This window comes from Perognathus longimembris, chromosome 10 (assembly GCF_023159225.1).
Source record: "Perognathus longimembris pacificus isolate PPM17 chromosome 10, ASM2315922v1, whole genome shotgun sequence".
NCBI lineage: Eukaryota > Metazoa > Chordata > Mammalia > Rodentia > Heteromyidae > Perognathus > Perognathus longimembris.
The window spans coordinates 47,182,319-47,254,407 of record NC_063170.1 but is presented as its reverse complement, the minus strand read 5'-3'; positions in this window follow the sequence as shown (position 1 = coordinate 47,254,407).

Genomic DNA, 72,089 nt, shown 5'->3' with positions numbered 1-72,089 from the left:
TTGTAGAAATTTAAGATTTAATGAATGTGTTTTCCACTAGTGGTATCTCTGTCTGGCTGCACTTTTCCTGGCATCTTCACCTAACTGATTCTTTCCTTAAACCCATGTACCTGTTACAGGGGGTGGGGGAAGGATGGCCATAAACATTTGATCTTGGCTCTTATCATGCTATTTTAAGTAAGCCATATTGAAGCAAAAAGAACTGTGAAACCTTATTACTAAGCAATAAACTACTTCTTTCACCAGGCGTTTACTAAGTTCTCCTAAAATGGTCTGAAGAAACCCAAGGATACATTTTATTTTATTTAAAAAATAAAAGGAGCATGAATTGTTTTCCATAAATCATGTAATCGGCATGATCATTTCCAAGGACTGAGACATTCAAGAATGGGTTCAGGAAGACCCAATCTAATTGGGACCAGTCTGACAAAAAAGAGAAGAAAAATCACTTGAATATATAAGGGTGAAAATGAGAGTATTATGACAAATACAAGTAAAATACAGAAGATCATGAGGAAATACTTTGCATGTCTTTACACAAAGAAACTAGAGAATCCAGTTTAATTTTGCTTTTAAGACAGGGTTACCCTTAGAGACTCCATGTTTGCTTCACCTCCTGATCTTCCTGCTTCTGCTAGAACTACAATGATGCCTCGGCATGCTATGTATAACTTGGAATTATTAAAGAGCTATCTCAAAGAGCAAGGGAAAACGTGAGCCTTTTTGATGACCAGGTCATCTTCTAAGAGGAATGAAGACAGAGTAAATATGAACATGTGAACATGCATGGCCATACTTTTTACATTTCTGTCAGCTAAATTACTCAATAATCTCCAGGGCAGCATGTGACAATGAAGATACAGGCTGAATAAAAAGCTATACTAATTGGTTTCCTTCAAACTGGAAGAAAATATGGAAGAAACATTCTCTTTTAACTCAAGCAATTGGGGTTGCATGTAAATATGTATAAACTATGATGAATATGTGTGTTTGACAATAAGCATATAAGATTTAAATTCAAATACTTCTTAATCCATCCTTTATTCACATTTCTAGAAAGTTATTATAAGAGGTAAAGAACAAGAGCCCACAAGATATTTGGTGCAATATTATTTGTAATAAATTGAAAATAGTAATAGGATAAGACAGAGTAAAATCATAGTCTCACATAAAAGTGATTATTCCACAGCAAAATAACCTATACATCATACTTGTTGAGCACCAACAGCATATTACAAAATATCATAGTTCAATTTTCAAAAATTGTAAATATTTATAGAATGTTGTCTAAAACTCTTCTTCAAATTATAATTACTTTTTTCAGAATTGTGATTCCTGATCATTTTCTTTGTACTTGCATTTATATTGCTTAATAGTTTTATGTGATGAGTATGTGTCACTCATATAATCAGACTTAAATACAGCTATTTAATTCTAGGAGGAAAAATTATAAAAAGCAGTTTCTAAAATATAAAAAAGCAGAATCTCATGTCTACATTTCTCACTAAGCTTTTGTGTTGCATAGTCCCTTGGTAATGTTACTGTCATTATGGATGCTTCTAGTCAGTAATTGTTTATTTAATCACTCATATTTCGGATCATCAGCCTTGCTTTTCAAACTTTTTTCAGTTTTGATAACAGAACACATAGATGTGAGTAGGATGCTTTACTCATTCAAAGAGAATTTATGCAGTAGGCCAAAGCTCCTTTAAGAGTAAAAAAAAGTCTTAGTGGTGAGTGTTTTTGATCAATTCTTGCTAGATTTCATTTGGGCCTGGTCGCTTAATCTTTTTGAATTTGTTCCTTACTGGAAAACTGAATCCCCATTTTCCATCTGTTACAACCATTGTGAGGATGAACTGAAACTGAAGGACAAAGATAATATGTTTGTTCTAATGCTTGACACTCAGCTCCTTGTCCTTATCCTTCCTTACAGGAGATGAGCTTAACAGCTCACTGGCCATTGACCTGTGAACAGTAGACCTGTCCTAGGCACAATTTACCTTTGAATTTTGCCAACCAAATAGAGTTAACAAGATCAGCTCAATGAGGCAGCAGGATGACAGCTGCTTCTAGGTTCTGAGATGAACCAGAGCAGGAATTCTATCTCCAAAACTCACACTCAGAACCTGACACGTGGCAGTTTCTATTTAGTCTCAATCATCTCACTAACATTCCATGGTTTTTCTTTTAGTATTGTTAGTCTTGAGTGTTTGTAGCATTTAGGAGTTGCATCTTCATATCAATAATACATAGTCTTGAGAACATGGTGAGCTGTGTTACATGGGAATGTGCAGGTAACTGGCAAAGACAACCCATGAAGAGACAGAAATTGTGAATACCGCAGGATCTGAGCTCATGGGAATTAAGTACGAACAAAAACTGCTGCATCTTCAAAATCACATTTCAAATTTCAGTCTGGATTCAGACTTAGTCTCAGGGATTCAGCCTAATTAACTTAATCCATTTAAATCAATAATTTGAAATTGCTGCCATGTAAGTGATCCCAAGCCAATATATGTGCTGAAAATAAGAGCAAAATATTTTCTTCTGCAGTTTCCATCATCTTATATGGCTAATTCCTATATCTGCTATTTACCAGGTGAATGATTGGATGAAGTTTATAGGTAGATGAATGTGATGCCGGGAATATATGTACAGTCTACAGAAACTCAATCACCATTCTGCTTAGGTGTGTGTACATAATTTTTAGAAAATAAATCAAACTCTCTTGTAGATTCTTGTTTTAGCTGGAAACATTAATTCCTATAGACATTATTTTAGATTTACTTTTTGTTGTCTTAAGAGATTCCTTTTTTGACATTAAATAGTTTTTGACTTACTCAAAACCTTGCCTGGGGGCTGGGGATATAGCCTAGTGGCAAGAGTGCCTGCCTCGGATACACGAGGCCCTAGGTTCGATTCCCCAGCACCACATATACAGAAAACGGCCAGAAGCGGCGCTGTGGCTCAAGTGGCAGAGTGCTAGCCTTGAGCGGGAAGAAGCCAGGGACAGTGCTCAGGCCCTGAGTCCAAGGCCCAGGACTGGCCAAAAAAAAAAAAAAACAAACCTTGCCTGGTATTTTCTTGAGCAAACAACTAAATTACTTATGCTCAATTCCTGTAACTTTATGTAGAAAAGAGTTAGAGATTGATATCCTCATAGTGCCAGAATTGTTTACACGAATACAGGAGTTATGGATGTTTCAGTAATCACATACAGGTAGGCCTTAAATGTGTGAAGGGAATACAGCTGTGTAAGGAGTCCCTGTAGGATGTGGGTGCTCAGAGAAATTATATTCCCTGTTCTAATGTCTGTTTGACTCTGATGGCTTTTCCCACTCAGAAAACTCACAGATATTCCTCATCGTAGTCCTGCAACTTTCTTATAAAAGGAAGTGTCCAGAAGAACCCCTTAAGACACTAAAACATGTCTAGTAGAATCATTCCTACCTTCTGATATTGATATGTGGAGTCCACACCAGTTCCTAATTTTCTTTGTAGAAGAGTAGTGCTTTTTCAATGAAGTCAAATTGCACATGGACAAATCAGAGCCAGTCCTGTACCTGTGAGGCTATCACTAAAACTTGCCATGCAATATCATTTTATCTTGTTAGTGCTATTCTCTGGATCAAATGCCCAGCCTATTCAAACCCAAGGACAATTATTTTAGAATTGTCATATCTTCCTCTTGGATTTAAAACATTTAAAGGCCTGATCCTACACCAAATATATCAATAATAAAGAATGTAAATAGGATGAGACTTCTACAGACTTGTTAAAAGAATTATTGATCAATTTAAAAAATATTTCAAGTCTAACCCCTGGAAAGGATTTAAAAGTTTTTTTTTGTTTTTTTTTTTTTGCTAGCTCATGTTTTACATTGCCTTTATTTGGGACCAAGGTACAAATGGGAAGGCTGGAGTAAACCTGTATTAGAAAATTCCTAAAAAGATTATCATATTAGAAATATGTCTCAAAGATGACTACTTTAGAAATAAATTCTTCATATGCACTGATAGTGAAATTCTCTCAGGGCTAATGAGAAATTAATGGGATGGTCTTGATGGACTGACCTGTCTGACACTAAACGAAATACCTTAGTGGTAGGTCTACAGTGTTTGCCAGTAGGCAAATGGGTGTCTAAAATAAATGAAAATCTTATTGCTCTTCCCACTGTCAATCTCTTAGAAGATGGATGGTAATGGCTGGATTGTTTTTGTTTTGCTAATAGACTATAGCTAACTGTCATGACAAGCATCAATCATTACATTGCTTAGATTTCACCTCTATTGTCATCAGGTATTATTATATTATGAAACTTGAAATAAGCAAGTTGAATGAAGTGATTGAACTTAATGTTGTTTCTGGGCCTAATTAGATCCAATGAGCACCAAAGGGATAATGAAGCTCCTGAATTAGTGCCTACCTAATCATTAGTAAACAGCCTGGATCTGGGATTACAAAGGCTGGTACTTATATCTTGGCTCCAATACTACTTGTTTTATTCTAGGAGAATTAATTAATTTTTCAGAATTTGAAATATAATACATCAGTAATTCATTAGGTTATTTAGGGAATTGAATAAAAATTATACCTAAACACATTGCATGTGAACTGGAATGAGGATTCTTTATCTTCCTTTGAAAATGACATGGGATCATGGAAACTTTTTTGTTGGGGGGGAGTCAAAGGAACACGTTCTCTTCTACCAGAATTTCAGCTTGCACATCTGCTGCCAAAGCTAGGCAAAGTACCCAGTTTAAAGATACTTATGGATGTCATTAATAGACTAAAAGATAAAGAGTTAAATCTTGATGCACTGCTTACTGTGCTCCTCAAAACCTTGTCCAAGGCACTTCTGAGTCTCAGCTTGTTTGACTGTTAGCAAATGCAGAGTGTGGTATGAGATTAAACGACACCAGATATTGGAAATGGGGTGACACTACTGTAAACAAATAACATTTACTGATTCTTCACTGCAGTCACTTTGTCTCCTACAAAAATGGATATTTTGAAATTTGTATCTTTTTCTATGAATAACAAGTGGATAGCATTCAAGGACATCTTTCTATTCTTGGAGAGAGCAAAAGCTTTCTAAACCAATATGAAGACAGTTCTAGACAGAACACTGAACCACACACATATACAAACATACTGACATATACACACATCTATCCTTCTAAATAACCTATTAGAAACATACTTTTTTGGGTAACAGGGTCTCATTATACAGCTCAGGCTGTCCTATAACTTGAGCTTCTGCTGCATCAGCCTCACTGAGTCTGGGATTATATACATGTACCACAATGGGGGTCAGCTGAGTGGGGACTCTGGGAAAGGAGCCCATATCGTACTGAATTTAGTTTCCTGTCTTAACCTGACTTCCCTTACCTCCTTACTACAGAATTCACACTTCTAATTACATTCCTTACTTTAGAATCCCCCAAGTGCTTCTTTCTATGGATACTTAATCTAATAAACAGCCAATAATAGAGGGGCAAGGCTATTTTAACCATCATTGGATGACAGTAAATATCTTAGAGACAAAGTTGATAAATAAATCTGAGTCCAGTCATGTAGAAAGAGATTCTGGGGCTCAAAATTGGGAGGAGACAAGTAAGAAGTGTGTGTGTGTGTGTGTGTGTGTGAACAGAAAACTTAAATTAAAAAAGCTGAATTTGTGTATCCTCTCTGCCTGTGTACCCTCTACCATATAACACCCCCAAGCAGATAACATAGCATTTTATGCTGGCCCCAAACCACAGAACCTATCCCCTAACAAAAACCCTGTGCAAAAGTAGGGCTGTGGAATACCATGCTAGAATTTCTCCTGCAAACTACTTGTTCCAGAGCCTGACAGCCGGCTCCCTGCTGATGTGCATATGTCAAATAGAAGAAATCCACATCTCCTGCCCAGCTTAATTAACTCAGTTCTTTACTTTTAAATATGAATACACAAACATTATGGGGGCATATGAAAACCAAGGTAAATAACTGACTCTAGGAAAGTTAATTGGCATAAAAGAAACCCAGAGCAAAGCAAAACAAGAACAATTTTTAATTAGGCTTCACAGATGTGAGGAGATATTGGGTCTATTGAGCAAGAACCAGATGACATTTATCATTTTCTTTTCCATTTAAAAATAATAATAGAATGAAAAGTTCTGGGAAATTCCAAGCGGTTGGAAAATGAGAAATCAGGAGGGCTGGAAGGTAAAAATTTACGAGCTCATTTATAATACAGAGGAAAAGATAAATAGAAAATAAGAGGGAAAAGATGCATATTATTGATGAGTAATGTCAAATGTTACAACCATTTGCCACATACACATGGAGTGAAAAGTCAAAATGGGCTAGTCAAAAGTGATATGTACTGTAATTATTAAATATACACCCAATCTCTAAATCTTAATACACAATAAAGAAGATAGCAGCCTGTTACTGGTGGCTCATGCCTGTAATCCTAGCTACTGAGGAGGCTGAGATGTGAAGATTACAGTCTGAAGCTAACCCAGGTAGGAAAGTCCATGAAATGTGTATGCCCACTTAACCACCAAAAAGCATGAAGTGGATCTCTGTGGCTCAGGGGGTAGACCACTAACCTTGACTAATAAAGGTCAGTCTTAATGAGCTTGTAAGTCTGGGTTGGCCTTGAGTGAAGCTCCTCTAAATTTCTGCCTCCTCCTTAGCAAAGATTACACCTTTAGCCAACTCATCTGGTGTCATTTGGCATTTTAATGTGCATATTAGGTGCATATTAATTTGAAGTCACTTATGTAGTGGTACATTGCTGCTATAGTGGATGGTCTAAAAGGTTTAACTTCTGACTAGTACAACTTCCCGGAGAAGCAAAGTAGTCAAGCAGTGACAATTTAGAAACTCCTGGAACTAAAGATTATCTCACTCTTGAAAGTGAAAGATCTTGCTACAAAAAGGAAGTTACTAAAATCATAGAAATCTTAAAAGAAAGAGGAAATTGATGCTCACAAAGTTACAATAGGAAAATTATTTTTATACAATTTTCAAACTTTCTTTTCAGCTCTTCCAGAAAGAACATAATAAAACTATGAAGTCAACCAGGAAAATAATTCTGAATCTCAAATTCCTCACCAGCCGTTCTGTCAATCACATGTTGAAAACATGTAAAACATTTTCAGATGGGGCCAAAAAAGAAATCTCAAGAAGTTCACGTCTTCCAACCCTTTCCAAGGAAGTTACAGGCAGGTGAACAGGGTTCGAAGTTGGCTGATGGAAGTTGGAAGATGAAGGTGTTCTCAAAACTCAAAACAGATCAAATTAATTGAATTGTAAAAATCTCTTGAAGATATAAAACAACAGTCTGGCAACTAAAAGCCCCCAAGTCAGTGGGCAGAAGCTCCACTTGGAACAGTTATAATATGCTATATAAAGTATAAAGGGAGAGATTTTTTGTGATTTGCTATTTTACATTATTCTTTTTTAGGGAAAGCAGACCTATTTAGGTTAATTTGTGTATAACTGGCTGATTAATACCAAATCTTGCTGACAAGACAGTATAGCATGGATTTTGTGTTTTGATTGTGATTAGACTTAGTGTTTCCAGAATGTCGGTTGACTTTGGTTTTGCTTGCATGTTCCTGGGCCATTGGGTTTGGGTGTAGTCACATTGCAGTGTCCAGTTTTATCAGGAGAAGGCATTATAAAATATATAGTTAAACACTATTGTGACAATCACTAGAAAAACTAAGCAGAGATAGGTGTAAGGAATGACCTGAGAACATACTTGTTGCATTTTACTTTGAACACTGATGTGCTGTTGCATTTTATAGCTGCACAGTTACTGTAGGATGGGCCAATCCTGACATTCAGCCACATCTAACTCTCCTGAAGGAAGCCAGCTGGGCTTTGAGTGGCTTGCCCAGCACTGAGAGTGTCCTGTGAGTGTCATCAGATGACTCACCGTAAAGCATCATAGAGCTGGAGGAGGGATCTCTACAAGGGTTTACCCACCCTCTGCATTTCCACATGGTTCAGCTAGGCTTCCTCCACCCCCATCGGAAGTTCTTGGTGCAAACACGATGCCCTTTTAGCTAATCAATCTTGTCATACTTCTTGTTCGCTGTAAAACTTTTGACTTGGGAGCTAAATGTCATGCACTTTAAATACCAGAAAAGCATAGAATGTCTGCCCCGCTCACCACATATCCCGTGTAATCCTGGGAGAGACAATCTTCCTTTACATCTTTCAGCTTCTCCAATATCTCCATTTTAAAACTGAGGAAAGGGAATCCATTGTGAAATAATATAGAGAGTTTTGTGACTACCTCAAATAAGGTGAATTGGGGGACCTGAACCAAGCTAGTCTGACTCCAGATTGATTTATGTTCAGTTTGCATTTTTAAATGTTTTTATTTTGTCATTTATGCAATGAGTGGTTGTTTCAAAGATAATATTTAGTGGAACTCAGTATAGATGGATACTGGAGGGTTAGGATACAACTTCAGGCTGGGAGCCAGTGGCTCACACCTGTCATCCTAACTATTTAGGAGGCTGAGATCTGAGGACCGGAGATTGAAGCCAGTCTGGAAGGAAAGTTCATGAACCTTAAAAAAGTTGAAAGTAGAGCTGTGGTTCAAGTGATACAGTGCTATCCCTAAGCCTGAAAAAGCTCAAGGGCAGTAGAATAAGAACAACGAGAACGAACGTCCCTTCACTACCTCAGCACTTACTTCCTATTGCAGATTTAAGTTTTTCAGATGTGCTTTTGGTTTCCCATTCTTAAAGGCCCAAGATTTAGACTCACCATATGATCTGACATTCCCTTAGAACAACGGTGATAGTATTCTATGTACATAGGTGAAAATGGAAGCAGGTAGCTTGAAAGGATGGATAGCGTTAGGCTAGATTCAGAGAAGAATAATGGAAGGGTGACACTGATCAAGCTGCATTGTACTCAAAAATGGACATGATGAATTGAAATCCCTGTGTACAATTATTTAAACATAATAAAAAAGAAAGAAAAATACAGCACTGATTGCTGGCTGTGTTTATACCTTGCTGTCACCATCACTGACTGCTACTCCCATCACGAAGTAGTTCAGCTTTCATGCACCAGAAGTCATTCTTTGAGTGTGCATTGACACAAAGGAGTTATACCTAGTGTATTTGTGTCATTTGCATTCGTTGCTTTGCTTGTTAGATGAAGAGAATTGGGTTTCCAAGTTTTGTTTCTCTCATTAGACATTATTAGTATGCTCCCTCTTTTTATTTTTATTTTTTGTGCTGGTTTTCTCCAAACATGATATTTTTTTCAGTGGCTGGACACCTAATGAGATAGAGTCAGAAAATGTCTCCAAGTGATCTTGCTTCCCAGGCTGTGACAAGCCTGGCTTGGATTTTCAATTAAAGAAAGTTGAAAAGAGAGAGAAGAAAGCAAGCAAGTAATTAAGCAGCACTAGGGTCTTGGCAGAAGTTGTGAAATGAATTATTTAATGAAGCAGTTTGGTGCAAGGAGACCTGGCTCCCTCTGGCTCTTGCTTTCTATAAAAGTCGTGGTGGCTGCTTTCTTCTCTTCTTATAGGGCTCTGACAGAAAGGGCCATGGAGATCTATGGGATTTGGGGAAAGGGAGGTTTGTGTGTGATAAATGTTTTGTCAGCCAGATGAAGGCGTTAGATCAAAAGGATTCCCAGAACTCTAAGTGAAGGTGCCTAAGTAGGATAGTTTGCTTTAAGAGGCAGTGTGGTGTGAAACCAGGGTTTCCAAGTCCCATGGATCTTAGCACTGGGCGGCTTGCAATATCTGGGGGGTTGGCGGGGTGGGGGGGGGGGGCGGAATCTGGAACTTGAACTTTCCATGTTTAATCGCTCTCTTTTCTAACAATGAATCTAAACCACTTGATTATACCCTTCTTGCCATCTGCTGGCTAGATTTAACATCTGAGCCCCTAGTTAAATTTGCATCCTCTAGGTTCAGGCATCTGAATAGAGAGAACCCTAAAGAAAGAAGGGAAAAGAATAAGGAAGCACATGGTTTGGAGCCTGAGTCTCCACATGAGGAGGTGGGGTGGGGGGGCTGTGACTGTGACTCAGCCTCCCAGTTGAGCTAACTTAAGTGTGGCAGTTCTTGCACTTGTGTTAAGTATTGACACCCGAGAAAGCCCTTTCTGTGATCATCTGGTCTTAACTCCTCTTATGGAAGTCCCTGGTGTGGAAATTAGTGGGGTGCTATCATGTGTTTCCTTTTGCTGGACATCTCTCTGATGACAAGAGATTGAACTGCTTGTAGCACATGTCCCCTTGAGGGCACATGTACCATAGAATTTCCCCAAAGACACAAAAGCTTGTTTGAACAATCCTGGGGATTAATGGATGGTACTAACATGTACCATTATGGCCAGCTGTTGGTTCCTTTTCTAAACAAGTGCAGGTAAGGAGGACATAGTTGAGTGTACATTGACACAAAGGAATCTCACCTTGAGAGACTCTCAAGGTACAGCTTCATCTTAGTTAAGAAGCTAAGATGGTTAGATGATGAGTTTAGATGGTTTAAATGATGAGTCTACAGGGGAAGGATAAAGTGCATGTCTCCAACATAGAGATATGGAATATACAAGGAACCAGGGGTGCTATATTAGTGTTATATTTGAATAATTATTCCTATTAGCAAGAAAGTATGGATCATTTCACTATTCAAGATAAACACTTATGAATGTGTATTAATTTGCTGTGTATTTTTCTTGATAAATTTAAGAAATATAAATAATTGTAGAGTTTAATGCCTGTAGCCACTCAGGAGGCTGAGATCTGAGATCATGGTTCAAAGTCAGCCCAGGAAGAAAAGTCTGTGAGACTCTTCTCTCCAGTTAATCACCTAAAAGCTAGAAGTAGAGATGTGGCTCAAGTGGTAGTCTTGTGGAAAAAAAGCTCAGGTATAGTTCCCAGGCCCTGAGTTCAAACCCCAACACCAGCATGAGTGTGCATATGTGCACACACATGTACACACAAAGCAGGAAACAGAGGTGTGGCTCAAGTTACAGAGAGCCAACCTTGTGTGAAAAAGCTAAGGGATAGAGCAAGGCCTTGAGTTCAAGCCCAATACTGACACAGAAATAAAAAGAAAGATGCAAATGCAGAAAATCTTAATTGCTTTATTTTTCAGAAGGTATTTTCTGGATCCCCATTTGCCACTTGCTATGCAACATCGTGCATAGCAATAGTGTTGCTGCTGAAGTTCAGCAGTTTAAAGAACACTGTTAAAGTGTTCTTTTGATATTTTGCACACAGTGACTTGAAAAGTCTACTGAAAAGAATTATGAAAAGCTACTGTATACAAATATAAATTATAAGTTCATTGTTGTATAGTGAATGTGTCTGTGTGTGTTGAGCTATGTTTAATATTCTAAAGGTTAAGTAGATGCTCTTTGGGTCATGGAATTCTTGATATATAGTAATTAAATCTTATACAATTAATATGATAGGGCTTATTATTTTTCGAGGTAGACAATACTATATTATGTAGGGAAAATTAAACTTGTCTAGCTCATGAATCAAGGTTTTAAGGTCAGATTGCAAGTGAAGAGTGGTTAGTTCAGGAAGGCATTTTAATTCCCAATTACTTGCGATTTTCCAAATCCAGGACTGTGGCAGTTGTCTGTGACTCAGGCCAGGGACTGTAGGGCGGTCTAAATGAGGGTAGAGTTCAAATCCAACAGCATCTGTGTGCTTCAGAACAAACTCCCTTGTGATTGTTAAAGAGGAGGGTAGTGATCAGGTCTGAGGTTCTTCCTGAATGGCTGTGCTGCCCTAGGTCTCTGGAGAGTTTATCTGTAGTTCAATTTACCTTAGCTTTTGGTCTGCACCCCAGCATCATTATATACCTCAAATGAAAAAATATTAACCTTTTGACCCCACAAACTGCCTAAAATGAAAGTTTCCATTATGTATATTTAATATATATTAATATTTTTAAATTACATATATGTATATGTACATAAAATGTGGGAAATATTGATGTAATTTTCAGTCAAGTAGTGCACACCAACCAGAGTATACATCATTTTTATTGTGGTAGAAATGTAGAGTAAGATAAATTTACAGTTAAGATAAATTGACAAGTTGGTAGGAATATCCCACATAGAAATTACTGCAACAAATGAGCATTAGCTGTTCAACTTTTGGGCAAAAGTTGAACCTTAACAATGGTACACATAATTTTACTAGTGTAAAACTTTTATGAGATGATAAAATTACTGTACATTAGCAAAGTAGGGTTCTTCTTTCTTTGGGAAATTAATTCAATTTTCACCGATCTCTTCATATTTCTGTGAGTTATTTTTTGACACTGGCCTGTAATAAGGACATATCATGATCAATTATTTAACAGTTTCAGAATTGGACTATCATTCAAATCCCTGTCAGCTTCTACCAAGTCATCTTCACTTTTGGTATCTTGTTTCCAGTGGTGACAATAGAAATGAACATGTAATTATTCATATAATAATGCTACTTTGAAACTATATGTGCAAGTTCTTTGCAATCTTACAGGGACCTTGGACCTTCAAAATAGGATTTTCAGAAAGAATAAAGTAAAAATGTAAATACTTGTTATGTTTTCATTTTCTTTGGGAACCACATGTCAGTTTGTCTGTTGAACAAATAGTCCAAGAAAAAACCCTCTGCAGTTGAGTCATGCCATGACGTCATGGTCAGCTCACATCATGACATCACTGTCAGCTCACATCATGACATCACTGTCAGCTCATGTTATCCTTCTTCAGTGCACTGGGACAAAGCAGTAGTATATAGCTCCATGGGCCAGATGAAAAGTTTGAGATTAATCATCTTCATCTCTTCAAATATACATTCTAGATTGATTACTAAGAACAGAATATATAATCCTAAACTTTCTATGTTCTAAGTGAAATGAACTTCATGTTACAGAAATGAGTGTTATATTATTGTTGTAATTATTTTCAACATGCCATGTGAAACCCTAGCTTCTTTTGTTCCTCTTGTATTCCTTTCCTGTGGTTGTGCCCCCGCTATCACTGTATCTCATCTGAGTACCCTGGATACTGTATATACTTGTATTAGAACTAGGGAAGGGAAAGGGAATCTCAAAATCGAGAGACAAAGGATAAAAAGACAAATGACTCCAAAAGCAATACTTACAAAACCACTTGGTATAAGCCAAAACTGAACAACTCATGGGGGGAGAGGGAAAAGGTGAGGGGGGTGGGGGGAAATGAGGGAGGAGGTAACAAGTTATATAAGAAATGTACCCACTGCCTTATGTATGAAACTGTAACCCCTCTGTACATCACTTTGACAATAAATAATTATTAAAAATAAAGTTAATAGGAAGTTATTCTTAATCCTTTGTTGCAGCAAAACTGTATCATGATGTAACATTTCATGTTAGATTGCAACATTCATTGTGTGTGTGTGTGTGTGTGTGTGTGTGTGTGTGTGTGTGTGTGTAATAAGGCTTGAACTCAGGGCCTTGGCATTGTCCCTTATTTTTTTCACTCAGGGCTGGCATCCTGCCACTTGAGTCACAGTTCCAATTCCAGCTCTCTGCTTGTTAATGGCAGATAAGGATCTCATGGATTTTCCTGCAGGACTTCCCTGTGTTGGCTTTAAACCTGACTCCTCAGATCTCAGCCTCCTCAGTAGCTAGATTTACAGATGGGAACCATCAATAGTCAGCTCTACTTTTCTTTTTAGTGGAGAAAATGGTGTTACTTAACATATGTTTACATTTCATTTTGATGTTAAGCAGCAGTTTTCATTTCCACTATCATAAAAAGGAAAATATACTGATTTAAATGGGATAATTGAGAAATGAATGATTTTTTGAAGCACATAATACTTGATTAATGTGAGCATAAGTACTATCAAATTAAGAATATTTTCAACACCATTACACATTTTTCATTTGCTTCTATGAAGGTGAAGTTCAATAGCAAAAACTTCCAATAATTATAGGAAGATCAACTACAGTGAACTGTAAATTTAAACTGTAACTTTAATCACTTGCTGAAAAATGTCAGAGAATAAAAGAGTAAAGTTTTAGAAATAAAACAACACCAAACTAGACCTATGTTTTGACTCAACATAGCTACATATTAAAGAAAGAAACTTTATGCCTAAACTACTTCTATAACTCAGGAGTGATCTGTTGATACCCAGGCTCATTCAGTATGTTTCACATTTTACCATGAAAGCTTTTAATCTGGATAAACCAAATTAGAACGGACCACTCCTTCTTATTTTTTCTTATTATTTTTAAAGCACTTGAGGATTGATAATGAGATATTATCCAGGCATTTTAGCTATGTTTTCAGTATTGGAAGTTCTATAAATAAATTCTAATTTAAAGGAATACTAGAATTCTTGTCAGGAAATGCACATTCAGAAGTTCTATTGTCTTTGCTTCTCTAATATATCACTGTTAGAAGTGGATTTCTACTGGTGAAATGACTTCCTTATTAATTGGCCTCATGTGTGTTGAAAATGAATATTCATTGGAGAAATTAATAGTATTTATGATGTATGGAAAGGTAAGACCATTCACCATATTTTGTGAATTGGGTATAGAAATAGGCAGAAGCATAGTCTATCTTCCCCTCCTCTCCTCTCCCCTCCCCTCTCCTCCCATCCCTTTCCCTTCTCTTCTCTTCTCTTCCCTCTCTCTTTCTTTGAGATGTGACATCTTTATAACAAAGCATGCTAGATTTGGGGAATAAAGTATTTCAGTCTTCAATTTGAATTAAGTATGTATTTTCCTCTATTTGGCATTTGTGTTTGTCATCATGATAGAGAATGAATCTGGCTCATTGTTAGCATACACCATGTGTAGATGAATACTAACTCATTTATTAAAACACATGGGTTGAATAATTCAACTTGTAAACTTGACTGGGCTAAGATAGCTGGTGACCCATTATTTTTAAGTTTATCTGTAAGGGTCAGCCAATCCCTGGATGGCCCAAATCAAACCTAAAGGGAAAGGAAATGAATATTTTCACTCTCTACTTGACTTAAGACATCATCTACTGCCCAGGGACATTGGTAGTCATGGATCCTTGGCTTTTGCATCAGACCAAAACTTGCACCAATGCCTGATTCAAGCCTTAGACTTGCTACTGGCTTTCAGAGTTGTCTAGCTCATATTCAGCACATTATTTATTTCTTTGTGTCCATAATGGCATGAGGCTATTCTAATAATATATTTTCTCTTATATGTATCCATTGCTATACTCTTGGCTCTGTTTCTTTGAGAATATAAATTACATACACAAACCACCTGCTTTTATTTATTTATGTTTATTATTTTATATATTTATATGTTTACTTATATTTATTATTTATGTATGTATTAAAATACAATTGTAGTACTATAAACTATGCATATTTAAAAAGAACAACTTGATGACTTTTGACATAGTCATAGCTTGTGCATAGCTTGAGACACAAATGTTTCTATCCATTATCCTTAGTATAAATTGGGTTAGCTACATCAGTGTACCCCACTTTCTTTTTACTGTTTATGCTTAAATGGTACCCAAACAATAATGGATCATACCTGAACTTTTGATCCAGGCCTACACTTTTCTAACATATTTCCTTTACATTCCTTTGCATTTTTATATCCTTTGGGCTCTGGGCTATATCAGTGCAACTGGTCTGTAGGCATGCCTTGTAGCAGGTCGTATTGAAATACAGTACTCTAGAATAATATTCTGCCCAGTGTCTATCTTATCAGTTAAAATATTACCATCTCTTCAAACATCAGTTCGAATATCACATCATTTATGAAAGATTCTCTTGATGATAACTTTCTTCCTCTTGAGTCCCTTGACAGTTTTATGCCATTGCTGTAGTGTTTGCCATGTGATTGGGCATGTACTTGAAAACTTTACACCCAGAATGAGAATTCAACACAAAGACAATCACATGCTCAAATGATATATATATATATATATATATATATATATATATATATATATATATATATATATATGAGAAAGGTGAGAATAGAAGCCAGTGCTAGTAGAACATGACTGTTATCTTAGCTACTTAGGATGGTGAGATTGTTGGGATTTTGATTTGAGGCCAGTCCAGGCAAGGAAAAATAAAATCAATTTTCAGCAGAAAGCAAGATGTGGTGTTATATTAGCTACTAGAAATCTAACAGAGGTGAATGGCATCCAAGAGTCACCCAGGGAGGAAGCAAGACCCAATCTGAAAAACTGGGAGCAAATACAAGAGTTGTGGAGGTATGGATTAGTAGTAAGTTTGGCTGTCTAGTGAATATTAGGACATGAATTTAAACTCCTGTGTCAACAAAGTAGAAAAAGAGATTTAACATCATAAATAATCAGGGATATATATATATATACACATATATATATGTATATATATATATATGAGGCAACACTTGTTATGTTTCATATCTGTATATCTACATCTCTCTCTCTGTCTCTCTCTCTATATGTATATATATGTGTATATATATATATATATATATATATGTCAATGTATTCAACATTTACAAAAGAATGAAATCCTGTTATTTGCCACAGCGTGGATGCAACTGGATGGAAGTCATTATGTTAAGCCAGGCATAGAACAAACAGGTACCAAATGAACTTGCTTTTCTGTGGAACATGAAAAAGATGATCACACTGATGTTGAGAGGAGAATGATGGTTATCAAAAGCTGGGAAGAGCATGGATAGGAAGGGATGGGGGTACTGTTGATCAATGGATTCTGAGTTAAGTAAGGAGTCTGTAACTAACAATAATGTACAGTGCACTTCAAAAAGTTGGAAGAAAGGATTCTGAATGTTTTTCCCATATGGGAATGATATATGTTTGAGAAAATAAATATGCTTAATCTAAAATCATGCATGTATTCACAGATAATATGCTTCATTAATAAGTACATTTATATTTATATGGAACAATAAAAGACCCAGAATAGCAAAAACAATCCTAAGCAGAAAGAACAGTGCTGGAGGAATTACAATACCCAACTTCAAGCTGTAGTATAAAACTATAGTAATAAAAACAGCTTGGTATTGGTACCGGTACAGACCAAGACCAATGGAACAGAATTGAAGACCAAGAAATGAACCCACAGAACTACGCCTACTTATTCTTTGATAAAGGAGCTAAAACAATAGTTTGGAAGAAAGATAGCCTCTTTAACAAATGGTGCTGGCAAAACTGGTTCACCACATGCAACAAACTAAAACTAGATCCTTATATATCACCCTGCACCAAAATCAATTCCAAATGGATCAAAGACCTCGAAATTAAAACAGATACCCTGAAAACACTAAAGGATGGAGTAGGAGAAACACTTGGGCTCCTTGGCACAGGACGAAACTTCCTCAACAAAGACCCAGGAATGCTACAAATCAAAGAAAGGATGGACAAATGGGACTGCATCAAACTGCAGAGCTTCTGCAGGGCAAAGGACATAGCTTGCAAGATAAACAGAAAGCCCACAGATCAGGAAAAGATCTTTACCAGCCATTCAACAGACAAAGGCCTTACATCTAAAATAAATGCAGAACTAAAAAAATTACCTTCCTCCAAAACAAAACCGCAAAGAACCAATAGCCCCCTCATCAAGTGGGCTAAAGCCTTAAAAAGAGACTTTTCTGATAAGGAAATGAGAATGGCCAAGAGACATATGAAAAAGTGCTCTACATCACTGGCCATAAAAGAAATGCAAATCAAAACAACATTGAGATTCCATCTCACCCCAGGAACAATGTCCTATATCAAGAAAACTAACAATGGCAAATGTTGGAGGGGATGTGGCCAAAAGGGAACCCTACTTCATTGTTGGTGGGAATGTAAACTTGTACAGCCACTCTGGAAAGCAGTATGGAGATTCCTCAGAAGGCTAAACATAAAGCTCCCCTATGACCCAGCAGCCCCACTTTTGGGCATCTACCCAAAAGACCACAAACAAGAACACACTAAAGCCACCAGCACAACAATGTTCATCACAGCACAATTTGTCATAGCTAGAATTTGGAACCAACCCAGATGCCTCTCAGTAGAAGAATGGATCAGGAAAATGTGGTACATATACACAATGGAATTTTATGCCTCTATCAGAAAGAATGACATTGCCCCATTTGTAAGGAAATGGAAGGACTTGGAAAAAATTATACTAAGTGAAGTGAGCCAGACCCAAAGAAACATGGACTCTATGGTCTCCCTCATAGGGAATAATTAGCACAGGTTTAGGCTAGTCACAGCAGAGGATCACAGGAGCCCAATAGCTTTACCCTTATGAACACAAAAGATGATGCTAAATGAAATGAACTCCATGGTATGGAAACGACTGTTATATCACTGTTGTAATTACTTTCAACATGCTATATGTAACTGTAGCTTCTATTATTGATGATCCTCTTGTATGCCCTTCCTGTGGTCGTACCTTCACTATCTCTGTATCTTATCTGTGTACATTGGAAACCGTGTATACTGGTATTAGAACTAGGAAACTGTAAGGGAATACCAACATCGAGAGACACAGGGTAAAAAAGACAAATGATTACAAAAGCAATACTTGCAAAACTGTTTAGTGTAAATCTACTGAACAACTCATGGTGGGGAAGGGAAAGAAGGAGGGGGGAGGGGGGAATGAGGGAGGAGGTAACAAACAGTACAAGAAATGTATCCAATACCTAAAGTATGAAACTGTAACCGCTCTGTATATCAGTTTGACAATAATAAAAATTAAGTACTGTTGTACTTGTAATAATAAAAATTAAGTAATGTTGTATATCATTTGAACATTGAAATGTAAAAATAGAGAAAGATGGGAAAGAACAATAGAAGAAATGACATGGATCAAGATGCATTGTGCTCACAATCCAACTTGTTAAATTGAAACTCCTTTGTACACTTATTTAAAATAAAAAAAATAAAATCTTTCAGCAGCAAAAGGAAAAAATGAGGGATGGGAATGGTTGTAATGGGACACCTTAGTTAGTGGTGCTTAAGTTGTTGCAATTTCTTGACTATTGTGTATAGTGCTACAGTTTGGCTCAATAGTCAGTAGTAGGCTTGCTAGATCTATAGTAATTGTGCTAGTACCAAACCCAGCTGCCCAATCTACAACATACCTACCAAATTGAGAGATAAGGGAGGTGGATAGAGAAGAACTTAGGGAGAGTCTTGGCACAAGGCCCATCTTGCCAGGAATCTAATAGAGGGTAGTTTGTATAGGTTTTGGTTGGTGTTCTTAGACTGATGGAGCCCTCCACAGAAGGGATGATGATGTACATGTTGCCCCTCTTGCCTAATTAGGAGGTATTTTCAGTTTCTCCAAGTCAAAGATTATTATTTCCTTCAGTTTGTCCTGTCACAAATAAGTTGAGCAATATATTGTATAGTAGACAAGCTAAGGTGTGGTAGCCACCACAAGGCCTTCTTGCTGATTTCCAAACTCCAAGTAATTAAGATATCCTCCCTCAATCAATTGCATATTACATACTGTTGGTAATTAATGAAAGCATCCTTAATGCTAGTTTTCAATATTTCTGCTTTTAATTTCTTGAGAAACTTTCACACAGCTTTCCATTCCAGCTCTGCTATTTATATTTCCAGCAGTGCAAGAATTCCCTTCTCCATCTCCCTGCCAGCATTTGCCATTTTTGATTATGGCTATAATCATAACTGGGTTTTTATGTACATTGCAATGATTAGAGATAAGAACATATCTATGAATATCTTATTTATGAACACATATATGAGATCACTAATATGAAAACATTAAATATATATTTGTTTCCATTTGTAAACTTTTCTTGAGAAATGTCTATTCAAATAATTTACCTGTCCTTAGAAAAGAATCATTTAGCTATTTTTGTTGTTTGCTTTTGTGAGTTACTTCTATATTCTGTATGCTAATCATCATGAAATAAAATAGAAATAATTCATTGTATTCTGTAGGCAGTTTATTCACTCTTGATTATTTGCTTTCCAGAATGTTTGAATTCTGTTTGGGTTTTTTTGGTCCTTGATTTCCTCTAGCATTTTCTTCTAGTTGTTTACAGGTCCAGGATACAAATGTAAGTATCTAATACACTTTCAGCTAATTTTAGTATATGGTAAGAGACAATGGGGTAGATTCTCATTTTTCTATTCTTTGACATGTAGTTTTCACAGCATCATTTATTGGAGAAAGTGTCTTTGTTTTATTAATCATTTTGATGTTTGCTTTATGAATAGAACCACTGAAAGAACCATTTATTTATTCAACAACTTCTGAAGTTTTGACTCATGCTAAATTCTAGAAGGAGAGCTTGAAATCATTGGGTCCAGCTGAGGGCCATTCTCACAAAGGTTGGACTGCACCTTAGGCTTGTCCTTCCTCTTGCTGTTCACTGACACTCTGTGATAGATTATAATATGAAGAAGGGAAAGCTTGGGTGGAAAAGATTAAGTTTTTATGAATCAGTAAAAATCTCTGAATAGTTGATCAATTCCTCTAGTAACTGTAAAGAAAAAAACAAGAATATTTCTTACATGGAAACAGCCTTCCAAGCCCTATCCATGTTTTATGCTCCTGGGAAATAAAAGGTTAGAATTTAATTCTGAGAAGAAACTTGCTGGGGTTTTGGTGTGTTTGTTTTTTAAAGGCAATTTTAAAGGGGGTCTCATGCATATCTTCCTGTAACATTGGGGAAAGAATTTTAAGTACTCTTAAATATTGTTAAATACTATTAAGTACTACTGTTTAATTATTAGTTTTGTGTGAAATTTTTCTTAAGAAACTTTTAATGCTTTCTGTGGATTAAAACAGTCCAACTGGCCATTTGATAGGCATTTCTGTTCTGTCAGGCAGCCTTGAATCAAACTATTGGTCAAGTAGCTCTTTTATTGGCAATCAGCTAGACTGTACTAATAGAAGCTGGGCTGTTTGGGACATTTTACAGTCAGTCTGAGGACACTTTAGCAGCTGTAGAGGACCACAAAAAACACAAAGCACACATAGAAGCATTCTTCAGTCATGAACACTCTAAATAGCCTTCATTGACCAAGAAAACAAGCATTCAAAGCAAGACATCAGTGAACTGTGGATAACCTTTCTAACTTTTCAACCATTTTCACCCATACTACCCATAGCAGGCACTTTCCTTGCTGGCCCTGAAAAAGATCTGTGATTGATGCAAATGTAGTTGTTCATTTGTATGAAGGTCTGCCATGATTCTTGGGAAACCCTCCAAGCAAAGGTCATAACAGGACTTTATGAGTTCTTATTGTCATCCCCTTCCAGGGAGAAAATGCATATAGAAGAGGACATCACTAATTTATACAGGGATCCTTAATATGTAGATTCTTCAGGAATCATCTTTTCTGGTGAGGTAATTAAATACAGATAATTTCCATAATTTACTATATTGATTCTGAAAGCCTGGTCTCAGAACCAGTAGCATTCATATCACCCATGACTTTGTTAGTGTGGGGCACGCCCGGCTGGCCCCGCCTGTGTGCCTCCACCCTGGGGTCATGTGGGGTGATTACGCGGAACCAGAAAGGCGGTTCTAGCTGGCCCCACCTCCCAGCCTTGGGAACACGTGTAGCCAAGATGGCACCTGGTGGTGAACCCAGAGGCAGTCCTGTGGGCTGTGACATAGAATTAGGCCGCCTCTTAGGATTGGTCCCTTGGTCCTCCACCCTTGATGGACAGCTCAGGCTGCCCCTCATAGCCCCTAGCTAGGTGCGTGCACACCCTCCCCCTCCTGCCGTTTTAAGGCTGAAGCTCCTCCGAATAAAGCGAGACTGTGCGTGACACTCTCCCGGGCTGTCTGATTGTCCTCCAGCGAAAGGGGGACTGGATGCGGATGGTCCATCGACTCTTCACCTTTTCTTGGCCCGCCTCAGTCAGGGTATGCTTCCCCGCCTCTCCCGCTGGCCAGGGCCCAATGTGGGTCTCAAGGAAGCGTGGATTTAGAAACTACCGGTGAGCCAAGTCAAGTGAGTTCCGGGAGGTAAGGGTATCCCCGGAAAGAATGAAGCAATCTCAAAGTCAGCATGGTGATCCGGCACTTCGGGTGCTGAGTTTCACACAAACCATAGTACTAGACAACTCAGACTCCCAGACCGAAATGATCCAGGAGGCCTTGACATGTGCTGCTCCTTGGCTGGTGGAGGCTAATCTCGTTAGCTGGGCTACATGGGAACACGTAGAGCAGGAAGTGGAAAGGAGGGAAGTCAACTTGGGAGACAAGCTTCCTCTTGTAGTCTTCCCAATCCTCTGGGCCCTTACAACATGTAAAAACTAGCATCATGGTTTAAAAATTACTTGCCTTTTTAACTACTATTTTAACTTACTTTAAGTCTTAATTGATCTTTACAGCCTGTGGGTGGGGTCACAGTAAACAGCCTGGAGGCAATCCTATCTCTTATTACCAGACTACAAGCCGAAAGAAAAAACAAACACAAAAATCCCAGGTTTTAAACCCAAACTGATCATGTTTGAGTGCAAGCAAATGTGCATAAGAAAAACACCAAAAGGTTTAAATATGCAGCATGTGGTATAAGTATAATGATATAAAATCAGTGTGTTATTTTTTATGTCTATCTATGCTAAAAGTCAAGTGTACATCTGATCCTGACAATTCTTTGGTATAGACTAAGATTTTACTTCTCCATTTTTCTTTTCCTGTGCTCGCATAAACTCTAGGATCAAGAGACCAGAGTCATTTTGGAACGAGTGCGCAAATGTGGCTACTAACTTCGATTTTTCCTGACCCAGGATTAATATTTTGCTCTATAGGATCTAGGTTGACATGTGTGTTAGCTGCGTGGACTGTGGCATTCCATGGCTACAGAAAGCTGCCTCCACAGTCTGCTCCCAAACTAATATCTTTAAGCAGTCTGTATAAAAATTTGCAGACAACCCAGCAGGAGGTGCCCAACCCATCTCTCCTGCCTGTCTCCATCACACATGACTAGAGAGGGCTGCTGATTTGGGATGGAAGAAGCTGAACATTGTCCTGACCCTTTGACTTCTTGATTGTTATTCATTTGTACTCTCTAACACCTCCCGTAAAGTTAAATAATATGATATGATATGATTTGATTTGATGGCACCTATACTTTGGTGGAGTTACAAAAACTTTTAGGTGAGATTAATTGGTTAAGGCCTTGGCTTCACCTGCCTACAGAAGATCTGCTTCTGCCTTTTGACTCTTGAAAGGATAAAGCCTCCACTGATGTTATTACCATAACTCCATCACGTCAAGTAATATTTCAAAAAATTCAGACAGACTTAAATACGGCACAATTGGCTCATTATAGGCCCGAATGCCCCCTTTGTCTCTGGATCCTTCGCAGCTCAGAGCTTTCCTTAGCCGCCATTACTCAGGTGGGGAGCTTCTCCAATGGGGGCACGCATCAGTAGGAGGGGCTCCCAGGGTTTATTCCCAGCTAGACCAGCTAGCTGACCTGGTAATTAAGGGCAGGGATACTTCCCTGAGACATTATGGGCGGGATCCTGATGTGCTAGTTATTCCCTATTGGCTGTCAGATTTTGAGTGGGTTAAAAAAATCATAACTGGTGTTTAGTGCCTTAGATGGTTTCATGGGGAAGTTGGACTGCCATTATGGCACTTCAAGATGGGTAACCTCATATTCGAGGTTACAGTGGACTTCCCCCATGCTTTTCTCTACCAAACCTCTTATTAAAGTTGTAAATGTTTTTACTGATGGAGAAAAAGCGGGATCTGTCGTGGTGGTATACTCCACCTCCCCCCTGCCAATAGAGAAGAGGGGACCCACTACTTTGAGCCAGTTACAGGGTCTGCACAGTTTAAGGAGCTGTACTCAGTTTCCCTGGCACTAACCCATGTTCAGCAGCCGATGAACTTGTTTTCTGATAGTTTGTATGTAGTTAATTTGTTACCAACCCTAGTGTCCTCATACATTAAACTAGATAAAAATCCAATTACTCCCTTAATGATCCAAGTCCAGTCCTTACTAAAGGAACGGGCTGAGCCTATCATCTTGCATCATCTCTGAGGACACCAAGAACTACCTGGGAATCTGGCACGAGGTAACCAAATGGCTGATCACCTGGCCACTAATGGGACTATTGTACCCACAGCCACTGCACAGCCTCAAAATTTTCAAATGGCTCAAGGACTCCATGAACTTACACATTTAAATTGGAGAGGGTTACATCAAAGATTCCCCCTGGTTCCTATAAAGGACTTAAAAAAGATCATAAGGACATGCAAATCATGTATGCCATTTCTGCAGGTCCCGCCTCTGCAATCTCCTGGAGTTAACCCCAGAGGCCTTAAGCCTAATGTTATTTGGCAAACTGATGTAACCCACTATGCTCCCCTTGGAAAATTAAAATATATATTTATGTCCATAGACACCCACTCGCGTGCCTGTTGGGCAACTGCCCATTCAGGTGAGAGGGCCTGGCATGCTGAAAGCCGTTTTCTACAATGTTTTGCCATCCTGGGGCTACCCTTACAGGTAAAGACAGACAATGGGCCTTGCTTTATAAGCAAACCATTGTAAACATTTTTTCAAATATGGAATATTAAACACGCCACTGGAATACCAAGTCCAAGGGGTCAAGCCATAATCGAGAGTCATAACAAGACCCTAAAGGACCAACTAATAAAAACAAAAGGGGACGCAGCCCCCATGACCAGTTAAGTACAGCCATGCTTACATTAAATATTTTAAATTTTTCCAAAGACCAACCTCTGATGTTTTTTCAGAGGCATTGGTCAAATCAGACACCTTATTAAAGGTGGAAGTCCGATGGAAGGACCCCCTTACTGGATCATGGTGAGGTCCTGACCCACTTATTAGAATGGGAAGGGGCTTCGGATGTGTTTACCTGATCAGGGAACCAAGCCCAATTTGGGTACCTGCTAGAGACCTAAAATACTGTTCACCAAAATAACTACCGAAGAGCACTTTCTTTTGAGGTATGCTTCCTTATTTTAACTAGGAATAAAAAAGACCATGGTGGATTTCTTCCTGCTCCTCCCTGAAAATGCAGGAAACCTGCCTGCGTGTATCAGCGGTGGACAACAACGGAGACAGCCAGCCTCCCTGCCTTCCAGTGCCCGGCCCTGCTTGCTTCTTGGACTCTACCTCGATGTCTTTTATGGCACAATGTTTCTCTGTGGCGATAATGCCTACAGCTACTGCCAAAGAACTGGAATGGAATTGCACTATTTCCCTTTTGTCTTTCCCCCGTTGCTGAGCTTAGGGGCTCCCATTAGGGGGAGAATAGGCATTGAGGGCCTTGGCACCTTGGTTCAATGTTTATGATAAACTGTCCACTAATGATGTGTTAAGTTGCTAGCACCTTGGCTGCCATGGACCTTTAGAAGCGCCAGGGCCTGGACCTGCTCAGTGCCAGAGAAGGGGAATGCTGCCTGCTTTATCCTGAGCAATGCCAAAATGGACTGAACTCAAATTTTCCCTAGACTGAGCCAAACGGGTGGCTTCCTTACCTTCTCCCTGTTGTGGGAGAGACCCCTGATGATCCTCTTGTTTACTTTTGCCTTGTGTTTGCATTTGCCTCTGTGTTTACACTTGACCCTTGCTAGCGTAAATAGGCTTCCCCTATTTCTTAAGCAATGAGCCAGAGCTGTCCAGTTAATGGTGGTCTGGCAGCATTATGCTGCTTTTAGCCAATTGGGAACCCTATGAGGTTGGCCATAGCCCTTACCAGAATGTGCAGGTGTGAGGCAAAATAATAACAGGGCCTCCTCTTGAGTGTCAATTCCTCCCCAAGTTCTTCCACTGGGCTGGCAAGCCCTGCAGGTAGGTTTGCCTGAAGAGCTAGAGTGGTAGTCAACAACGGGTAAGATCCTCAGAGGGGGACAACCTAAGACAGGCACACTCTCAAGTAGGGTGGCCACCTGATAATAAAAAAACAAAAGGGGAGATGTGGGGCACGCCCAGCTGGCCCCGCCTGTGTGTCTCCACCCCTGGGTCATGGGGGGAGGGGGAGGGCGATTATGCGGAACCGGAAAGGCGGTTCTAGCTGGCCCCGCCTCCCAGCCTTGGGACCACGTGTAGCCAAGATGGCACCTGGTGGTGATCCTGAAGGTGGTCCTGTGGGCTGTGACGTAGAATTAGGCCGCCTCTTAGGATTGGTCCCTTGGTCCTCCACCCTTGACGGACAGCTCAGGCTGCCCCTCATAGCCCCTAGCTAGGTGGGTGCACACCCCTCCCCCTCCTGCCGTTTTAAGGCTGAAGCTCCTCCCAATAAAGCGAGACCATGCTTGACACTCTCCCAGGCTGTCTGATTGTCCTCCGGTGAAAGGGGGGCTGGGTGCGGGTGGCCTGTCAACTCTTCACCTTTTCTTGGCCCGCCTCGGTTGGGGCATGCTTCCCCGCCTCTCCCTCTGGCCAGGAGAGCGTTAGGGGTGAAGGACCCCAACAGTTAGAAATACAGATTTGGGGGCTTAACTCTAGATCTACTGGCTTAGAAACTCTAGGGATGGGATTGGGTCTAGCCTTCTGGGGTCTAAGAAGCTCTCAGTGATGTTGATGCAGCAAAGCTTTGAGTTCACGGATGTGCTGATTATTAACTATTCCAGCTGCATACTGAAATCACCCAGGTCTCAGGAAAACACTGATTGATGTTAGTGCAGTTTCTCCTAAATAATCATATTTCATTGTGCCTTGGCATTGAAAAAATTTAAAAGCTTTTGGGATACAAATAATGTCATACCTTTATTAAACATCTATTGGATGCGCAGATACTGTGTAGCATTGCTTGTGCCTTGTGTTATATAGTATTGTCACATCTCTTGAAGTATATACATGATAGTGTAACATTTTTTTATATTTCAAAGTCCCTTCAAAAACGTAGTCCCAAATGAACCTATCCTGATATATCCTTGATTTGCTTATTCTCTGCAAAGTAAATTTCCTCTTTCTAGATGAGTTTTTTTCCTTCCTTCCTTCCAAGCTTATCTTGGTTAGATCTGTTCATTGGACCATCCTCTCAATCTCTCAGCAGCTTCTTCCAGAAAGTGAACCTTGACCAAGAAAAGCTGTGTTGAAGTTGTCCTCTGACATCAATTTGTGCATTCCTCACTCATCTGTATCGCCTTTCAAGACACAAATTGGAATTTCCCACTTGTGTCTTTATTGATTCTTTCTGGGCCACAGCCTCCTCAATGCACACACTGCCTCTTCCTTTCTTGCTTTTTTGCAGCCATGTAGTTAGTGCCTCGTGTGAGATAGTGGTGCAATATATGTACTATCAGGAATTATTTCTTCCTCCAGTATTACCTTTTGCTAGAATGTCTCTTCCTTACCAATTCAGACCTTCTTTGATAAGATCATAAAAGATCCTACTCTTCTATAAGTGGCTACTGGCATTGGTGAGAAATGTTCCTTGTAGTTGTGGTCATTGCTGAGATCAGTATTTAAGCCTTTCATCTGATCAGTATCAGATGAAGTTTTCTGGTTCGATCTCATTCTGCTCTTATAGAGGAACCATTTGGATGCTTCAGTCTAGAAACCAACTTACTAAACCTGACCATCTGTTGGGAGGATTTTATTTTAGATGAGCATCTGGAGCCCCACCTACAGCAGCTGAGGTTAATAGACCTGACAAACGTTCCCTGTTCTCAGCAGGGAATGTGACCTGAACCTCCAGGGAGGAAAAGGCTGGATATGACAGGCTGCTTTCAGAGGCACTCTCCTTATTGGACAGCTTTTTACATTTCTTCTTAATACTTTTATTTCTTAAAGTTATAGCTTTCTTATCTAGTCAACCAAGAAACCGTACCACTGAATGGCAGGTTGTGGTAGATGATGAAACAGAATCATACAAGCCTCAGGTTTAATCTCAGTCAAAAGACTTAGTTAGGGGTCTGGGAATATGGCCTAGTGGCAAGAGTGCTTGCCTTTTATTCATGAAGCCCTAGGTTTGATCCCCAGCACCACATATATAGAAAATGGCCAGACGTGCGCTGTAGCTCAAGTGGCACAGTGCTAGCCTTGAGCAAAAAGAAGTCAGGGTCAGTGCTCAAGCCCTGAGTCCAAGGTCCAGGACTGCCCCAAAATAAAAAGACTTAGTTAGATGGATGACCCATAACTAAGACAAAATAAAGCAAGATTAACCATAGGTTACTCTTCTTACCTCAAAACAACAGAAATAAAACATCTAGCTGGCATTTGTTGTAGGAATTAAATAGAGCCATCACTAATTGGCCATCATTATCTGTACCTTTCAGTTGATCACCACTCTGGAGATTGAGTCAGAATTTTCACATTTGGTTTGATTCTTACAACAATCCTTTTGCAGGTTGCAACTCCTGGGAAGCAGATGCAGACAGAGAGATAGCTTAGTGAATGGGGAAATATTAGAAAGTATTCTTGGGACCAATACCTAGAAAAGAGGATGGAAGCCTAATGGCAGAGGGAGAAGTCAAACTATGACCCAAACCCCATAGCAATGTGGTTGACTTCATGGGACCTCTGGAGATGGAAGATGAAAAATTTGTCCTGTGTTGGGGCAAGAGTTCCAGATTTGTAAACCCCTGTACCCTACATGAGTACTTTTTACTAAGCTGTTTTTTACTGTTTTACTGAGTAAAACTGCAAAGACTCGAATGGACAAGGAGACTGAGGCAAGAGTATTTCTGTAATGAGTGATTGCTGATGAGGCTAGTGGTGGTGGAAGGGTGTGCATAAGCATCTTGCCCAGCTAGTAAGCAGTAGCTGATGGTGGCCTATGTTCTGAGCCTGAATACCTTTCTTAAACACATGGAAAAGGTATCCTGTTCTTTCCAATGAGATAGATCAGTGCATAGCTCTGTGCTATGTGCAGAGAAAGGAAAGAGAACAGAGAATGGAACATGATACTATTTTCTTAACTGAAGGCTTTTGCGAGCAAAATAAGTTTTACAAAGGACAACTTACTTAGACAAGATTCTTTTGATCATGAGCCTAAGTAAGTTCTCTAAGCTTCTTAAAGAGATGAAGCAATCAACTGAAAATTCTATTTAAAAAGCCTTATTAAGCTAGATGCTTGTGGCTCACACCTGTAATCCTAGCTATTTAGGAGGATGAGATCTGAGAATCATGGTTCAAAGCCAGCCAGACAAGGAATTCCTTGAGATTCATATCTCCAATTAACCACCAAAAATCCAAAAGTGGAGCTGTGGTGCAACGGGCTGAGCACTAGCCTTGAGCAAAAGAAGCCCAGGGACAGAGCCCAGGATCTGAGTTCAAGCTCTAGGAATGGCATGCACATGTGTGCACAAGCATATATACCCGTGCACATGTGCACACACACACACACACACACACACACACAGATCCTTGTAAATAAATTGCTCATTCATAAATATAGAGTGATCCTAGAAATAATTGCACTGGAAAAGCCAAACAAATAAGGAAGATTTTACTCAAAACTATCCCAATAGGAGAATGGGATGTCACCCCATTGATAAGTCCACAAACATTTCCTGTGGGAAGGTTTCTAAGGTCTGTGGTACAGTAGTGCTAGGCACTGTGTTCATTAACCAGCTTTGCCTAAAGGAAAAGTAACCCTAGGTCTTCATGAAGGGAAACAGCCTTACAGCTTGGTTTCAGGAGCTGCTGAAGTTAGGCTCCTTCTAGTTTTCCACAGACTCCACAAGGGACAGACACAATATCCTTTTCAGATGCCTCTAAGGTCATTGAGAAAGATATTTCCTGAGTCATAAACTATTAAATCTCTCTTTGTCTCTTTCAAAGGCTAAATAGTACACTTTATCCCTCCTTCTGAAACATCTCCTTCTTCTCTTTCTCTCTGTCTCTCTCTCTCCCTCCTTACCCCCACCCCAGGGACTTGAGCATTCTGGGAAAGTTTGTACCATTGTGCTGCATCCACAGGTAAAATGTTTAGTCTTCTAAGCAAACTTATTTCAAAGGTAAACAGGAAAGAGTTTGCAAATACTTGGAAATTTTCTAAGAAAAAGGAGGTCAGAGGCTTTTAGTCAGGAAGAAACCTGTCTAAAGTTCAGGCAAGCAGAGGGCAAACATGAGGACTGACTTGGTTAGAGTTTCTCCTTCAGTTAAGTGCTTTCAGGGAATGTCAATGCTTCTGACAAGGCAGGCCAATTACATCTGTTCACAGTAAGCTGTGCTCTGGAGGACAGGCACTTGCTGGGTTGAGCTGGCTAATCAGATGCCAGCTGCCTAGACAGACATGTGAATCAAAGTCTTACCAGGAAAACAGTATTTTAAACAGAATAGATGATGTTATCTTACATTTTTTAAACCCCTCGAAAGCACTACAAATCATATATACTCATTGCAGAAATTTCTGAATATATAAACTTAATAATCCCCATTGATCTATGTGTTTAGTTACCTTGTATGAATGAGAATTATGACTTGAATATGAAATGTTCCTCATAGATCCCTAGCTCATGGGTCTATTGGGAGATGGTGGAACTTACAGGAGATAGATCTAGTTAGAGGAAGTATGCTGTGGACAGTGTGCCATGGAAAAGGCAATCTTCCCCTAGAACTCTTCCACCTGTCTCTTGGTTTCTCCGTTTTGGGCCACCATTGAGGGAAGAAGCTTTGCTCTGCTTTGGCTTTCAGACATGACATTCTGCCTTATGACAGGCCATCAGATGGAGCCATTTGAGCAAGGCCTTAAGTTTCTGAAGCTATGAGCCAAAAGAACCCTCTCTCTCTCCTTTGATTTTTTTTCATAGCAAAAGAAAGCTAACACTGTGAGCAATCTTTTTTTTTTTCTCAAATTTTTATTATCAAACTGATGTACAGAGAGGTTACAGTATCATACGTTGGGCATTGGATACATTTCTTGTACTGTTTGTTGCCTTGTCCCTCATGCCCCCCTCCCTCCCCCCCTTTCCCTCCCCTCCCCCAGTTGTTCAGTCACTGTGAGCAATCTTAATTTATCATCAGTCTAAAGGGAATACCAGGTTTTATTTACAGTGATAATTAATGTTTCCTTAAATTTGTCTCTGAGTATTGGGGGACATTTAGCAACTTCATCTTCTTCTAACCTGTATGATTTCGCTCAGAGAATTCTGAAATCCATACTGAGAAAGATTTTCCCATGTATTTCCAATACAAACTGATACCTGATTCATCTCCTGGAGAGAGATTAGCTTGGACTTGTCCAGGGTAGTACACCTTGAACCAACATTGAAATCTGCATCTCACATGACTCACTTCTGCTGGCACATTAGAACGCCATAGTTCTGCTCCTAGGGTGTCTGCTGGTTCAGGTTGTTTACTCTGAGATGCATTCCTTCTTCTGATACTGTTTCCTAGAGACTAAAAATGGGGAGAAGTATGTATCAGGGTAATTCTCATCCTTCCTCTCTGCCATAGGCTTTACCTCCAATGGCGCTATTCTCTGTGGAGAACAAGCCCTCCATTGCTTCTGTTTTCCTTGGATGACCTGCTTTGGGCTGTTACCACCATTTGGTTTTTCCTGTGGTTGGAGCTGGGGTCCAGATTGTCCTAATTCCAGAAAAACGCAACATCCTTTGTTTTTTATCCAGAAATTCTGTGCAACCAATTAAGTTCTGTTTAAGATAGCTGCAACCATTTTTTTTTCCTGATTGAATTTGACTGACTTCCTGTAGATATCAAAATGTAATCTAATATAACCTTTATTTTTGGAGCTAGCTTTTATTTTCTCTAGGCATTCCCCAGAGGAATTTCACTGTTGTTTCAGGCTCTCTCAGCTGCTAAGAATAATAGAAGCATCATTGTGTTCACTGAGTTTATATGTCTCTTCTCAGCTATATTTGCAAAAGTACCTTGGAGAAAGGCTGAGGCTACCTACAGGCCCTCTGCGGTTTCTATCTTTGTCACATAGAGGAAGATAGATCAAATTTGATAGGTTAGAGTAAGATTTTAAGCATTGAATGCCACTATCAATGTGGAGAAAAAAGCACTACTATCATTACTTATGATATATAAGCATTTTTTCTTTAATGTACTATAAGTACTTAAGGCCAGATTCTGGATATGTTACAAATACCTAAGGCCTGTAATATTATTAAGTGTCTAAATAGTTTGAATTTTGTGTTTTTCCTAAGTAGTTCTTCAAGGCAATCCTATGCTTAGTTTTCCCCCACACTTAATGCATACAGTAGATGTTGTTCAATAAACTGAGAAATCATAGATTAGCTTCTGGAAACTATAAGTAATGATTGACATAAAGTGTCCCCATTATTTGTGTAGAACTAAGAAAAATGGTGTGTTTGGCATTTGACTCTTAGTAAAGGCCTTGGATGTGAATATCAAATGATCAGTTCTTTTTTTTTTTTTTTTTTTGGCCAGTCCTGGGGCTTGGACTCTGGGCCTGAGCACTGTCCCTGGCTTCTTTTTGCTCAAGGCCAGCACTCTGACACTTGAGCCACAGCGCCACTTCTGGCCATTTTCTGTATATGTGGTGCTGGGGAATCGAACCCAGGGCCTCATGTATATGAGGTAGGCACTCCTGCCACTAGGCCATATCCCCAGCCCCAAATGATCAGCTCTTTGACTGTTACTGTATATGCCATCTTTACATGAGCATATACATTTGGCACTATGGCTCATGCCTGTAATCTCAGCTATGCAGCAGATGGAGGTTAGGATGATTGTGGTTCAAGGCCAACCTGGGCACAAAGTTAATGAGATTCTCATTTCAACCACCATCTGTCATCCTAGCTAACCAGGAGGTCATAGTTAGGAGAATCATGGTCTGATGCCAACCCCTAGGAAAAATGCAGAAAAATAATTAAAGGTGGCTGAGGGCATGACACAAGTGACAGAGAGCTTACCTAGTAAATGTGAAGCCTGGAGTTCAAACTCCAGTACCATAAGGAAAGAATACATATATAAATTTAGAATCCTATGACTATTGTATATATGGGAGAAATCTTATAGTCGACCAATACACACAGGTATCATTAGCGGTATTATTGATTAAGAAGAAGAATAATTACATATTTATTATTTCTTCTATAGATAAGACAGTTTATGTATATAATGCCACAACAGCAGATTACATAAATCTGTCAGTTAGCCATTTACTCTAAATCTGACCAATGCAGTAGTAAAATATAATCTCATGTACGTCAGTTCTACTTTCTGAATTTTACCTAAGTGAGAGTATAATAACTACCTTGCATACTGATATATTTTGTTTACTATATGTTGTAACACCAGTGAGAGACACGATCATGACCAGAGTTGTAAGGATTAGATGATATTCTCTTTCAAATCTGTTGCCACCATTGCCACCCATGTTAATTCTGATTTCTGCTACACAAATCATCAAAATGACTATTTTTCTTCCTCAAAATTACCCCAGGCAATCATTAGACAACAAATATATGTGATGATTTTGTTTTGGTAATAAACATGCCAACTTTCTAACTATATAAACAAGCTTGGCTCTGCATTAATACACAGAGAGACTAACATCTACCAGAGGCTCAGCTACCCCAGGGAGGGAACACATACCAAGAGAACATTCTAAGAAATGTTTACTTGTGATTGCTTCAGTCTCAAATCTTCAGCTAAGTCTTGGCTTTCTGATATGAGCTTGACTTTAAGAATCAAACAACAAGGCCTTTATTTGACAGGAAACTCATTCTAGATGTTCTGAGATCCTTTTATTCTAGAGTGTCTTCCCTTTTATTGACCTGTGGTAGACAGGATGCAGGTAGGTGTACCTGCCCCTGGGGGAGTTCCTTTAGTCACTGCACCTCACCCTCAAGAGCCAAATAGACCTAAGAAACAGGAATGTTGGTTACACTTTGTTCTCAGAAGGATTCCTTTAGTCCTTCATCCAAAAGCCAACACAAAATGGAAAGTACTCCATTCTTATTATGATGGCTCCTGTTTTGTGATCCTGATACCAATATCTCAGCTATATCTTATATTAGTTTTTTCTTGAGGACAAGGTAAACACATGCTAGTGGACAGCAGAAAAGCAAAGGGTTGTTATGCCCAATAGAGGATGAGAAGTTTTACTTGGGAAGTATAGCCCCGACTATGGAAAAGATAATTGAAATGAGCAAAAGTGAGCTGAAAATTTGTTTTCATTTTAAAACAGTCTGTGCAGATTTTGTGGTTACTGATGTCCTAGGGGATGAGTGGGAAAGTACATAAATAATGATGTCTGCCAAGCACATGGGTAAATGAATTTCTTTGCCTGGAAATGTGTGTGTGTGTGTGACACATTGTGTGTGGCAGGAGGAAAGGGGTAGGGGATGCTGGTGGGAGGAGGCCCATTTGTAGGCCAAGCTGTGTAGAACCATTTTGAGAAAACTCCCATCAAACTCAGCAATTGTAGAACAGTCTTAGCCTGTGCGAGTTTTCAAATGAAGCCAATCCCTGTGCCAACCACTTACACCAACCTAAACCCAGAGAAAGGAGAAAACAGTTTCAGTAGTGTTCACCTGGGTAATTCACAGAAACCACTGGAGCCACTGCACTGCACAAGAAAGACTGGAGAGTGATCAGAAAACGCATTCATTCTTTATTCCAATGGCACTCATGCAAATAGCCCTTCTTCAACTTATGGATGGGAATGTTCAAACCTCCAGAGGAAAACTACAGAACTTCTGTAGTTGCTCTTAGGGAATAGAATTTTCCGATCACATCAAGCAGCCACGATGTTTCATTCAACAAGTGAAAATGGTCTGTTCTAAGCCACAATCAAAGCTCACCATCACCTGAATGTTAGATATCTTCCCTCCCTAGCTGGAAGACAGGAGTGGTGGTGCATACAGCCTTCTCCATTCTGATCCTGCCAGTTATACCAATTGAGTCTCATGAACCTTCCTCCCTAGGCTGGCTTTGAACTGGGATCCTCAGATCTCAGCCTCCTGAGTAGCTAAGTTTACAGGTAAAAATCACTGGCACCCAGAAAGGTAGATTTTTTTCTTTCATCCTTCTTGTTCTAGAAGAGACAGAGGTCCAATATAGAAAGGAGGTGAATGAAGAGGGAGACATGTACAGGCCTCTCTGAAGAAAGTAGAGAGCTCAGGGCAGATTTAGGAGAATTTGGAAATGGATACAATATGACACATACCATCTCCTGAAGTCAAGGAGAGGAGAGGTAGAAGGTCAGATAAATCATAGAGACGACGGTAAAACAGCCAGGATTCGCATCTCTGTAACCTCTACAAGACGACGGTAAAACAGCCAGGATTCGCATCTCTGTAACCTCTACAATGGAGTAATCTGTCCCTTCCTTCTAGTGATTTCTCTTTTCTAGCCAGATTCCTTGGGTCCTGTTTTCTCTCAGTCACTGCTAGGATTTGAGGTGGTAACTGTTGGGAGGGAGTGGGGAAGGACAGCTCTCACTGGGAGATTTTTCATGATAACCTATTTAATGAAATATTGTCTTGAGAATTGAAAGGTAAATACTAAATGTACAGAGAGAAAAGGATGCGCATGATGAAAATAGGTTTTTCAAGACATGACGATCCTTTTGAGAACAACTGGAGTCCTCTGTTCTTTCCTAGAGTTTCATATCTGACTCTGCCTTGAGCACTTCTAATCTACTACAGACTGGTAGGATAGTTAGTTGCCAGGCTCAGCCACCATATGTTACCCATACTTCTTAAATCTGGTCCTCTCTGCTGCCTGACTTCAAGGACACATGTGAAACTCTTATAAGGTTGTCTTCAAATTCCTCGCAATGAAAGAATAGCTTAATTGGCATCCAGCGTTGTTTCTAAACATCTGGCCTTTGCCTCTCCCTATCTCCTCCTAGTTCCATTCACCTTCCTATGACTCTGAGGAGGGGATTTGCAATTAGGGCCTAATTAGGGTTAACATCCAATCAGAATGTTATGAGAACTGATGGATAAAAGTCACCTCCCAAAACACCTAATTCTGACAGGGGCAGCCAATTAGAGCAGAGCCTTGGATATAAAAATTCCTAGATTCTGCTAGCTGGGGATATATACATGCATAGAAAGAGCAACCCAAGAAGCCAGAAGAGACAGCAGCAGTGGCAGGGAATGGAGCTGCACCAGTGGCAGGCGTTGTTTATCACTGAGCTGTGACACTACACAGCTTACTGATACAGGGCTGCCATCCTAGCAGTCTGCTGGTTGCAGAACCAGAAGCGATGTGTGGGCTCTGCCCATCACAAATAGCAGAAGAAAACTATCAGTAAGTCACAGAGTTAGGAGATTCCAAAGCTCCTTCCTTAATAGAGTGTGGGGTGAGATTCAGACCATCCCTTCCTCTCCAAGGAAATCCCTCTCATAAATCTCTTACTCCTTTCACATAGTCTTTGTAGGGCCATTCTCTCACTGAGCCTCTCTAAGGCACATTCTGTCCATTCATTATCTTCATGCCTAACCTAGAGCTGAGGCAACCGGAATGCTGTATTAAGACTGCCTGGCGGTGTGTGTGTGTGGGGGGGGGGGGGGTTGGCAATGTGGCTTAGTGGTAGAGGGCTTTCCTAGCACGCATGAAGTTCTGGGTTTGATTCCTCAGCACCATATACACAGAAAAGGCTGGACAAGTGGCGCTGTGGCTCAAGTGGAAGCGTGCTAGCCTTGAGCAATAAGCTCAGGGACAGTGCCCAGACCCTTTGTTCAAGCCCCAGGACTGGAACTGAAAAAAAATTAAAAAAGAGTGTCTCTGTCTTGATTTTGCCCACTCGTTGATCATATCTTTATGATGTCATGCCTTCATTACACAGGTGGACAGTCTACTGGATTCAATCCACTAAAATACACAGGAAAACAAAACTGTCTTTTACTCAACAATTCCTTATACTTTATATCCAGTGGAAAAGATTCTTGTTTTCTTATTTCAGTAGCACTTGGCAAAGTTAATCAATAGTCTTTTTGTCCAACATAGATGCTGCCACTATGTTGGCCTCAGATTGCTTTCCAGATGAAACTTGGTTGTTTTGCTAGTTTCTCCTGCAGAAAAATAACCTTGGTACTCCTTATAATGGGAGAAGCACTGGAGGTATGGAGAACCCTCAGACAATCCACCTTCCTGTGAGCACCAAATTAACCTCTGGAAGGACTTGTGAGTGGCTGTGTGCATATTCAGGGAATTCTTTACTATCACATTTTTGGGGAAATTTTGCTTATGGACCACTAGATATTTTTTCCAGTGTTTATTAATGACTTGCCGAGTTAGAACATCTGTATTTCCTTTTACTATGTTAGAATTTGATTTTTAAGCTATGGTCTATAATATAGCCCAAAGAAGGGAAAAAATGTCAAAAGAGAACAGAGCATTGCTATCATTTTATATCTACTCTACTAATACTTTGACTGCATGACTGAGCTTGCATTTATAGCACCTATGTGGGCATGTTTGGTCTAAGCATCCTTGGTATTTTGTATGATTTCAGCCCTCCCTAATGCAATTGCACTCCATTGAAGTTTAAAATTTTTCTATTGGAAAATGTCTAATGGAAAAGAGGAAACATTTGCTTAAAACAAGCCATGTCTGGTGCTTTCACTTTCTGGCAATGGCAATGTGATCTAATGTTGCTGAGGCCTCAATTTCTTGCATCTGTAAAATGGAAATAATTTTGACTTTACCATAGACTTGGGTATCGTAAACCACTTTGGAAGTGTACTTAATAAAAATGAGTCAATTTATGATAGATAAAATTATAGGCTGTAAAGCAAGAGCAAGACAGCCTGATTGTTCATCATGGCTGTCATCTAGGCTTCTTGTAGAGATGTTCACAGAGGTATCATGGACCCGAAGGCCATGTTGAAAAACTGGGGCAGATGAAAACACAAACTCCCTTTACTTGCGTTATTCTCTCTGCCTTCCTTTAGATCTTGCTTTCATTTGCGAATCATGGTGAAACATTACTATCATTTGTGAAACATTACTCTTCGTTTTATCCTACTAATTAATAGAGCTCCCAAGGGAGATGTTTCAAATAATTGAACACATTACCCTATTATGAAATAAATTTTCATTCTGGATTATTGAAGGGAAAAATCGTATTAATGAAATTTTGAGACTGTTATTAATGCACCCAGTACTCGTGTGTGTGTGTGTGTATATATATACATATATGTACATATATACGTATATGATATATACGTATATATGTACATATATATACATATCTAAGGCTAATAATTTAGGAAAGTTATCAAAGGCACTAAAGTACTTCTCTTCCTAACAAGGCACAAAAATTTCAAATTTGGAAAATATATTATTACTTTTTAATACAAAAGCTTAATAATCTCAAATGCATTTTAGGAAAGTACATTCCTCAGAGGAATCATGCTGGAGATCTGAGCCTTTTACTGACATAAAATGACTATTTATGTTTCTCTATTGGGATCCTTCATATGCATAACTCACAAGAGAAGGAAATAAATATACTTCCAATGATTGGAGTAAATGGTAATGCTAATTTCAATACTTCTCACCTTAAGAAATGTAGATATCATTATAGAGGAAAAATATATAAAGTTAAAACAATCTTGAAACAGAATATTTCCTTGAGAATTTTTGTTTGGAATATTAGATCTGAATATTTTTCTGGGTTATGTTGGATGTAATACATATACTAAGAATACCTCTTATATTTATCTTTCAACTAATGGGGCCAGAAAAGTTTTTCTACACATGACCTTAATTTAATGCCTTATTAGGTTAAACTGCATTAGCTAAATTTGAGTATACTTTTAAAAAAAGAAACCTGACTTTGGTACCCTGGATATTGTACATACATGTATTAGAACTAGGGAAAGTAAGGGGAATATCAAAGTGGCGAGACAAAGGATAAAAAACAAGCCAATACTTACAAAACTATATCCTATAAACCAACTGTACAACTCATGGTCGGGGGGGGAAGGAGATGGGGAGGGGGCCAGGTAGGGGTGGGGGGGAGGAGGGAGGAGATAACAAGTTGGATAAGAAATGTACTCACTGCCTTAGGTATGAAACTGTAACCCCTCTGTACATCACTTTGACAATAAATAAATAAATTTAAAAAATAAAAAGAATATCTAACAAATAAGCAAAAAAAAAAAAAAGAAACCTGATGAATTTTTATGCTTTGCAGCATTTCTTTATTGGAGAAGAAATTTATTCATTTATTTATGTTTTCTTTCACATAGTTTTATTATTATTATAAAGGTTATATAGAGAGGGGTTACAGTTACATTCATCAGGTAAAGAGTACATTCTCTTTGAATATCACCCCCTCCCAGTTTTTCCCTCCCATCCTCACCCACAAGTTGTAAAATGCATTTTTAGCACAGTGTCTAGTGTCATTGTGTCTAGTACCAATGCTGCATCTGTGATGAGTTTTAACAGGATGAAATAAGTCTGGAATTCATTGAAGAGATGAGTAGAAAGTCTTGGATAGAAAGGACATATTGCCACTGCTAGAGACAGGGTAAGGTAGAGAAATGTTGCCTAGGCTATCACCACCTTTGTGAGCTGGTTCAGAAGGATCCATAGGACTACACAGAAGGCACAGCTCTTTGGATAAAGGGTGGAATTGGGTATGTTAGGACATAGGAAGAAAAGTGGGAGATAGCCACATATCCAAGATGCAATCCAGAAGATCTGAGATAAGGATGGAGCTTCAGGCTTAGACAAGAATAAGATACCTGTCCAGGCATCTTCCTTTTTTTTTTTTTTTTTTGAGCAGCAATACCAGGGTTTGATTTCAAAGTGTCACGCTTGCTCAACTTGCCTGCTTGGCTGGTGCTCTACCATGTGAGCAGTACCTCCAGTCTGGCTCTTTTGTTGATTTTTCTTTGGAGATACAGTCTCTCAGACTTTTCTATCTGGGTTGGTGTGGAAGTACGATCTTTTGAATCTCAGCCTCCTGAGTAGCTAGGATTGTAGGTGTGAGCCACTGGCACCTGGCTTATTAGCTTGTATTCATATAATTATGTAAAAACTTTCCTTTGTCAAACTGAATTTACATCTTCAAGTTTAGAATGTTTACATATTTATTAACAGTATTCATAAACCAAATTTTAGGTAAGCATTCTTCTTTTGGCCAAGGAGATAGTTCTAGAAGTTCAATTAGAGTCAAATAGGATGAGCCTCTCTTTTGTTAATGCAGGTTGTCAGATTATTGTCCAGAAAGTCTTCCTAGAGAATTATTGACATTGTGTCTTTTTTCATTATATAAAATTCTTTAAAAATCCATTTCTAGCCTGAGATGAATTTATTTACTTATATTTCCTTTTTGTTTTCAAAATCATTATTTTCGGTATTGAACAGTATAATCCACTGGAGTTTAATTTCAGTGCAAAGCATTAGTACTGAAGTTGCCTACCTTCATTTCACCTCAGCTCCAAAGATGATACTTTGGGAATCTCATTTAATGTAACAAATGCAAATTGCTTATTTGATCTTTGTAATATAAAAGCTCTCATATATAATTTTTGTTTATGCATTTTGAAAATTTTCTACTGAAACTGTTTCATCTCATTTAGTGGTGTATATTTTGCACCAAATTAGCCTAACATAAACCATGTTAGTTTTTGCTTGACACATGTATCTATCTTTTAGCAAAAGTTTGATGGCACTAGAGATTGAATTCAGGGCCTTGTGCTTTCTAGGTAGTTGCTATACCACTTGAGCCATACCTCCAGCCCTTTTAGCTTTAGTATTCAGATTTACTTTATTTTTGGCTTTTCATTTAATGGGTTCCACATAGTTAAGAAAATTTCCATTTAGCAAGAAGTTTAACATAGTTACAAATATGTTTTAGTATCATATTTTTGTAGCTGTTATTTTTTGTTGGTATAAAGATTTCATTTGTTTTCTCAAACATTTTTTCTAGTGTTTTACTTTTATAAAAGATTTTGTTTAAATTCTCAAAAGATGTTTCTGAATCTGTAAGTATTTAACTATAAGCAGTAAGAGTAAAAGATCTTGCTGGATGCCAGCGGCTCATGCCTGTAATCCTAGCTACACAGGAGGCTGAGATTTGAGGATTGCAGTTCAAACCCAGCCCAGGCTGGAAAGAGAGGCGCTTACCTCCAATTGGTCACCAAATAGCTAGATGTAGAGCTGTTGCTCAAATGGTAGAGAGCTAGCCTTGTGCACCACAAAAGCTCAGAGACAGCAGCCAGACTCTGAGGACTGTCCCCCCCCCACAAAAAAAAAGGAGGAGCAAAAGAAAAAAAGCAAGCAAAAGACCTTGAACATTTCTTTTTCCAACCAATGATGAAAATAAGCCTAAGAAAAATTCATAAAGAAATAGTTTTCAAGGCAAGGGGCAGAAGGTAACAAAGGACATAGATAGTTGAGAACAGAGATGAGAAACAAACTTCATCCCTTGGTTTAATCAGTCTTCTAGACTGTGGGGCTGGACAGAGAACCCAGAAAAGCCCTGTAGATTTGATTTGCTGAGTAGATGTAGCTAAGAGTTTGGAGAGATGATTCCAGAGTTGTTTACAGGATAGGGGACTGGGCATAAGAGAGGTGCACAGAAAGACAATGATGTAAATCTGTTGAGGACCCTAATTGTTCTATAGAAAATCGTCAGTGCATGTATGTGAGAAAACTTCTGATGGTTTGGGTAACTTTCCTTCTGTTATTTCTCTTCTGTTTCTTCTTATTATTTTGTTAACTGTACATATTATTGTCTTTCTTGAGGAACAACACAAACTGAATTTTTTTTCTGTCCACTGATCTATCATCTTCTCAATTAATATTTACTAATACCTTATTTTATTCTCCTTTTCTTTTGTCCTCAATATTTGATTTCCTGAAACGTTAGTAATCCTTTTTATTATGACCAAAGCAAAATTAAAATTGGTATTAAAATAGCATATTTTCTTACCTCATCAATGTCTATTTTTTATTTCTTCCTGAACCATAATCCTGTTTTACTTTTTGCTTTTGTGGTTTCTTATGTATGTCATTACAAAGCTGATAGCTTAAAGTGTTTACATTCGTTTTCTATAGTACTTTTTAAATCTGCGAGTTTTTCTTGTCTTTGATTATTTTACCTATCATCATCTTGCTGTTGATACTTTTTACAAAATTTAAGCCTAATAACAGCTATGAATTCTTTGGCATTAAGAGGGGAACAAACATAATCCTAAGCAGTAGGCATGCATTTGAGTTCTCACATAATTTCTTGAACAATCAAAATCTTCACCTTCCAAAATAAACAGGGTGTTTCTGGGCCTCCCACATTATTTAAATTTTTCTTTTGAGAATTTTTGCCCAGGATCTTGAAACAGAAAAACCAATGTCAGTGATACTCCATGGTTTGACAGTCATTTGTGACTGTACTGACCTTAAGCAATCCTATTTTTCCTGCTAGACTGTGAAATCCAAGATCTTGAATGCATTTGTTGGTATTTGAAATTACCAAAGTTGTTTAGCACTATGGAATTGATATAGTTTACGTGTACATCTTATTAGTAAAAATTCATATTTGCATCTGGGCCATTCTGGGTTGACATCTTCATTTGGGGTCCTTTTGTTTCATGTATAATTCAGTAGGCAAGTATAGTAGAGAGGCTCAGTATCTACATAGTAGGTTCCTCAAATCTGAAATCCCTTTTTAAAGTATTTATTCTTTTTCTTCCTTTTCTTGTTTTTCAAATGTTATTCATAGAATTATTGAAAATGGCTCCTAATTCTTTTTCAAGTATTGCCACATACATGTTACTGTAAAGGTCCCTTGATGGAGGTTCTTCTACAAAGATGTATTTGTTGTATTGTTGTAATTGATTGGAATCCTCACCATGCCAGCCCAGAGGTAGTGAGTGGATATGTATTTTCTCTGAAGTAGAAGTTGTAACAAAGACACAAGCTTCCAATTTTGCTGACAGGCTTCTTTATTATGACTTGCTACATGGCAGGGTAGACATTTCCGATTTTTAAAGAGCTGTCTTAAGTTTCTGGCTCACTGGTACTGGTGTGCCACAGATAGGTGATAAAGCCTTTCTGTCCACAGGACAAACTCCTAATTCTTCCCTCTAAGGAGACTAGAAAATATTTTCATGTTAAATGAGTATCCTATAGTTTTGGACAGAAGTTACCAACCATTCCTAAGGCTTATAATTTCTTTAATATCTTCGTTCAGCAAACATTCATTACAGTGGTTACTAAGTTCCAGAGAAAAATCTCATTCCCAGCAGTAGATTTAGGGTCAAATAGGGTAGGAAAAGAACCTCTATCATGGTGTTGACACTCAACAGAGGATGCAGGCCTTAACACTGAATTTTCCCCCCCACAAATTTAGAGATTAAGAAAAAGTTTATTTATGGGTTCTCAAGGGGAGAGAAAGGACCACTAGTGAGGCACTGGAGAATATCTGGGGTGCCATGTGATGGGGTAAGAAAGGGAGAGGAGGCATCAATAGATAAAGCAATGTAGAAATCTCCTTGAGGTACATTTTGAGCTGACACTGAAATGATAGGAAGGAGAAGCTTAAGCACATAGCTTAAGCATACATGGGAGAAGAGACTACGAGAAAGAGGAAATAGCAGTACATATGTCCTAAGGTAGTTACAGTCTTGCTAGTTACAGTCATGCTTTTTCAAAAGAACAGGAAAAAAATCATGAGACTAAATCATCGTAGAGTTGGAGGCCTGAGTAGTTGGTAAAATCCAGGGGCCAGCATAGGATTCTAAGTCCATGATGATGACTTAGAATTTTGAATACAATCATAAGTCATTTGAGGTTTTCGAGAAGTGTATGGTGGTCTGGTTTATAATGTAAGAGATCACTTTGTTTTATGGCTAAAATGAGAATGGAGTTTAGAAATGCTCTTTCAAAAGCTGTTTCAGAGGTCTGTTGCATGGTTGACTAAGGCAGTACTATGAAAGGAATTATGGACAGATGGAAGATATATTTTGGAGGTAGAATTAACAGTAACTGGCATCCAGAGAATTGTTGTTAGCTGAGAATAATAATCACCTATTGTTTTTTAAAACAATACTTGGAAGAACTTATAAGGAAAATGGTTGCCTAATTTTTTCCACCAATTTTATACAGAAAAAGGGTTTATTTAGCTCATGGTTCCAAAGGCTCAGGGATCAGTATTGGCTCAGCTGTGGTGAGGGCCTTCTTGGTGTGTCCCATCACGTTGAATGGCATCACAACAATGGAAAACATGTGACAAGGAGAGAATATAGTGAGATGAAGCCAGAGAATGATTTGAGGGATGGGATTAGGCTCCTTCTGTTATAGCAATCATTTCAAAACAACTAAACAAGAGGCCCTTGAGGACTGCTTTGATCCCTTTTAAATCTCCTAAAGGGTTTGCTACCTTTCAGCATCACCATGTAAGACTTCAAAACATGAGCCATCCACATGGAAACTCTAGCAGCCATCATATCCTCACACCCATTGTAATAGATCTTTAGAGGCATCACAAAGAAACCCAGTTTTTTTCCTCTTCTACTTCCGGTCATTAGAGTTGTTAACACACTAAGACAGAACACTGTCCCTATTTCTGGATCCCATTACAATGTTTTGGGAATGTGTTCTCTAGTTCATTGCTATGGAAAGACAGTTCAGAAACAAGAATTCACAGAATGAGCCATTTGAAAATGCCTTTGGAGTCCAGCAGGACAATTAAGAGTAGTAGTGCATACGCAGAAGCCATGATGCCCATGAACAAGTGAGCATTAAAACAGTAAAGACGATGCTTTTTACAGTCAAGGTAGAAAGGAAGGTATTTGAATTTGGCTATTAGGGCTTGATCATCATGAAGTAAGCCCACTTTAATCTCCTTAATCTCAGATAATCTGCTTGACAAAATCTCCTTTTTCCCAGAAATGTGTTTGGGTTTATGATCAGTCTTCATATTGTGGAGAGAACATAGTGGTATTTTTTTTTGTCAGAAAGTTTGCTAGATTGATTTAGAGGAAGAGTTTATGAATCATACAGCATTCTTCCAAGTATTGTATTAAGTGTATTACTTTTCATTCATTTACCCAGTGGTAACTTAGTGCCTCGTGGCTGCAAGGCACAGCCCCTAGGTAAACACAATCTACTCTCGCTTCTTCCATATACTCCATCCTTACAGCCATGTTGTTTTCTGAACATGGTGGGCATGGGTTCTCCTCAGGGCCTTCATGACTTTCCCACAATTTCCTCCCATCACCCCTTTTCTCCTTCAGGACTCCTCAGCTGTTACCTTTTCAGTAAGGCTTTCGCTGTGTACCCCACCTAAAATTTCATTTTCATCCCCATGACCTCTTTCCTCCCCAAAACATGAGCTTCATAGGGGCAAGGATTTGTGTCTTCATTTCAGGACCCAGGACAGTGCCTGGCTAGGCATCATTTTGAACAAATGAGTGAATTAAATGAATTCTTGTACCAACAAACAGGCCATCTAATCTGGAAATTAGTAAGATCAGAAATACAGAGATGCCAGCACCGGGAGTGAAGGAGCTTCAGAACAAAAGTTTGTGACCCCTGTGGAGTGACATGTTGGCAAGTATGGCTGGAGGACATTTTACAGAACTGATACCTGAATATTGGCCAGGAGCTAGTCAAATGAATGGTAAGCATTGGCAAAAGTGGCAAAATCCTGACTCAGGTTTGGACATGGCTATAAAGTGAGATATTTACTGTGCATGTAGCTAGAGTAATAGCTCTGACAAGCACATATCAAAGAATAAAAATAATTAAAAGTCATCTTTGAGACCAGCATATATCAGTTCCTTAAATGATTGTATGAGCTTATTTCTAGGATAGTAGTTATAAAACTGTCACTTGCTTTTACTTGGTTTAGATTCACAAGATTATTACTTAGTGATTATCAGTTATTGAGATTTTATTTCTCTTTTACACGGTGTTACTTCTTTTGTGTGTGGCCTGAAATATGCACCTGAATATAAAATTCAGATCAGGAATCAAAATTTTCTACATATTTCTCTAAGGACCACTTATCAGTAACTACCTTTTTCATGATTCTGAAGTTTGAACTCAGGTTTTGGAACTAGCTTGGCTTACTTGCTTGACTGGTCCCATACCACTTGAGCCACACCCCTTCCCTGGATTTTTTGCTGGTCATTTTGGAGACAGAATCTCATGGATTATTCTGCCTGAGCTGGCTTTGAACCATGATCCTCTAGGTCTCAACCTCCTAAGTAACCAGGATTACAATTGTCTCTCACTATATTGTGATTCACTTATTGTGGCTTCACTGTATGGTGGGTTTAAAAATATGTATCTAATTCTGTATTGTAGAGTTTTCACTATAATGTGAGATTTTTTCCCTATCTAGGTATTTATATAATATTTATGATTTTAATTATTCTTACCTAAAAATTTAAAACGATATAAAAATGTTAAGACTAATAAGGGAATGGAAAAGGTTTGTAGGAGAGTGGGCAGGGTTATAAAGCCTTAAAATACACATAAATAATAAAATAAATATAATGTTGCTACTTTCCGGATTTTCATCTGTCATGGGGATCTCTGGAATGTAGCTCTCATGAAAGGTGAGGGATTTTTTTTTTTGTACAGATATAATTCACTAGCATCTAACTACTGTTTATTACTAAACAACAAATAGCAACAGTGAAGGAATGAATAAAATGTGCAATATACATTTGGGGTGAGATTGCAAAGAAAGCGAAGATTCCCTCCCATCCTAAGAAATGAGTGATTTGCCCTAATTGAATTCTTCACCTTTATTATTTTGCAAGGAATCCACGGACTTATCTCCTCTAGTCATTTCAGCATACAATGGTGAGTGACTTCTTTTCTTATATTATTTCGAGAACTGATCCCTTATCTGTCTCACACTAGCTCAGCTTCTGGTTCCTTGTGGCACATACACCTTTTCTTATGTAAAAAGAATGGGAGTATTCCATGGGTCAAGAAACACCAGTGAGAAGTGTTTAAAAAAAATAGATGACCTTTTGTTTCTGGCTCCTTCCTCTCTATAGGAAGTACAGTGCTTTTTGTGGGACAGACAGGAAAACAGAGGAAATCTTGGTTACATAAATGCATCTTCCAGCAAAGAGAGAAATACTTTTTCCATGGTAAAGGAATAATGTTCCAATTTTCACTTAAAGGAACAAAGAGAACAAGCTGGTCAACAGAGAGCATTCCAGCTGTGGGCTGTTCCCTGCTAGGCTGCTTTCCTGGGCAAATTGCATTGCCCTAGCAACCTTGACTCTCCAAACTGTTGTCTTTTGCAGAATTGTCAGGTATAAATTCAAGTTCTAAATTGGAACAAAACATTAAGATGGAAACAAACAAACAAACAAAATGACCATACCTTTAACACATCATAGTAAATGTCAAGAACTGACTTTGCCTCTAACATTCAAGTAATGTTTTAGAATGGTTGCTCTCAATTTTGCACATTGAAATTATCTGGGACAATAAAGAAGAAAGGAAAATTTACCAATGAATGAATGGGTCAGGCACTCTTCCTTTTGTTCCAAGTTTGACCTAATTTTATTTTTATTTCTCTGATATGTCCAACCATCACCAATGTAATATAATGGATTGGAGCAAGACATAACTAAGACATAACTGAAATACTGGACTGAAAATTCGGATGCCATCCACTGGTAGCTCATGCCTATAATTCTAGTTACTCAGGAGGCTGAGATATGAAGATCAGCCTGGGGAAGAAAAGTCCCTGTGAGACTCTAATCTCCAATTAACCACTTAAACCAGAAGTGGAGCTATGGTTTAAAGTGGTAGAATGCTAGCTCTGAGCAAAAGAGCTCAGGGACAGTTCCCAGGCTCTGAGTCCAAATCCACAACTGAAAAAAAAAAAAAGATTCAGACACTAGTACCATCAAACCACGAACCCACATAGCTTGCAGCTTAGCATACTGACTCCCAGGATTCCATACCTTAAAAGTGGGATTGCTGGATTCTATCCATTCTTTGAATTTGAGCTTCTCTGTTGGAGTCAGACAAAAATATAACTTTAAAAATACTTTGAAAGAGTGTTTTTAAAACATGCGGAGGCACTTGTGTGTTTTTTGGTTGGGTACTGGACATTTATTTGATCTTGGGATGGTAATCAAGAGACTTGACCTTATTTCCCCATGAGACACAAATCTGACTAATCAGAGTTCCTTCCTAAAAGTTTCTGGGACAGGCTCCATCCTGGACGTGGAGAGGCGCGATCCCTTTTTTCAGAGACACGTGACCCTTGTCAAGCCCTGCTTCCTTAGTGCATCTGAGTCCCCGGACATAGGCTTCACTTGTGTCATTACATAAATACTCTCCTTTAAGCTAAAATGAGTCAGCCTTGATCTTTAACAAATAGCTCACATTTCCTTGACATTTCTTTGGAACCCAGGCTCCCTGCAGACTCAGTTACCCAAGGAGGGTAGGGAAGGGTGCCACTCTTCCCACCACCCCGGCACATCTACAGTTAGCTTGTCCTCAATGTGTGTGCTCTGTGGGCTTTCCACAGCGCCACTTCTGGCTTTTTCTGTTTATGTAGTGCTAAGAAATTAAACCCAGGGCTTCATGCATGCTAGGTAAGCACTCTACCATTAAGCCACATTCCCAGCCCCTAGATTCATCTTTTAATTCGGGCAATTCTCTGTAATATTAAAACTTGGGAGAAGTTTGTTGTACTTGAAATTCTTTAAATAAAGTGCAAATGTGGTGATTTAAAAATTGACATGATTTTAATTTGCATAAAATACAACTGGCACTGTATCTCACTGGAAAATTATGAACATTAGATGCAATATTTAATAAACTATTCTTATTAGCCCAAGGCCTGACATTGTCAATAATAATGATCTGCAGGAAGTGAGCAATAAGATTGGGCACTGGGGATTGAAAAAGGATATGCTTCTTTCTCTCATGAAGATATAGTCTATAATAATTCACCAGCACTAAGCTGTCTTTCAGTAGAACAGAGATGGTTCATACAAGTGCTGGAGGGATGGATTAATTGATTGTTGTCTACATATTCAATTGTTTCAGAAACTGGGGGCAAACTTCAAGACTCCATCAGCCTTTCTTCTAATTCCACACTGAGGAGGCTGATGATAAAGAGTGTTCTTTTCTTTACCACTTGTACACAAACATACAGAATTTTGAACTCAGAGAAAAATATCTTAGTAGTTTCTGTTCTTTTTCTTTTTTTTTTTTTTGCCAGTCCTGGGGCTTGGACTCAGGGCCTGAGCACTGTCCTTGGCTTCTTTTTGCTCAAGGCTAGCACTCTACCACTTGAGCCACAGCACCACTTCTGGCTGTTTTCTGTATATGTGGTGCTGGGGAATTGAACCCAGGGCTCCATGTATACGAGGTGGGCACTCTTTGCCACTAGGCCATAACCCCAGCCCTCTGTTCTTTTTTTTGTATATGAGAAGTTGGTAAAGTCCTTAGGGCTATTGATTTTCAACGTGACTCTGTCTCTGATCAGTGGATGTCAGTTTAAAAAAATCCAGATTCCAAAATAGGTTTAATTGCTGAAGATGAAAGTCTGCTGTAGGTTTATGCCAGGACCCAATGGGAAGCCTGTTTATCTTTCCAGAATCAAATTCATACATTCATTAGCTCAGTCCTTCCTTCCTTCATTCCTTCCTTCATTCCCTCCCTCCCCCCCTCCTTCCCTCCCTCCCTCCCTTCCTCCCATCCTCCCTTCCTTTCTTCCACTTATTCTTTTTTTAATTTTAGTCATCCAATATTCTATCAACATATATCAGGCACTTTGGCTCAGTTCTGGAGTAAAGAAAAATAAACAAACAGATCACAGGAACACACACAGTCTAGAGAAGAAGAGTTTGGTAGCCACTTATCATAGAAGGCAATAATTGCAATGATAAAAATATTACCAGAATCTGAGGTCCATACTGTTTGTTGCTCTGCCCAACTCCTGGGAGATGGAAGTCCATGGAAGGAAAGGAGATTGTTCAAGCCAGCCATGAAGAAATTAGAGAACCTCCATCTCAGCTCTTTATGTAAGAGAGCTTTGGGGCACAAAGAGCCTTTGGGGAAGAATAAAATGGCAGTACAGAGAGACTATGGGCAGGAAGTCCATGAGCTAGGTGAGGCCATTCTCTTCATTTTCTCTGGTGGAAACCTCTTAAGAGATTCTCAAAATATTCTCTTTTTAAAGAATTAAGGATAGGCAGTGGGAAAAAGGAAGGGAAGGAGAACAAGGGTCAATTTGTGCATTCCTATTACAAAAGAATGTTATCAAAGTTGGAAACAAGCTATCTCACTTGGCCTTGAAGATGAAGGAAGGTTAACTGGACAAAGTCATCTCAGATATATTCAGAAAAAAATATCTCCAAAAGACCCCCTTCATCCCTCCAAACTGATGATTTTTAATGAACAGTCATAGTTGGTTTGGTGAATAGCAGTCATCAATAATATCTGAAGCTGTAAATATCCTAGCTCTAACAGAGAACCCAAATATACCATATACAAGTTCAAACAGCAATTTAAAAATAAGTAACCCACAGTTTGGGAAGCAAAGGGCTCCTAACCACATAACAAAACCAGAAGTTACAATGACAGTGGAAAAGCAATCAACAAAACAAAAACAGATAGATTAACTTAAAACTAACATTACTCAGAAAATGTCATGGAAATTAGGAACTTGTTCACTCCAAAATTTTGATTCTGAGAACTTAAGGTGGTTTTAATAATTTTGGAAGCAAAGAAAGACTCTCTTACCGTTGTTTATTTGCTTAGAGAAGTCTTTGAGTCTGTACTATGTACCAGATGTTTTTGCTGGGAGTCTAGCAGCTGTCCCAAACTATTCACCGTACATGCTGTAGTAATGTATGTCCCAAGGAGGTAGGTGTAGGTTGCTTACTTTGTCTGTGGAGGTGAGGCACAAAGATGTAGCTCAGGGTCATGCATACCCAACTCTGTGTGCAGATTTGATGGAAAGCTGGTGACCCTAATCAGGTCAATATAATGAATAAATCAGAATGAATTCACAAGGTCACAACAGGTCAGAAGACTAATCCGTGAGTGTGTTCAGGTCAGAGCTATCTCAGAAGGCTGCTGTTTACATCTTCTGCTCTTGCCTCAGAATGCTTGGTTCCTTCAAAGCAACGAGAAGAATGAGTCAGCCCTCTGGGAAATCTTCCAAGGACTTCATTTGCATGTCCAACATCTGAAAATCACACTCTGAACAATGAGCTTCACTAGATAGACCTTTATGAAGGATGATTGACTCTTTGGTGATTTCTGATTTTTTTGATAAATAGAAGTATCTTATTTAGAGAGTCCCTGAAACTAGAGATCCAATGGTGAAATAGAAGTATAGTTTAGTTTTAAAATCTGAGAACAGTTTTCCTTTATTAACGTTTAATATGTCTGTGAACATTTTGGCTTCTCATTCCAGAGCAACCAAACAATTTGTGTGATTTTTTTTGCCTCATCAAGAGTTGCCAAGAATCCTCCCCTTCACCCACCTCCTGTCACACAGATTTCCAAAGGCATTTTCAGGCCCAAAGGTATAGTAGAAGAGACAGCCTTGCAAATCAACTTCTGGAGCCATATTTCATGAATACCTTTCAGAGGCAGCAGGAAAGAATGGTGGCAGAGTGTAATTTCACTTACAAAATGAAGCAGAAAATGAATTTCCCCTCATGCACAGTGCGTATCAGTAAGCGTGACTGCTCTAGGCCAGCTTCTGGAAGCAAGGGAGCTAGTTCAAGAGAGCAGTAAATTACCAGAAAAAGAAAAACAATTTGCATCATTGAGTTGTAATAGGAGTGATAGTGGATTTTTTTAAGGAAGTACAATGTTTTGAAAAGTTGCTTTATTAAAAAAAATCTACAGCTGTAAAGCTAGCATAATGCTATACTAATCCTAATTTCCCAGTGGTACTGTAATTTTTTATTTGTTTAGTTTTAATTCCCTGGGTCATTATAATGATCCTTGAATATAAACTCAGTATGTGTGTGCGCGCACGTGTTTGTGCGCTAGTCCTGGGGCTTGAACTCAGGGTCTGGGTACTGTCCCTGAGCTTTTTGTGCTCAACAGTAGCACTTTAACATTTGAGCCACAGTTGCACTTCTGGCTTTTTTGGTGGCCAAATGGGGATAAGAGTCTCACAAACTTATCTGCCAAGGTTGGTGTTGAACCGTGATCCTTAGATCTTAGATCTAGGCCCAATAGACTCTTCTGAAAGACCAAGATGAATTCTATTTAGCTACCTAAAGTTCTCTTTGAGTACTAATCCAAGGTGAGCTCTTTTTCTTTGGGACCCTAATCTCTGAGGTAAAGGGTTAAAATCTGAACTTTGACATTTAATGGACTCTAAGACAGGACAGTTTATCAAGTATATTCAGTCTCAAGTTTCAAATCTGAAAAATAACCAAAATGTTACCTACCTTGTGGTTGAGAAATTAGATGGCATATGTAAAGTATTCATAGTGCCATACTGGCAATTCTTGCTTATGTGCTCTGAGCCTTTCCATGTATGAGTAAAGTTACTAAGAACAAGGATACTTCAACAGGAAAGTGTTTTGGTCCCCAAGTATGAAGCAAGCACCTTATGGGGCCTCTCTACTCCCTCAAGGACAGATCATGGAAAAATGGAATAAATGACCAAAGTCATGAAAGATGAATGTAAAAATAAGATGGATTGAGAGTATAATGCATTAATGTTCCCATTAAGACTCATTACCGTGACTTTTGAAAAATGGACTGATCTGACCGTGTAATTTGTAACCATGGGTTTTAATGACCACTTTCAACATTCTTGAATTTTTAAATTCAGTGGATTGGCTCTGGACATAAGTGTCCACCTTGGGTCAGCCAGAGAAAAAGGGTCTAGATTTTAGTGCGTGTGTGTGTGTGTGTGTGTGTGTGTGTGTGTGTGTGATATTTCTCTTGCCAACTTATTCGACAGCATAATGATTGAATAATTCTAGTTACATTTTGCCTTGCCTTATCTGCGTAGGTTATTTTTAGTTTCCTATCACCAAATACAGATTAAATTGCCATGTCAACACTGTAATCCCTTCTGCATGTCAGCTGTCATGATGATCTTAAAAACAAAATAGAAGTATCAATTGAAGAATGATGTTTGCCTTTGCAAAAGATTCAAATAGATCACTTGGTATGTGGGATCAAATCTAATTGCCTAATCATAGACAAGCTGAGGTGACTATGACCACTTTGAGTTCATCACCTCCTCCCCCTCCTTCAGTGAGAGCTGTTCAGCCTCCCTGGCCTTTCTCCTCTTCTATTACTTTGTCCATTTGTTTTTGGCCTCAAACTTGTTGCCTCCATGTGTAGAATGGTCTCCCCAGCACTTCACAGGGCAGTTTTCTTGTTAATCAGATTTAAGTATACGAAAAAGCATTTAAACTACAGAAGCTACTGCTTTTCTGTCATTCTTGTTGGTTTTCTTCTTGGGGAATTTCCCTATGTGAAATTATTTGGCTGATTGGATTTATTTTTAGAGCATTAGATTTAGTTTTAGCTTCTCTACCTACTCTATTCACTGTATTACTTTAAAGAGAACGTTCCATAAAGAGATTGAATTTACTTCCGCATCACTTGGAATTGAATGAGGTTCCCCCCACCTCTATCTATTATGAACATCCATGCTTCATGATTTGTCTTCAAAAGGACTGGTTAAATAAACACTTGAGTAAGAAATATTTTTTTTTTCATGTGCTGGAACCTGGGCTTGAACTTAGAGCCTGGACACTATCCCTGAGCCTTTTTGCTCAAGGTAGGAGCTCTTCCACTGGATTCATATCTCCACTCTGGCTTTTTGGTGGTTAATTGGAAATAAGAATGTCATGGACTTTTCCTGCATGAGCTGGCTTTGAAATATGATCCTCAGACCTCAGTCTCCTGAGTAGTTAGGATTAGAGTCATGAGCCATTAGCATTTGGCTTGATTGAAAAAAAAAAAAGAAGATAAAAACTAGCTTCTCCCAACTTTTTCCCTGTACCTCAATCATGGGGAAAAAAAATCCTAGAACAGGAACCAAAGAGTCTGTTCTAGTTGATTATTACATATGAAGCATCTATGATAGTCCAGGCAGCCCTTTAATCTTTTTTTTTTTTTTTTGCCAGTCCTGGGCCTTGGACTCAGGGCCTGAGCATTGTCCCTAGCTTCTTTTTGCTCAAGGCTAGCACTCTGCCACTTGAGCCACAGCACCACTTCTGGCCATTTTCTATATATGGGTGCTAGGGAATCGAACTCTGGGCTTCATGTATACGAGGCAAGTACTCTTGCCACTAGGCCATATTCCCAGCCTGCCCTTTAATCTTTCTAGGCTTCTATTTCTTCATCCGTCAGTAAGGAAATAAATGATTGTTAAGAATCCTCTACTGCATCTTGGAAGGCTAGTGCAAAGTCAGCACTGAAAAGTCTGAGAGCAGATGATAATCTATTTTGCATGAGATTGAAATTAATGAATGAATTAGCCATTATTACTATCTCTGACTTTTTGCCTTAGCTTTGTAGTCATAGGAAATGTATCTATATTCCCTAGTGTCAGAGTGGGTGGTAGGGCTATGTAATCTTACCCCCAGTCTCCTGCCTGGAAGAGGCAACCAGACCTCATAGATAGTACTTGTTATATAGATAGTAATGCAATTTATAGCCATGTGGCTTATATAAGGTATAGGCAGAAGTACCAGTTGATCCAAGCACTCTTTCTCTTTTTCAACCGACTGCTTCAACATTATGTGGGTAGACTTTTAAAGGGATATAAATGATTCATACATTCTATAAGGACTGGATTCTATTACACTGCTAAGGAGTGGTTTGTCCGGAGGAACATTGGTCTGCAGTGGATTGCTCTTTGAAATAGTTCCAAGAACTCCCCCCTCCCACAGTGCCCAAACTTTTGCAATATTGGGATTCTAAGTTTTTAAGTTTCTGATATTATATCTATGCTAAGAAAGTGAAGGGTGTAAGTGTGTGTGTGTGTGCTCGCGCGTGCACACACGCACGCACGCATGCACGCACGCACATGCATGCTTAAAATTCTGTAGGGGGAAGAAACCTGGTGCATCTCCTTAAAATTTTGTAAAGAGGAAGAAACCTGGCCAACGTTAAAAGCCTCGATAGAAATTATAGGAGTGGAATCTATAAACCCACCCACCTTCATTGGTGTAGAAGACAGTGTGAGATGGAGAAAAATTCTGTCTTTGCTTCCTTCTGTCATTCAAAAGTGGAAATTGAGCGTAGGGTTTCCAGAAAGCAGGGTCATGACTATAGGCTCCTTACTTAGCAATCTGTACAAAATGAGTTGATTCTTGGCTTATGAAATAATCTCTATTTCATTTTATTTTAGCTCCAAGACTGGGATTTGAACTTGGTACCTGAAGCTTTTGTGCATTGGCTTATGATCTAGCAACTGAGTCATGTTTCCAACCCCAATAATCTCTTATCCTGACAAAGATAGAGGACAATAATGTGTAGAATGGCAAACCTACACTGCAGAAAGAAACACATCTGAGTTCATTTATACAATCAACAGGGAACCAACCCCTGATTGTTCACAAGAGGTAGTGATTAGATAAGAACTCATTACTGATAAAAGGTCAATGCTTTTTCCTCCAAATGCTTTATTTTTAGAATAATAAACTACAACACTTTTCCCAATTTTTTTATTTTTTGCATAATAAACTACAACCTCATATATTTGTTATCAAATGTTCTACTAGCTTCATTTTATTCTTTCCTACCTACATACATTGTTTTGTTCTCTAGCTTTTGTTTCCCTTTTTTTTTTTTTTTCAAATTTTTATTATCAAACTGATGTACAGAGAGGTTACAGTTTCATACGTTAGGCATTGGATACGTTACTTGTACTGTTTGTTACCTCGTCCCTCATACCCCCCTCCTTTTGTTTCCCTTTAATCTATTACTTATTTTGTTTCCCTTCAATCGGATTCTTGTTTTGCAATTTTAATGTTCTATTGTCTACATTGGAATTTCTAACATAACTGATTATAATAATTTCCAGTAAAATCAGTTATTTTTCCTCTGCTTTTAGACTGTTCTATCTTACTATTATTCAAAATTATATGTGCACATTTTAGTTTGTTTTAAGATTTATATGTGGATTGACTTAAATCAATAGTATATGCATCATTCACAGTTGAAAAGACAAGCTTAATGATCTGGAAGATAAGTTTTAAAATGCTACTGCAATAACACAGAAAGTGATACATGCTGTGAAATACTAGATATGGTATCTGATGTGCTGTTTGCAATGAGAGGGTCTACCCAATAATTAAGTATACTCTTAAACATAGGGAAGACAGTCAGACTCTGGTGACTCATGCTTGTACTCCTAGCTACTCAGGACGCTAAGATCTGTGGATCTCTGTCTGAAGCAATCTCAGGCAGTGTTGGGGTTCAGCTTTGGCCTTGAGGGGGAAGGGCAGAGGAGAGCGGTCCCCAGACACCGCCCTTCCCCCAGCCCTGGGGGAATGTGGAAGCAGGCCACAATTCTCTGGGTCCAGAACCAGAAGAACTGGCTTTGCAACCAGCCCCCCAACTTTCTCGCCAGCCCATGTGCTCCCCATTTTCTCGGGCTTTGCCCATGGGGTGGTGCTATGCAGGTGACGTTAGCTCATGAGGGGGTCTTATGACAAGCTCGCCAGCCTATCGCCAGCTCCTGGTCCATCACCCCTTTTCTCATCACCCTTACTATATCAACAGTGTCTAGGTCTTGAGTTCAAGCCTCAGGACTGACAAAAACAAATAAACAAGCAAACAAACCAACCAGGGAAGAAAGAAAGTGGGCAAAGAGAAAAGATACACTGCTGGTCATGACTTTGTGTAAGACAGTGGAATAGAAGCTGCCTCTGTGTGACTCTATGACTGAAAAAAGGGAGAGAAACAAGTGAGGAACTTAGGCTAAGGTGAGAAATAGCATCATAGATCACAACTGAGGTAACAGGATAGCTATGTTCAATGGTACAGTTTAACACTGAAGTTTCTTTGACTTTTATTTATTTATTGTCAAAGTAATATACAGAGGGGTTACAGTTCCAAACGTAAGGCAGTGAGTGCATTTCTTATCAAACTTGTTACCTCCTCCCTCATTTTCTCCCACCTTCTCCCCCGCTCCCCTCCCCACCCTCTCACAAGTTGTACAGCCTATTGTCTTGTAAATATTGCTGTTGCATTGGTTCACCTTTTACCCTTCATCTCTCCATTTTGGTGTTCCCCTTCCCTAGTTCTGATAAATGTACATACAATACGCAGTGTACCAAAATACATAACAGTAACATCAGGGGTAAAACCATGAGAAAGGAAGACCAAAAAAAGGCACAACTTCACATGTTGTTGTTGAAAATAACAACAACAAAAATAAACCACTTATTTCCAAATCTTCTAGTTAATTTCACTTCACATCATCTTATGTGATCATATGTACGCTGCTATTGAACAATTGTGCTCCTCTGCTAGGACTATCCTCGACAAGTACTAATTGTTTCCAAGGAGTGAAACCATAGAGTTTATGTTTCTTTGGGTCTTGCTCACTTCACTTAGTATGATTTTTTTTCCAAGTCTTTCCATTTTCTTATAAATGGGGCAATGTCATTCTTTTTGATAGACGCGTATAATTCCATTGTATATATGTACCACATTTTCTTGATCTGTTCATCTACTGAAGGGCATCTGGGTTGGTTCCATATTTTAGTGATGGTAAATTGTGCTGTGATGAACATAGTTTTCTATATTGCATATTTATTATATCTAGATCTATTGTCTTTATGTCCAATAGCATTTAACACCTTGGGTGCACCAATGTTCATATAAATTCATAATCATTATATTTTCTTAATAGAGTATTCCATTTGTTAACATAGTGTCTTTCCTTATTTCCTGTGAATAATTTTGACTTGAAATCTCATTTGTCAGATACAAATTTAGCCTCTCTTGCTTGCTGTCAGTTTCCTATAGATTGGTTTGCCAATTTTCATCTTTTCACTTTCAGTATCTCTATGCCTTTGGTAGTGAGATGTGTCTCTTAAAAATGTCTCCTCCTCCTTCTCCTCCTCTTCCTCCTCCCCTCCTCCTCCTCCTCCTCTTCCTCTCCTCCCCTCCTCCTCCTCCTTCTCCTCCTTCTCTTCCTCCTCCTCCTCCTCCCTTTTCCCTCCTTCCTCCTCCCTCTTTCTTCATCTTCTTCTATCAGGCTATCTGTATTTTAATTGGGAAATTAAGACCATTGATAATTAAGGATACTGTTGAGAGTTGTTTGCTGATTCCTGTCATTTCACTGTTTCGTTTCCTGGTTGACTTGCACAGTATTAGTTCTGTTTCCCTTCCCACTTTCTCTTAGGAGTCTATGGCTTACAGAATTGATGATGTTTCATTGATAGTTGGGGACTTTAACACTCCACTATCACCTCTGGACAGATCAACATGCCAAAAACTTAACAAAGAAACCACAGATCTTAATAATTGCGTAGACCAACTAGACTTAACCGACATCTACAGAATATTCCACCCAGCAACAACAGAATACACATTCTTCTCCGCAGCACATGGAACATTCTCCAAAATAGATCACATCTTAGGGCACAAAGAAAATCTATACAAATTCAGAAGTATCAAAACCATTCCCTGCATTCTCTCAGACGACAATGGAATAAAATTAGAGCTCAACTCAAACAGCCACCACAGAAAATCCTACAATTCATGGAGACTAAACAACACACTGCTGAACCATCAGTGGGTCATTGAAGAAATTAAAACGGACCTGACCTAGACAAGGGATAGAAAAACAGGACGTAAGCTATCACAAGAAATGTACACACTGCCCTACTATATAACTGTACATTTTTTGCACAACACCTTGTAAAAAATTTATGTTCAATTAATAAACAAATAAAAAAAAGAAATCAAAATGGAAATTCAAATGTTTATGGACTACAGCCAAGTTGAGGACACAAAGTACCAGCTCCTTTGGGACACAGCAAAGGCAGTACTCAGAGGAAAATTTATATCTCTGAGTACATACATCAACAAACTGGAGAAACAGCAACTCAGTAATTTAAGGAAGCACCTTAATTTTCTGGAGAGAGAACAGCAAGCCAAACCCCAAGTCAATAGATGGAAGCAAATAATTAAAATCAAATCAGAATTAAATCAATTAGAGATGAAAAAAAAATCGAAAGAATCAACAAAACAAAGAGTTGGTTCTTTGAAAAAATCAACAAGATAGACAGACCCCTGGCAAACCTGACGAAAAAACAAAGGCAGCACACTCAAATAAACAAGATAAGAGATGAAACAGGTAACATCACCACAGAAATAACCGAAATTCAGAAAATAATAAGGGACTATTTTGCAAACCTTTATGCCAACAAATTTGAGAACTTGGAAGAAATGGATGATTTCCTAGAAAAAATTGATATCCCCAAACTCAACCATGAAGATTTAAACCTTCTAAACAGACCCATATCCAGTATTGAAATAGAAACGGCAATAAATGATCTCCCATCCAAGAAAAGCCCAGGTCCAGACGGATTCACTGCAGAATTCTACAAGGCCTTCAAAACAGATCTCACACCAATATTTCTCAAACTCTTCAATGAAATTGAAAGAGAACGTTCACTACCAGACTCATTCTATGAAGCCAGTATAACCCTCATCCCAAAACCAGGCAGGGACTCATCACGGAAAGGGAACTATAGACCGATTTCCCTGATGAATATAGACGCAAAAATTCTCAACAAAATTCTGGCCAATCGACTTCAACAGGTCATCAAAAAAATCATACACCACGATCAAACTGGATTCATCCCAGGGATGCAAAGTTGGTTTAATATACGCAAGTCAATTAATGTAATCCACCACATCAACCGGAGCAAGCTAAAGAACCACATGGTTTTATCTCTGGATGTGGAAAAAGTGTTCGATAAAATCCAGCACCCATTTATGCTAAAAGCCCTGGAAAAACTGGGATTCCAGGGAACATTCCTGAATATAATCAAGGCAGTTTATGACAAACCAACAGCAAGCATAACTCTAAATGGTGAAAAACTAAAGCCATTCCCTTTAAAATCAGGAACAAGGCAGGGATGTCCACTCTCTCCCCTACTCTTCAACATAGTACTAGAATTCCTAGCCAGAGCAATTAGGCAAGAAGAAAATATAAAGGGGATCCAAATAGGAAAAGATGAAGTTAAACTTTCTCTCTTCGCAGATGACATGATCCTATACCTAAAGAATCCCATAGACTCTACCCCCAAGCTACTAGAGCTGATCCAAAACTTTGGCAAAGTTGCAGGATATAAAATAAACCTTCAAAAATCAACGGCCTTTCTCTCGGCTAACAACCCGAAGACCGAGGCTGAAATCAGGAAAGCAACTCCTTTTGCAATAGCCCCCCAAAACATAAAATACCTAGGAATAACCTTAACCAAAGAAGTGAAAGACCTCTTTGATGAGAACTTTAAAAGCTTGAAAAATGAAATTAAGTCAGAACTAAGGAAATGGAAAAACCTCCCATGCTCCTGGATTGGGAGGATTAATATAATCAAAATGGCAATATTGCCAAAGGCTATTTACAAATTCAATGCAATACCCATTAATATCCCAACACCATTCTTTAATGAAATAGAGGAAGCAATCCAGAAATTCATATGGAACAATAAAAGATGTAGAATAGCAAAAACACTCCTAAGCAGAAAGAACAGTGCTGGAGGAATTACAATACCCAACTTCAAGCTGTATTATAAAGCTGTAGTAATAAAAACAGCTTGGAATTGGCACCGGAACAGGCCTGAAGACCAGTGGAACAGAATTGAAGACCCAGAAATGAACCCACAAAACAACACCTACTTAATCTTTGATAAAGGAGCTAAAACAATAGTATGGAAGAAAGATAGCCTCTTTAACAAGTGGTGCTGGCAAAACTGGCTCAACACATGCAACAAACTAAAACTAGATCCTTATATATCACCCTGCACCAAAATCAAATGGATTAAAGACCTCGAAATCAAAAGAGACACCCTGAAAACACTCAAGGAAGGAGTAGGAGAAACACTTGGGCTCCTTGGCACAGGACGGAACTTCCTTAACAAAGACCCAGAAAGGCTACAAATCAAAGAAAGGTTGGAGAAATGGGACTGCATCAAACTGCAGAGCTTCTGCATGGCAAAGGACATAGCTCGCAAGATAAACAGAAAGCCCACAGACTGGGAGAAGATCTTTACAGGACATTCAACAGACAAAGGCCTCATATCTAAAATATATGCAGAACTAAAAAAATTAGCTTCTTCCAAAACAAAACCGCAAAGAACCAATAGCCCCCTCATCAAGTGGGCTAAAGACTTACAAAGAGATTTCTCTGATGAGGAAATGAGAATGGCCAAGGGACATATGAAAAAATGCTCTATATCACTGGCCATAAAAGAAATGCAAATCAAAACAACATTGAGATTCCATCTCACCCCAGTAAGAATGTCCTATATCAAGAAAACTAACAATAACAATTGTTGGAGGGGATGTGGCCAAAAGGGAACCATACTTCATTGTTGGTGGAAATGTAAACTGGTTCAGCCACTCAGGCAAGCAGTATGGAGATTCCTCAGAAGGCTAAATATAGAACTCCCCTATGACCCAGCAGCCCCACTTTTGGTTATCTATCCAAAAGACCTCAAACAAAATCACAGTAATGCCACCAGCACAACAATGTTCATCGCAGCACAATTTGTCATAGCAAGAATCTGGAACCAACCCAGATGCCCCTCAGTAGACGAATGGATCAGGAAAATGTGGTACATATACACAATGGAACTTTATGCCTCTATCAGAAAGAATGACATTGCCCCATTTGTAAGGAAATGGAAGGACTTGGAAAAAATTATACTAAGTGAAGTGAGCCAGACCCAAAGAAACATGGACTCTATGGTCTCCCTTATTGGGAATAATTAGTACAGGTTTAGGCATGTCATAACAGAGCATCACAAGGCCCGATAGCTATACCCTTATGAACACATAAGATGATAGTAAGTGAAATGAACTCCATGTTATGGAAATGATTGTTATATCACAGTTGTAACTACTTTCAATGTCCTATGTGTATCTGTAGCTTCTATTATTGATGATGTTCTTGTATCACCTTCCTGTGGTTGTACCTACACTATCGCTGTAATGTTATCTGAGTATATTGGAAACCGTGTATACTGGTATTGGAACTAGGAAATTGAAAGGGAATACCAAGTTTGAGAGACACAGGGTAAAAAAAGAGAAACAAGGGCTGGGGATTTGGCCTAGTGGCAAGAGAGCTTGCCTCGTATACATGAGGCCCTGGGTTCAATTCCCCAGCACCACATATACAGAAAATGGCCAGAAGTGGCGCTGTGGCTCAATTGGCAGAGTGCTAGCCTTGAGCGGGGAGAAGCCAGGGACAGTGTTCAGGCCCTGAGCCCAAGGCCCAGGACTGGCCAAAAAAAAAAAGACAACTACAAGTGCAATACTTGCAAAACTGTTTGGTGTAAGTGAACTGAACACCTCCTTGGGTGGGGGGTGGGGTGGAAGGGAAAGGGGGAGGAGGGAGGGGGGTATGAGGGACAGGGTAACAAACAGTACAAGAAATGTATCCATTGCCTAATGTATGAAACTGTAACCTCTCTGTACATCAGTTTGATAATAAAAATTTGAAAAAAAAAAAGAATTGATCATGTTTGAGTCTTCCCTTCCTCTCATTTGTTTATTCCTTCCATGAAATACATTCTTTCCTTACTTCTCATGATTGTGACTGCCTTTCTTCCTCATCTGGGTATAGGATTCTTTTAGTTATCCTCTGCAGTGCTGGATTAGTGTTCCAGAATTATTTCATATGTGCTTGCCTTTGTTGTGTAATATGATCTGATCAGGATTATATTTACAGGTATTCCCTATACTCCAGGAAAGACTACAAGGGTGATATACACTGGTGCACAAAAATCTTGGTCACAATTCTTAAAATTCTGTGCCACAGGCAGAGGCAGAACTGTCTAAGATTCATGACCATTATTCACAGATCCACTGCATGTGATTTTAACCAAGTGGTCACAACAATAATGATATATTTTAAGAAATATTTAGAAATTAAATTTTCATTCATATCACATGGGTCAGTTGGTGCAAAGAAACACTCATTCAGGTTTCCATTATTGCTGATTAGGTTTGAATGGCTGTGTGATTTGCTGAGTGTTTTATTACCCTTAATTTTGTGAAAATCTGCTTCTCCAACAGCAAATGGTTCCCCAATAATAATTGCTTAATTGAGAGTGAAAGAGTGTTATTATTAGACTTCTTGATAATGGCCATTCTAACTGGGGTGAGGTGGAATCTCAGTGTTGTTTAGATTTGCATTTTTTAAGTTTAAGTTTATTGTTAAGATTATGTACCAAAGGGTTACAATTACATATGGAAGGTAGTGAGTACGTGTCCTGTCAAACTTGTTACTTCCTCTGTCATTTTTCTCCCAACTTCCCTCCCCTGCTAAGTTGTACAGTTGGTTTAGAACATATTGTCAACATATTGTAAATATCACTGTTGCATTGGTTCACCCTTTGTCCTTTGTCTCACATTTTGATGTTCCCCTTCCCTTCCCTAATTCTGATAAACATATATACAATACCCAGGGTAGCAAAATAAAATACAGTGACAATGGCCAGAGACGTTGAAGACTTCTTCATGTTTCTATTGGACTTTCTTAGTTCACTCTTCAGAGAAGTCTCTCTTTAAATCTTTAGTCCACTTGTTAATAGGTTTGGTTATTTCTTTGAGGATCTATTTTGGGGGGATTTAATTTTTTGGGCTCTAATTATATTTTAGATATGAGGTCCATCTCCATGGCTATGGCTATGTCTATGGCTAGTGAAAATTGTCTCCCAATCTGTGGGCTTTCTATTTATCTTGCTAGCTAAATGTCCTTTTGCCATGCAGAACTCTCTGCAGTTTAATGTAATCCTATTTATCCAACCTTTCTTTGATTTGTTGTTTTTCTTATTCATTAAGAAAGTTTTGACCTGTTCCAAGGAGCCCTAGTGTTCCTCCCATTCCTTCCTGCAATTTTCAGGTTATCTGCTTGAATGCCATTATCAAGAAAACTAAAAACAACAGATGCCCGCAGGGATATGGCCAAAAGGGAAAGCTACTACACTGTTGGTGAGAGTGTAAACTTGTTCAACCACTCTGGAAAGCAGTATGGAGGTTCTTCAAAAGACCAAACATACAGCTCCCCTATGATCCATCAATCCTACTCCTGAGCATTTACCCAAACGATCACAAACAAGGTCACACTAAAGCTACCAGCACAACATTGCAGCATTATTTACTCTCACTAAGATATGGAACCAACCCAGAAGCCTCTCAGTAGATGAATGGATCAAGAAAATCTGCTATACATACACAATGGAGTTCTATGCTTCCATCAGAAAGAATGACATTGCCCCATTGGTAAGGAAGTGGAAATACCTGGAAAAATATTAAGCAAAGCAGGCCAACCCCCCAAAAATATAGGTTACATGATTTCCCTTATTTGTAATAACTAGAATATGTCTATGATATTCTTAGCAGGGTATCACAATAGCCCAATTGCTAAGTGCACAGGACCATGTATAATGAAGTGTATTAAATGAACTCTAAGAATTGGAAACAATAGGTTCTTATTATTCTGTTTGCAGTTATTTCTCTCTCTCTCTGTCTCTCTCTGTCTCTCTCTCTCTCTCTCTCTGTGTGTGTGTGTGTGTGCACGTGCGTGTTGTTTCAGTTTTCTGTGCCCTTTGTCTTGTATTTAAGTTCATCTGATCCATGGAAGAGAAAGGGAATCACAGGAACAGCAGGACAAAGGATAAATGAATGCAACCATACTCAATAGACACTATGTTGGAAATGAACTTTACAACTCGTGGGGGAGGAGAAAGGGAGAAAATGAGGGGAAAGGAAATTGTTTTTAAAAAAAGAAATGTACACATTACCTTACTTCTTATGTAACTGTTACCTCCCTGTTCATCTCCTTTACAATAAATAATAATGTTTTTAAAAAAGCAAAAAAGTGAGTGTAGATTTGTCCAAAGATGGCATCTCTTCAGTGGCAAAAATGAATCAAATATCTTCAGTACAGCATTGACTGCTCTAAATCCTAAGCTTGCACAATTTTTTCTCAGTGGTGGTCTCCTTGGGAGAAGTCTAGTTTCATTCTAACTGTAGTAGAGAATAATTGTTCTTTTGGGGGATGTGGGGTGCACAAGTTCATGTGTCAATGCTTAATTAACTTAAGCACTGATTAAACAAGGGAGAAGTTCTAAACAAATTTGAATTGTTTTGTTTTGAAAAATCAAACTAGAATACAAAAAGGGCCCATTTCATTTAAAGATATTTGAATGTATTCCTAGAGAGAAGTAATTTTCATTAATGAGTTTATCTGACTCATAAGAACAATTAGCTTTCACAATATAAATACGTAGAATTTGTCATCTGGGATCTGCTACATTTGCTGAATTTGTTTTGTACCATGGATTGTGCCTTTGACGGTGGCATGGATACCTATTAAACTTGGAGTTCTTTAAAGACCTTATATCCACACTCACATCCATCTGCTACATAACTAGCTCTGAGTAGTGCCCTGTGGCCTTACCAGAGGAGAAGTGTCTTGTTAGCAGGTCTCAATAGTAATCACTGGCCTTGGGGTATGTTCTTTTGATTGGTTTCTTTTGCATTTATTTGGTTTGTTGCAGGTGTATGTGGGGGGGTTCTTTTTGATTTTGTTTTATGAGACACATATGTAACTTGGGCTGGATTGGAAATCATATAGCCCAGGTTGGTCTTAAATTTATGATCTTCCTGCCTCAGCTTCCTCAGTGCTGGAGTTATAGGCATGATCCACAACATTCAGCTCCATTAATTTGTTGAAGGATCATATGGTACTATATCACAGTTGGCAAATTTCTATAAGAAGCATTCTCTGACTGTTGCATATTTCTCCTACACTCTGATGTTAAATGCCACATTACCTAATTGGACAGTGCAGTAAAAGAATTGGATTTGCCTTGTTCTATGACTCTTAACATCAAATATAAAAGAGAGCATTTTTCTCTTCCTCAGTCAAGCATGGGCATTTAAGGGGGGATGTTAAAGTGTTTTAAACCTCCTATTTTTTTTTTTTTACAAATTGTATCTGTATCATTGATTAAACATGAGGAATGCACGATTTAGAGCCTCTTCATATAGGACAGTTGTCTTGTAGTCTTTCCTTTACCCTCAGAAGCTATGGTGGCCTCAGCTCCTACTAATGCAATTGTAAACTACTAACGTAGTTGCAATGTGCCTAAGCTACAAAGTTACCAGCAGAACTCTTAAAAGGTGATGCTTTGCTATCTTACAGAAATAATTAACTATGAAGAAGAATAGAATATTTCTATATTTGGTGATGCTAGCTATCATTATAAAGTAATTTTAACATTGACTATCTTTTAATAGTTACAATTTTTATACATCTGTTCTTTTTCCCAAATGGAACAATTCCATTATGCCCTTGGTATGACATATCTGAATCAAACAAAGCTTTGTTATAGAATGAGGTTGTACTATTACTTGGCTAAAAACATGATAAATCCAGGTGCTAGTGGAGCACACCTATTATTCGAGATACTCAGGAGGCTGAGATCTGAGGATCACAGTTTGAAGCTAGCCCAGGAAGAAAAGTCCATGAGACAATTACCTCCTATTAACCACCAGAAAACTTTAAACGGAGCTGTGACTCAAGTGTAGAAAGCAGCCGTTAGCAAAATTGATAAGGGATAGAGCCCAGACCTGAACTGAAGCCTAAGGACAAACATACAAAAAAGAGAAAGGAACAAACAAAACAACAATAAAATACATAATCATGATAGACTTGATTTTATTGGCATGGAAGATTGTCAAAGGATTGCCTGTGGTGTGAGTTATGGATGTGACTTCTTGTGCATATGATTTCCTTCCTTCCTTCCTTCCTTTTTTTTTTTTTTTTACTTCTTTCTTTCTCAGCACTAGGGCTTGAACACACACTCTCTCACTTGGCTTTTTGCTCAAGTCTGGAGCTCGACCATGTGAACCACAGCTCCAGTTCCATGCATTTTGTGTGCATGCTAGTCTTGGGGCTTCAAATAAGAGCCTGGCGCTGTCCCTCAGCTTTTGTGTTCCCAGCTAGTGTTATACTACTTGGACCACAGCTCCACTTCTGGCTTTTTTTTTGGGGGGGGGGTAGTAATTTGAGATAAGAGTCTCATAGAATTTTTCCTACCCAGGCTGATTTTGAACTATGATCCTCAGATCTCAGACTCCTAGGTAGCTAGGATAACAGGTGTAGACCACTAGGACTCAACTTTCATGCATTCTATTTTTAAGTCATTTTTTTTCGCTTATACATTCTAAGTGTATGCTTCATTAGATACAAACAAGTTGCTATGGAATGAGATTAATCTTTATATTCAAGTTCTTCTCAGTTCTTAGTGTTTCCCAGTTGTTGGTCTGTGACTATTTCTAGAACTATTGTGATGACTTGATCGACAAATTACTAATATTTTAAATTTTGTAATATCATTTGGGTACCAAATATTCTGGCTATGTGCAGATTCAATGAAAATGTTGTGGGCTCTTCTGAGAAGATTTGTTTAATAAGCAAAGAACAGCCTGTACAGAAATGTGAAGGACAGAATGAATGACTAATTTTCTCATATTTGCTGCACAGATTATATTTGGGCCATATAGATATCTAAAGGCCACAACAGTAGACATCTTTGTATTGAAACTTCTTCTGTACTACTTAAAGAAAATAGACTCTACAAAGAAAACAGAATCTACTTAAAGAAAATAGAAATTATATAAAAATAAATAGCCAATCTTTGCCAAGAAATTCTAATAAGTCCATTCCTACTTCATGAAAAAAATGACTTAATTATTTTCTATGCACTTTTCCCCAAGAGTATTTGAGAATGAGTTTTAAGCAACCAGATTATAAAATGTATCTTATGATCTCTGGATCCCATCTTTACTGATCCCTAAATTGAATCTACTATCAACTAACATGCTTCTTAAAAATAGAGACAGGCCATAAAGGTCAAGTAAAACTACAAGAGAAAGGGAACATGTCTCACTAACATTGGGCCATAAACTAACAGATTTACTTTGAAAGTTGCTTCTGCTTTTGAGGCTGAAGGACAAATAGTTTGCTTGGAAAAGATGCTGAGTTACTGCAGCCCATACAAACATAAACTACATCAAAATTTTAGCTGAGAGCAATCCTATTTCTACTGTGTGTGGCTGCGTTCATTTTATGTCATTGATTACATCCTAGGAATACGAATGGCCTTCATTTTTGTTGGCTACTAACAGAAAAAAATGGTGGGGGGTGAGGGAAGCACTTCCTAGCGAAAGTATTAAAGGTTAGCTGCCATGACCCCTTTTCATATTTCAGCTTTGGAGTGTGTGACCTGAATATCTCAAATATAATCCTGGAAGCAGAAGCTATTTTTTTCCTCTTCAAATTGAGAAAAAAAATCCATTTTAGGAGTAAGGAACAGCCTGTATATGTCTTCAGATTAGTTTTTCTTCCAAAACAGTCTTCTCATAGAATTATTTCTCTGAACCTTTTCAATACAACATTTGATTAAGTCATTATTTTTCATTACAGCTATGCAGTTTTTCCATATTTCTCAGAATGAAATTTATCACTTAATGGAGTTGGTGCCTGGCTTATTTTACTCATATATTTGGGGCAAGATTTTACACCATTATTTCATGCAATGATTTAAAGTTCTGCATACCTCTCCAGCTATTCATAGTTTCGTGATTGAATTGCTGTTACATAAACTCTACTATTTACTAAGTTAATTGTTGCTTATGTTACATTGGAAGAATTGCTTGAAAAAAATAAATGACTGACCTAAGCATATTCTAGGTACATTTTTAGGCTTAGAAATAGACTTAAAAATACTTTCATCTAATTTTTTTAAAAGAAGCATTTACAAAAAAACAAAGCCTATGATAAAATTAACAAAGCAACTCCAATAAACACATATTTTCTTTCTTTTAAAAAAGTAAGAATTCTGCATTACTACACAATGTAGAATAAATGTTTTCACATCTCCCTTTATTTGTATATCGAAGCCCTGAGCCCTAGTGTTACCATTTGGAGAAGTAAAATTACACCAAGTCCTAAGGTTAAACACTGATGAATTTGGCTTAGTCTTGTATGCAGAGAGAAGCTCACTCCTGCTGTCTTCCAGTGCACACACTGGGAGAAGAGGCAAATACAACAGAGGACAAAATTCTGCAACTCAAGGGCAGACACCAACAGTGGGGGAAGCTGAAGTTGGATTTACCATCTATAAAACCACAAGAATATAAGTTTCTGTTTGTTCATTTGTTTTATAACTACCCAAACATGTTTATTTATTTAGTGCTGGTACTGAAGCTTGAACTTGTATTGCCTTTGGCTTAAGGCTGGTGCTCTACTACTTGAGCCATACCTCCATTTCCAGCTTTTTGACAGATACTTGGATATGAGTCTCACAAGCTTTTCTGTCCAAGCTGGCTTTGAACCTTGATTTTCAGATCTCATCCTCCGGAGGAGCTAGGATTATAGATGTGAACCATTAGCACCCAGCTTACTAATCTATTCAGTTACAGCAGTCTGAGAAGACTCATTGCCATTTAATTACTTTATTGAGATAAACTTGTGCACAATAGAATTCAAATCCGAAATGGATAACTTTAGGTCTGCCTTTACTCAAAACAACATCATATAACCAGCCCTCAGAACAAGATATCGAGTATTTTCATCACCCATGTAGGTTCTGTAGGTTCTATTCTTATTCCTAAACAAGAGTCCACAGATACATGCTTTTTTATTTCTTTCAGCATAGATTTGCTTCACTTGTTCCTACAGTGTGTAAATGGAGCACACATAGTGTATATTCTTTCATGTTGTAATCGAAAAGTTATTGCTATATATTTCCATATTGTTTAATGTACATAAAATTGTTATTTTCATTGCTGAGTAGTGTTCAACCACATCAATAGACCACAATTTATCAATTCTTCTGATAGTGGACAGACAGGATGCCTCTGCTTTTAGTTTTATAGATAAAGCTATTATGAACATTCTTCAAGAACCCACTTACATTTCTCTAGGGTAAATGTCTGGAAAATGAGATTATTCATAGCTCATGCACATGAGTAACTTTCAAGGAAGTTGTCATAGAGTTTATTAAGATGTTTGTGTTGTTTTCTACTCTTGCTTGGATTATATGAGTCACAGTTGCTAGACACATCTTTGCTAACATTTGATGTTGCCAAGTTTGTGTTTTAGACAATCTAGTTATAAGTTATTGTGCTTTTAGTTTGATTTCCTTGATGAAAAATTGATCCTTGGTATTTTTTACATATACTTATTTATATCCATTAAAGTATCATGCCTGTTTTTACTGGATTATTTTTCTTTTATTATTTACTTATAAGCATTTTGAGACATTTTATGTAAGTCTCTTGCAAGATAAATGTATTCTATAAAATCATTACATTATATTTACAGTTGTATGACTTTTTTTCTGGTCTTTGGCTCATCTTCATTTCCTTAAAATGGTTTCAATATTCAGAAATTTTAAAATTTGATAAAGTAATAGCACAGGATTTTCTCATATTTTCTAGATGCTTTATTGTTCTTCTTGTCTTCTATGTTTATATCAATAATCTGTCTCAAATTAATTCTTGTGTATGGAGTAACATAGGACAAAATTGAATCTGATTTTCAAGATGGATATATAGTTTTGCCAGCACCACTTGCAGAAAATGATTTTCAGTTGGCCTGGTTCTTTGATTTAAAACAAGAAGAAGGAGAAAGATGAGGAGGAAGAGGAGGAAGAAGAAGGAGGAGGAGGAAGGAGGAGAAGGAGAAAGGAGGAGGAGGAGGGAGGAGGAGGAGGAGGAGGAGGAGGAGGAGGAGGAGGAGGAGGAGGAGGAGGAGGAGGAGGAGGAGGAGGAGGAGGAGGAGGAGGAGGAGAAGAAGAAATTAGTTGATAGTGCATGTGGATCTCTTTCTGATCTTTTCTGGCCCACTGATCGATTTGCCTATCAGTCTGTTCCAACCTACAGTTTCTTAGTTAATTGAAATTTTTGGTAAGTCTTAGAATACAGAGAGTAAAAGTCTTTTATCAGTATAATTTTCTATTTTACTCCAATGCTTTTCTTGTACAATTTAGACTCATTCTGATAACTTTTGAGTAAAGCTTTATGAGTTTTGAATATGATTCTAATCTACAGATTAAGTGTTTAACATAGTTTGTATCTCCATTGATTTATCTTTTTGAAAATATTTTCTCTGTAATATTTCTAGTTTTCACCACAGAAGACTTGAGAACTTTTTTTATACATTTATCACTGGCCACTTTATGTTTTTGATGTTACTGTGAATAGTCATTTTAATTTAATCCGTAGTTGTTTTTTGTTAGGAAATATAAATACTATTAGTCTTGTATATTGTCTCAACGTTTCAGGAACTTTATAAATTCACTTATTGGTTGTAATAGTTTTGTGGATTTATTGTATATAACCAGGCAGCCTAACGATAATGAGATTTGAATTGAAATGCTTATAGATAATTAATAAATAAAAATAAAGTATCTCTTAATCTCAATAAAGAAGAAAGTATATCTTTGCTCTAGAAAATTATGTTTTCCTCAAATTTATGATTTATAGTTTTTAGTATACAGCCTGTTACGTTTATTCTTAGATTATTGGCTCTTATGATATTGTACATTTTAATATTTTCTTTTTGTTGATTGTTGATATATAAAAATTGCACTGATAATAGACATTCTTACTGGGGTGAGGTGGAATCCAAATGTTGTTTTGAGTTGCATTTCTTTTACAGCCAGGATGTAGAGCACTTTTTCATGTGACTCTTGACCATTCTCATTTCTTCTTCGAGAAGTCTCTTTTTAGGTCGTTAGGCCATTTGTTGAGAGGGCTGTTGGTTCTTTGTTTGTTTTGGAGGAATTTAACTTTTTGAGTTCTGTGTATCTTTTAGAGATCAAGCCTTTGTCCATTGTATGGCTGGTGAAAATCTTTCCCCAATCTGTGGGCTTTCTATTTATCTTGTAAGCTATATCCTTTGCACTGCAGAAGCTCTGCAGTTTGATACAGTCCCACTTGTCCAGCCTTTCTTTGATT